This window comes from Indicator indicator, chromosome 1 (assembly GCF_027791375.1).
Source record: "Indicator indicator isolate 239-I01 chromosome 1, UM_Iind_1.1, whole genome shotgun sequence".
In the NCBI taxonomy this organism is placed as follows: Eukaryota; Metazoa; Chordata; class Aves; order Piciformes; family Indicatoridae; genus Indicator; species Indicator indicator.
The window spans coordinates 118,219,808-118,291,896 of NC_072010.1; the positions used below are offsets into that span (position 1 = coordinate 118,219,808).

Here is a 72,089-nt window from a genome sequence, read left to right on the forward strand (position 1 = left end):
TTTGAAAAACATTGGGGCTTGATGCTGTTGAGTCACCTCCTTGCTTATTTTTGGTTGTGTATGCAGGTTCTACTTCTTAACCCACAAAAAAAGAATTCCATTCTTATGTTCTGCTGGGGTTAGCATCAAGATTACTAGGAATGCTCACCTTTGTTAGACCTTTCAAGTATATTAGGATGAAGGTAGCAATCCTGCATAGAACAGATTTATCCCCTTGCTCAAAGAAACAGCTTGTGCTCCCCTGTAACAAATACTCTTTCACTCCCAGCAGCTGCTGAGAAAGGCAGAGCTCTGTTTGCCTTTCTGCAAAGCACCTCAGCATCGCTACCCACGCTGCAGTTTCCTCACTCAGGTGGACAAGCAGTTTGGTATCAGTTGTGCTCTGCAACATGAGACTTCCTTGAGCCTACTCCTTGCTTTGCCTATGTGGTCTACTAGGTGCAGGAAATAGCAGCTGTACAAAACGTAAAGGCAGGCATTAATGCATGTATGAAATGTGTTTTCCTTCTTGGACAAGGAAAAGAGAAATAAAGTGTGCCATTTTCTGTGATCTGTAAAGATTTGCTCTTGCTTTGAATTCTTCAGAGTTTTGTCTCCTTTAAAGTAGATTTGACCTGCAGCTGCCACTCTGGGCTCAGAACTGCAAATGGAAGCAAGAAGCCTTGCCTTTTCCTCTCCTGTGAGTTCAGAAAATGTCAATCTCAATCATGTTGCCTGATTTGGACCAGAGCAAGACATCTGTTGGCCAGGAGAGGGCAAGTGGGAATGGGCCAAGGAGTTCGAAATAGAGGAGGAAGATGAGACAGAAGGAAGGGAAGCAGGAAGGTGGGAGGGAAGGAAGTCAGGAAAGAAGGATGGGAGGAAGGAAGGGAGGGAAGGGTGGGGGTGGAAAGGGGAAATAGAAGAAGGAAGGATCTGGAGCACAGGTATATGGTGCAGATCATTGATTGTTTTGACCCCATCTATACTCCAAGGAGATGCACCAATTTCTACAAATCAAGGAAATACCTACATTTATAGGTGACTCAGAAACTGTTAGTAGTAAGGCCTGCAAAGAACAAGCCCTAGGTTTTTGTGACTGGAGTAATGACAGAAAAGAGAACACTGTGTTCCCCCATTTTCCAACAGATTACTTATGATGAAGAAAATAATGCTTTCAAGTTGCTGAGAAATAATCACGCTATTTCAAGAATCAATTCAAAGCTATCCACTGAGAAGAACAAGAGGCATCAGGAATGATTTCTTGTTGTGAAGAGATCTTTGACTGAACCTGTGATGGTCAGCAATGACAAATGGCTGGAGAAAGATGAAATTCCCAAACATGTTATCAAGTCCTATCTCAACAGAGTCTTGATGTATTGTAGCACTTGCCAGCCAACACATCTTCTTTCACATTTCGGCAACCCTCTTAAGGGACTATTTTTATGTGTGTCAATAACACACAATTGCAGTCACTTCAAAACCCAACTGTGGTGGCAGTGCTCTGGCAGGCAGAGTATCTGCAGCTTAGGCCAGCATGCCAATGCCAAGGCTGACTGTGGTGTCTGTGGCTCCACAGGGCTTTCTGGGCACTTGAGGAAGGGAAGTGGTAGTGCTTTTGGGATGCGTGCTCTTGGCTTGCCAGTACACAGAGGCGCAGGTGTGGCTAGCACTGTGTAGCAGCATGGAGTGTGGACAGCAACTCTGGTTAGTGTAGAGGACAGGTCATGTGGGAGTGTTCCGTGGCTGTGTCCTGGACAATGTTTGAAAATATCTACAGGCACTGGAAGCTCATGAGAGGCAGAGGTATAGGCATCAAGTGTTATCACCTTATGTAGGCAAGGGCAGGAGAGGCAACAACGGTGGTGGGTGTGGTGTGCAGGATCAGGTGAAAGAGGTCCATGTGCATGGGCTGCAGGTACCCCACGTGGTGTTTGGGACAGTATGTGGGGGGCTGGCATGTGGGACCATCTGCCTGTACAAGGTGGCTGTGGCACCTACAGCATTGAAAGCTTGTGCTGGGGAGGGGTGAGCGACATTGGCGCAGTACCCCTGCAGGTGTCAGTGAGTGCCTCACTGGGAAGCTTGGTGGGCTGACTGGAACCAAAGAGAGGGGGTGCAGCCTCCCCGCTGCAGAGGGTATCACAGTATCACAGTATATCAGAGGTTGGAAGGGACCTCAAGAGATCATCAGGTCCAACCCCCCTGCCAGAGCAGGCTCATTTAGGGTAGTCTGCACAGGAATGCATCCAGGTGGGTTTTGAAAGTCTCCGGAGAAGGAGACTCCACAACCTCCCTGAGAAGCCTGTTCCAGTGCTCCATCACCCTCACTGTAAAGAAGTTTCTCCTCATGTTGAGGTGAAATCTTCAAGTTTAACCCGTTGTTGCTTGTCTTGTTACTGTGCACCACTGAAAAGAGCTTGTCCCCCTCCATTTGACACCCACCCCCTCAGATATTTATAGACATTGATGAGATCCCCTCTCAGTCTTCTCAAGACTAAATACCTCCAGGAATCTCAGTCTCTCTTCATAGGGGAGATGCTCAAGTCCCCTAATCATCCTTGTGGCTCTCCATTGGATTCTCTCCAGCAGGTCTCTGTCTCTCTTGAATTGGGGAGCCCGAAACTGGATGCAGTATTCCAGGTGTGGTCTCACCAGGGTAGAGAGTTAGAACTTCGCTAGACTTACTGGACATACGTTTCTTGATGTATGCCAGGATATCATTGGCTCTCTTGGACACAAGGGCACATTGTTGTCCCATGGAGAACTTGCTGTCCAGAAAGAATTCGAAGGTCTTTCTCTGTGGAGCTGCTTTCCAGCAGTGCAGCCCCTAACCTGTATTGGTGCATGTTCTTATTCCTCCCCAGATGCAGCACCCTGCACTTGTCCTTATTAAACATTATGAGGTTTGCCTGCTCCCAGCTCTCCAGATCTCATTGGATGGCTGCACAGCCTGATGGGGTATCAGCCAACCCCCCCAGTTTTGTATCCTCAACAAACTTGCTGAGGGTACTCTCAATCCCCTCATCCAGGTCATTAATAATATTGAACAAAACTGGACCCAATACCAATCCCTGGGGAACACCACTGGCCACAGGCCTCCAAGTTGACTCTGTCCCACTGATGACAACCCTCTGAACTCTGTTGTGAAGCCAGTTTTCAGTCCAGCTCACAGACCAGCCCTCTGTACCACATCTCCTGAGCTTTTCTATGAGGATGTTATGGGAGACAGTATCAAAAGCTTTACTGAAGTCAAGATTTATGACATCCACTGCTCTTCCCTCATCTACCCATTTGGTCATAATTTCATAGAAGGGCATCAGATTAGTCAGACAGGATCTCCCCTTGGTAAATCCATGTTGGCTGCTCCTGATAGCCTTCGCGTCTTCCATGTGCTTAGAGATGACCTCCAGGATGAGCTGCTCCATCATCTTTCCAGGGTGGGGAAGGGGATGCAGCACCCTGCTGGCCAAAGGGCTGAGGCTGGCCGGGCGCGGGCTTTGGGGCCGCTCTTTCCTGCCGGATGCCGCCGGCGACAGCAGCGGCGACAGCAGCGGCGACAGCCGCTCCGCCAAGGGCAGGAGAGTCGGCCGCTGGGGCGCGTGACGGCGCGTGCCGCGTGACGGCGGGGCGTAAGCAGCGGCGACACCTGCAGTGAGAGACAGCGGGGTGTAGGCGGGGGGCAGGCATCGGTGAGAGGCCATTGGCAGGTGCCGCCAGTGGGCACCGCGCCCAGGAGCCTCGCCTCGCCGGTTGCCTCAGAATCCCCGGTCAGTGAAGGCTGTAGGCGGCCATTAGGCGCCCGCGCCCATCGGCTGACGGCCCCGGGGCGGCGGGCCGGCGCGCGCCCCGCCTCCCGCGCGCCGGGGGCGGGTGTGTGTGTGACAGGAGGGGAGGGCGAGCGCGTGACGCCCTCCCCGCTCCGCCCCGCGCTCCTGCTCCCGGCGCCGCCACCTCGGCCCGGAGCGGGCGGGTTGTGCAGTCATGGAGTCGGAGCGCGAGTGCCGGGTGCTTTCCATCCAGAGCCATGTCGTCCGCGGCTATGTGGGCAACAAGGCGGCCACTTTCCCCTTGCAGGTGAGCGGTCGTGGACGGGGCCTCCGCTGCCGTCAGTCCCGTCGCTCCTCTGTGGGGCGGCGAGGAGAGCCGGGCAGGTGGTGTATCGGCAGAACTGCCCGGCGGGCACTGCGCTTGGGCGGGCGACGGGGTGGTGGGCGCCTCCTGACAAGTGAGGGTAAGGTCAGGGGACGGCCGAGATCAGCCTGCCTGGGTGCCCTCCCCGCCCTCTCAAGTGCCAGAGCGCGGGGCTGGGGCGGGGGAGCCGGGGGCTGTGACCGTCCCGGGTCTCCGCATACCCTGCCGATCCGGAGCCGGTGCAGCTGCGCCTCCCTCCGGCTCCGCGCCGCACGGCGCGGCCCGCGGCTTCTGCTAACGTAATTTCTGCCGGCTAGCTTGAGGCTGTGGTACGGCGAGCGGGCTTTAAAAACAAGTGAGGGAGCGGTGAAGAGGGGCTGAGAGTGCTTCTGGTGGGTTTGCTCGGATTCATACTGCGGTGCTTTGCGGGCGTCCGTGCCCTTCGCCGAGGCGTGTGCTCCGGCTTTAGCCGGGTGCTCCTGCTTGAAGGCGGCACCGCTGCCGTTGGCAAGCGTGCACATCTTGCGTTTGGGTGCCGCGCTGGGCACGAGGAGCTGGGTTTGGTGGACTGACTGGCGGCTCTGTGCGGGTACAAAGCTAATTCTCGTGCTGGAGCTGGTAAACTCGCACCCGTCGGTTTCTGAGGATCTAGGAAAACTAGTAGAGTGTAAGGACCACTTCATGACTGTACAAAGCTGAGCCAGAGAAACTAGCTTCCGTGGCCCGGGGCTTGAGGCTATAATTGGATCTTGACCTTCATGGCTGTCATGTACTGACTATAGAGTTGCTTGCTAAGGTCTAGCTGACAGTGGGGAAAACATCGGTATGCTTTGGGATGAGATTTTGTAAGTCTCAGCTGTTGCCGCTTGTGAAGAGTGTAGTTGTAAGGGGCTAATTTAGGGCCTTACCATCAGCAGGTGTTTGTTTCTTGATACATGTAGCTTGCTGTCTATGAATCTCATTGCCAGAACATGATGTATTGTGACATTGGTTATCTTGGTACATAACATCTGGTGGTGTAATCTCACTAGACTAGATGCGGGAGATGGTATACTCTGATAAATTATGCACTGGAGACCAGGCCTGCAACAAGCTAATGTAACACCCCCGTATTGACATACAATTAAAATGTAACCAAGTCTCTTGAATATTAGTATATGATGAATGGTGAGGTATATATGAAATCCATGTATTGTGGAAAAGCCTGTGTATGTGGAGACCCATGCCTGAAAGGCTGTTATGTTCTGCAGCCCAACTGTCCCTCCTTTCCTAGCAGAATGTGCTCTTAATTGTGCTCCTTCACTTCCCCCAGCTATTTTTCACGGTAGCAGAAGGGCACACAGTAGTACTTATTCCAGAAAACTCCAATCTCTCAAACTGTTGTCTTCATTTTAGTTCTGTGTCAGAGGTTCTCTTTACTTTTCTGTAACTCAACATTTCTGCACCCCATGAGCCTCTGTACGACTTGTGTCATGTGACCTGGCAAATCGGCTCCTGTAATGTGTCTCTAGTTCCTTGCTTAGGAACCTTGCTGGTTTCAGTTTAGGAGGCTTTAATTGTGGCACATTCCTTTAATATATAGCATAACAAGAGGTTGCTGTGGCAACCCTTAATGAAGCTGTGCTTGCTAGAATCTTATTTAAACCCTGGTTTTGCTAGAACATTGGATGTGCAAGTGCCACCAAGCAAAACTTCTGGGTTTTATGTTTTCTTGAAACAAGGAAAGGAATTGCAAACTTGAGTCTCTCTATTATTTTTTTATATAGGTAAAAATGAAATCTGATATTAGTCCTGAGAATGGGAACAAATCCTGCATGCTTATGTTACCTCCTATTCTCTTTTTTTTTTTTTTTTTCCACTTTGGTCTTCTGAACTACTAACAGTTAAATATGAGGCTTCCTTCTGACCTCATCAGTATTGAGTTTGCAAGTCAAGATGCTTGTAGTTATGTGTGTGTGCGCACATGAGGTCTGATGGGCTTAAATTAGAAGATCAGAGAATGCATTGGGTTTGAAGGGACCTTTAAAGATTATCTAGTCCACCCCCCCTGCAGTAAGCAGGGGCATCCCCAATTAGATCAGTTTGCTCAGAGCCCTATCAAGCCTGACCTTGAATGTCTCAAGAGATGAGACCTCCACCACCGCCCTGGGCAGCTTATTCCAGTGTCCCATGACCTGCAGAGTAAAGAACTTTTTCCTAATGTCCAAGCCAAAGCTACCCTTCTTCAGGTTCAAACCATTGCCCCAATTCCTATCACTACAAGCCCTTCTAAACAGTCCCTCTCCAGCCTTACTGGAAGGCTGCTCTAAGGTCTACTCGCAGCCCTCTCTTCTCCAGGCTGAATAACCTCAGCTCTCTCAGCCCATCTTCATAGGAGAGGTGCTCCAGCCCTCTGATCATTTTTGTGGCCCTCCTCTGGGCCCCCTCAGTACTCCAGGTGAGGTCTCACCAGAGCATAGTAGACTGGCAGAACTACCTCTCTTGATCTGCTGGCCACACTTCTTTTGATGCAGCCCAGAATGTGATTGGCTAATGGAGCAGTTCAGGAATCTGCATTTGGACAGCAGCATCAGAATAGAAACCAGACATGGTTTCACCTGTTTGCAGATTTCTGCAAAAACATCAGTCATATTTGAATGATTTGGTCTTTGGTGGAAGTCTGTGACATTATTATTTGTTAGAAATAGCCAGCATAGCAGAGTACACACCAGAGAACTCTTAGTGTCTTTTTTTTTTTTTTAAACCAGTTGGCTTTGTTTTGTCAGGTTTCCATTACATGAAAAACTAACACATGTAAGAAGTAGGTGGTAGGTGTGTTGAAAGACTCTGTGAAGTATGTGGTAAATGCTTTCTATATAGCAAACTCACTACCATATAGTAGAGCAGTTATAATAATGGAAGTAATATAGCTGAGTAACAAACAATAGAACCCTTTACACTATTTCAAGTTAAAATAAATTTGTTTACATAGTTTGAGATTCTGAATTAATTAATGGGTCTTATAGGAAACACACCCCTGGATTTTCAAGGTAATAAAATGCCAGGAAGTGAACTATCCTCAGCTCTGCTTTGAATTCTGCCTTTGTCAAGAGTTTCAATAGTGCTTCCATTCACGGTTTTATGTCTCTTTAGGATTTCTGAAGTTGGTTCTGAGTATTTTAAAATAGTTGTAAGTTATTTCACAATTGTGTAACCTGAGCAGCTTTTGGTATCAAGAAATGGGTTTAGGATTGTCTAGCATTTAAGAACGGAAAAGTTGTAGGGTGTACCTTAAGTTAGAGAGTTCCCACTGTCAGTCAGATAAATTGTTTTAAAATATCAAAGAAAGTTTCTCCCTGTTGACTAAGAGTTATCAAAGTTTTCATGACACAAAATAAAAATTGTTTTCACCATGCCATTCAGCATTACTTTTATCATACTTGTTTTCTTCCTAAGAGGCATCTCTTATTTGTTAATACTTGTTAATATTTGAATACTGTTTTAATTTACCTTTTCTGCCCACCTTGTAGCTAGGTAGAATGTGGCAATAAGTAAAGAATGCAGCACTGGCAAGCAGAGCATTACAGTCCTCAAACCACAGAGTGAATACGTAAGGGCAGGCTCATTTCTGTTCTGCACAGATACTTAATTTTGACCATCAGGATAATTTTGTTAAGCAGATGATTTTAAAGTTCATATACTACAGCCATTGTAATATTAGTGCTTATGAATTGAGTATTCTGGTCTTCATGTTCAGTCCTTTGGGCTGCTATGATTTTTCAAGAAAGGGGTTTGAAATTACAAGGAAGGGCAGAAGGAAGGCCCAGTCGATTTAGCCTGGGGATTGGACATCAGAATTTGGTTGTCACTGGACTAGATTATAGTCCTGCCTGCAAGCCAGAGACTGTTGATCTTTTATTATGTACAGGTAACAATGAAACCCAAAAAGTTCTGTATATTCTGTTCTTACCTAGTTTGATAAATACTGACGGAACATGATTATGTTTAGTTGTCTCTCTTTTTTTTTTTTTTAATCTGCCATAAAACTCATAGAGTTTTAGAAAATGTTTTCTCTCCTTTTAAGTATTTAATTGACTTTTTTTAATATCTGATTATCTTGAAGATGGAGCTGAATGCATGGACAAATACCATTAATTATTTGGCTATGGAGAATGAAATTGTTCTGAATTGTAAGATGCCACCATAAACATCTTCTACAACACAGGATAAAGTGGTATTTTGAAATATGTTCAACAATTTTTATATATGTACTTTTTTTTTCATTTTTTTCTCCTGCTGAATGGAAATAGTTGTCTGTTCAAGTATTAATAAGAGCAGATGAATCTCATTCCTAGACTAGTCCTCAGTGATGCTCTTCTGCAAAAGAAACCTGTAAGTCTACACTTTTAGGTCTTTCTTAATTGTAAAAAAGATGGGAAAACAGCTTGGTCAGTGCAGATGGTGATTTCTTAGATATTTAAGGTTAGTCTTGAACTATATTATTCTGCCAAAGGTATAGCCAATATCAACATATCTGTAATTATTATCTGCTACCCTAGAAAAAAGTGTAAGGCTTTCTTTTAATTTCTTCTGTTCAGCAGTATACTCAAATGGATTAACTATTGTGCAGAAGGAGAGATAGAGAGCATCTCTTACTTAAGATGACTGCTTGTTCTGTTTTTCAAAGCCTACTTCCACTGTGTTAATTATGTGAGTCAGAAGGATGAATCATTCAAAAGTCTTTACAGAATAACAGGAATAAATGTACCTACTGGCTAGTCCTTATTTCTGTTACAGGTCAAAGGCTGAAAAAACCTGAACCTTAAAAAAAATAAATACCAAGGTAAAAGCATGTATTTGCTCTTTGTAATATCCAGAGTTTTTTTCTAAATTACATGTTTGAGATGAGAGTTGTAGCTTTAGATTGATACTTCAAATGAAGCTTGTGGAGGGATGGTTTTCTTCCTGCTTATATTTTTGTTCTTGTAACAATGGTAGACAGGGGACGAAGGGATATTAAAACCCCCAAACTCATGGCTGCTCTGGGAAGGCTTGTGCATAGCTATATAACCTGCCTTTTCTTATTATGTGCAGTTCAGTATAGGTGGTTGCAAAAGTCTAATAGCCTTTGTGCAAGATGAGGCCCTGAAAACGACTTGTAATCCATAAAGTCCCAAGGAGGGAGTTCCCCACCTGGCAGTCTGGATTTCTAGGGAAGGACTTTACCAGAACTTTCCAGAAGTGCTTGTCCAGATTAACCCAGATTAATCCAGGAGCTCAGATGTACTGTGAGAACTTTGAACTTCTGATAAGATAGTAGGAGATGGATGTTTGACCTGTGTGGTAATTAGAAGGGGAGAGAGATAGGAGTAAGAGAGGACAAGCAAAACATTGGGATCTCATTTTTACTTAATAGTAGTTGACATTTGTATACCACTGTAGACTAAGAGATCCCATTCTTTTTTTTTTTCCAGGCTTCTTACAGAAATCTCTTCAACTTGTAATGCAAAATAATAAACATGAAAAATTAGAGTGATTTCAATCCGCCTAAAATATGTGCAGCTGGGACTGCTGGTGTGTGATGGACTCTAAATGACAGGGCTTAGTAAAGCCTCTGATAAACAGAGAGCAGGGCTGACTGAAACATGATCATCTGAGGTTGAGTCTAAGTGTGTGACAGTGGTATGCATAAGTGTTTCTACAAGTCACTTGATTGTGGCAACTTGTTAAATCAACTTTTGTCAGGATAATACCAAAAATACAGTCATGAGAATACAGAAATGCTGAGGGATGTTCCCCCAGGTCAATTGTATATTACAATTGAAAAGCTAAAAAAAGGCATTTTAAGATGCATTAAAACTGTATTTTGGAGTTTGTGTATGAGACCAGTTGGCATGTTAAGCTTTTAAAAAATATGATAAATATTTAGAGTGATTGATTATTAGAATTTGCTAGCTTTTTCATAGTGCGTTGTAAAATTGGAACTATGCAGATGCATAGGGTGAGATTTAACATACACTGGGGTGGGTGCTGTAGTGAAGAAATAGTAGCTTCTTCTTGAACATAAATGTAATCTTTTGATCTGACACAACACAGCAAAGCGGAAAGATTTTGGAGGACCCCATTCGGTTTCTACAAGTATGTGCAAATATCTGATTTCAGAGCAAGCAAAACCGCCTTACCCTGATTCACTCACTTCCTCCCTTGAATAGAAAAAAAAAAAAAAGTTGTCAAGAAACTGCAGATCTCAAAGGACTGGAAAACCTTGCCTAAAGGTGGATCTGCACTGTTTGTGTGGAGAATATCATGTACTCAGAGTCAGTAACAAGTGTTTACATGCTTAAGACATTTTTTTTTTTTTAGTAGGAAAGGTCCTTAGGTTCTATTTGTAAGTCTTAAGATTTTTGCTTAAATTCTTGAAATTATTATGTCTTCATTTCTGCTCCAAATTAAACAGTTGAGAGAGTATTATTTTCTGTGTGAACAAACACGGACAGATAATGGAGAATCAATAGTGCTCAGATTTCTGAAAAACAGGTGAGCTTGAAGTCAAAGTTCATTTCATGCATGTATTAAAATTTACTGAAATGTATTAAAAACAAATGTATACTTTGAAATAATAAAATGAATATGTAGTTGTATGTATGATGATGGTATAAAGGTACACTTAAGAAAAAGTGGTGACATACAAAGCTACTCTGAAACCTCCCTTTTAGTCAAATGTTCTCTTTCTTTTAATTTTTGTTTCTATTTATATTTAAAATAGTGGTCACCTTTCCTTGAAGAGCATATTTAGTCATTTTAGATAAGGGATAAAACATTATCCATGGCTGACTGAACACTTGCCAGGCAGGTATTTTTGGACTCTTTAGGTTGAAAAGATGCATGTGGAAGTTCCACTTCAGTTGCTTGTCTTGTGTGGGAAACAGGCTTGAGCTGGTGAAGCAGGATTAATGTGGTGAGTTGGACATTAGTCCCGGTACATAAAATGTTCATTCTTCTGAAGTTATTACGTGTGGTAGAGTATGCAGCTCTACGGTAATCTACAGGGGGGAGGTGGAAAAAAAAAAAAAAAAAGAAGGTAAATGATTACCATAATGTTTGAAACATGTCAGGAAGATTCATGTTGGAAGATAACACATGTCCCAAAAGAAGCCAGACTAGTTCATCGTCTTGTGGCTTGGCAGCAGTGGAGTAACTTGTCATACCAAAAAATATTACCATGCTGAACTTCCTGAATTTTTTAAGGGCTTGTAATTGTTGATGCTAATTCATCTGTGGCACCTCTGAGCTCCAGTTCCCTTAACATCTAGAACAGTTATCCATAAAGCAAGAAAACTATGATACCAAAACCTCTTAGGTGATTCCTTAAAAAAATAAACAAAAAAACCAAATACAATAATCCTCAATTCAGCTTCTGTCATCCTATGTAAATTGTAAGCATATGGACTAGTTTAGGCCAAGTAGAAATCTGCAAAACAAAAGTTAGAGAGCCATGTTCTGATCTGTAGATGCAGAAGTTTCCAAAAGCAGAGGTAAATTGTTTTCCTGACCAGCAAAACTTTCCCAGTTTTATTGCAAACGTTCCCTTTCTTCCCCATTGCAGGGTCCAGTCATATTTGACCTCTCAAGTGGGGATGACTCAGCTATCAATGGCCTTAATAAGGTGAAGGGAGGGATCCATAGCAATCTTCAAGAGTAGCATTTATTGGGTTGATTTTATTACCATAATTGAAACTGCTAAACAAGTGTCTGTCCCACAGTATTAGAGCAAGGTAACATTTTTTCTTTTACGTAAATTTGGCAGATTTCTACCCAGTACAGCCAACTATATTTTCTTTTAGACTCGTCTTTATAGTTCCCTATTTATATATTATTCATATATAGCTACTATTTGTTTTCATCCTGAATGTTACTGTTTTTCATTACTCTGTAATTCTGTCTCCATCTTCTGGAAGAGGAAAGAAAAACTAAGTGCTAATGGTATTTATATATATATATATTAAAAAAAGCCTGCTAAGTTATCAAAATTTGATATTGTTTTTGCAGAATTCTATACTGGAGTTTATGATGATGCATTTAGTACAATTTGGCCTAAATCTAATCAATTAAAATATATGTATTTTTTGGTAAGTCTGTGTATCTTAATGGATTTAACACTATTTACTTCAGGTAATGAGTGCTACTTAACAAGCATAGGTTGAAGGAAGATTCTTTTTTTATCCATTCAGCTCTTCACTGTAGTTACTCTCAGTTTTCTGGCAGAATACAGTCCCTGTCTCATAGGGATGGGCTCTACGTTACCTATGGAAACCATCAGACATTCCAAGCAACTAACAACAGTGAGGAGAGGAAAAAAAAAAAGTTTTAAAAATGGTTAAAACTGAGGCCAGAAGGGATAGTTTTTCCTGCAGCACATTAATTTGTTGTTGCTGTTTGTGGACCAGCACAAGCCACAACCTGTGTCACAGTCCATTCCTTTTGTAGTCTAATATTGGCAGGAGCTTTATGTTGGGCAAGGTTGTTTCTGTTCTCTCTGTAGTTAATGGAAGAACATTGTGCTTCTGTTTATTCATATAACAAACAAATACATGGCAACTGGTGTTTAAATTAGAGAGGTTTTATATTGACACTTGTGCTCTAGGGTAGACTTTCATGCTCTGCTGGCTTCAGTAGCTAGCAAAGCCAGCTTGAAAAATTCTTGTTCTTTCCATACCAACACCAGCTGGTTCATCCACCTGTACTATTTTGCTGTCCACTTCAGCTCTTCAAGGTAAGTAATTTTGTGAGGCCATGTGGTAAACTGCTTGGAGAAACCATCCAGGTTATAAATAACTTAAGAGGGAAAAGAAGAAAATGTTCATTTATACTGTGAGTCAGTTTCCTGACCCAGTTCACTATCCAGCCCCACAGACAGCTCTTTTGGCATAACTGAGGTGCAAGAGCAGGAGCAAGCCCCAGCTCCTGCACCTGGCATCCGCTGAAGGAAACATTCCTCAAAGCGTGCTCTTATCTAAGACATCAGCTTGCTCTGAAGGATTTGATGAGATCTTTAACTGTTCTCTAGAAGCTTCACTCCTTTCCTGTGGTGGCCTTGGTGTGATCTTTACATACCATGGCACCTCTTTCAGGAAGTTGTTTCCTGTTCCATTTTTACAAGCATGTGCTAACTTGTAGTTTAACATGTAGGAGTGAGATCCATTCACAGTTTACTTAAGAAGGCCAAATGCAGCTTATGTGTTGGATGAGGATAACAAGGTGCTTGCCACACTTTGCTAACAGAGGGGTGGAGAGCCAGGCATCCAAAAGTTGAATAGCAGGACTAAAAATTAAAAAAAAAAAAATCAGAGAAAAATAATGTGTTGTGGGATTCCCAACCCCTCATTTAAGTCACTGAAATAAACAAGAAATGAAGTCCATGCCTCTTTGGACCAATTGCTGCTGTTTTGTCTGCCACTCCTAATCAGTGTTTGCAAACTTCCTTATGTAGCACTGCATGATTCCAGTTGGCAGGAGTTTGCAGTGACGAGTATGGTGTTTTTGTCATGTTACACCCAAGCGTTGAAAGAAGCAGCATGAAGATGATGAATGTGAAATTTGCAGTGAATCTGTAGATTTTGTGAACTGCAGTTTTGCCATCTGAAGTCAGTATGTAAAGTCACCATTACCTAACAGTAAAGAGAGTCTCAAGATGGAGAGGGTATTTGCTTTAGGTGGAGGCAGACACCCACAGCAGCAACTGTCTCCTTTTTGTTTGTCCTTTAGTGGGAAGAATGATGGGGGAAATGGAAGCTGTTACTCCCTTGTCTTTCAGTTACCTTAGTCCTTATAAATTGGTATTAGTGTCTTGCAGATCCATCAGCGGATCCCATCCCAGATGGTAATTAAGAACTCCTGCCCTTAGGAAGGTTAATAGAGCAGCTATGCCATAAAATTTTTGATTGCAGTAAGGTGAATCCTGAATTGAACTGAACTGGTGTAATGCCCAGATTAACAGTGATGAGCATGTGCATCTTGCAGGCAGAAGAGGCTGTTTGAGTAGCCTATGAAAATAAATACTGCTGATATAGAATTAGCACTGAACAGAATGGCTTAGAGGGAATTTTGTTAAAGGCGTGCATTTTATGTCATCTTAGTATCTCTCATTGAATAGTTAGCAGTGCATAGCAACCAGTCTGTCAGGGTGGAAAGTAAAACTGAGTGACCTGGAAATACTTGTTCTGAAGCATTCCTGTGTCATCAAGGCTTATTTGAAAGACCATCTTTAAGGTGGTATTATCCTTATCTTAAATTTGGCCTTTTTATGCCTCAAATATATGCAGTTATATTGCAAGCCTTTTCAGAAAAATCATGAACAAATTCACTTCAGTCACAGGCAGTTCTAATAATTTCTGTTCAGATGGTGACAATGTTACTGTTGCATCAGTCCAACTGCAAACTCTCAGTAAGTACCAATTTTCCAGAGCACTTTGATAAAAATTGCAGTCTGCTCTGGCAGAAGAGAGGCATTTGTTTTCTGCTCCAGTCTTCACTATTCCTTTGTGATGTCCAGTGCTGAAGTCAACTTGTAAATCCTGAAAATTGGTATGCATTTGATAGAGGTGAAAAGGAAGCATTGCCCAAGAAACGGGCATTAGGCTATCTGAGGTGATTATCTTGTCTTGTTTTTGCTGATGCGAAGCTAGTTAGTTTTAGGACAGAGGACCTGTGGCCATAGACAATGAATCACCACGTAAGTTTGCCTACAGCATATATAAAATATCCCAGACTGCTTCTACACCTACCTACCTTCATCTCATGTATATTCTTCTGTAGCTGGAAAGCTAAGTTGTGAAGGAAGGAGATGTGTGGAGTTTGACTTGAGTAAGAACTTGAGATGAAAGGTAGATTCAGGCAGGGAATGGCATGGTGGTGGTTTCAGGGACTTTTTTTCTTGTTCCTTTGACAGGGAAACGTGAGGGTGAATAATTCTAACCAGGTAGCTTGTTTATGCAGTCTTGATTTTTTTCTGGGAGAGTTGTGTGTGTATTGGTTTGATAGTCTTCGTGTATTGTATTTTGTAGGTTTTCCTAAAGAATGTAAAGTTCTGTTGTTCTTAACAAGTATCAGATACTAGCCAAATACTGTTCTGTTTTTCTTTTCAGCATGTTTTGTAGCCTTTCCAATGTATCCTGTGTCTGTCTTTGCCATCAGTGAAACAACTCTTTTTTTGTCAAGATTTTTTTTTTCTAATTACCTGTTTTGTAATTGTCTGTTTCTGACCTCAGAACCTGAAGTGACCTATTTGATACCTGACTGCAGATTAATGAGTCACCAACAGTATCTCCAGCATCCCCATTCCTAAGCTAGTTTATCTGTTCTTGTATTTTTATCCTGGCACAGTATCTCCAGTATCTTAATGATTTTTCTTTGCAGTGCCTTTTCAAGTGTTGCACTAAAATATAGTTGTATGTACAGAGTTCTCATTATCTGCTTGATATGGGTTATTAAAATCTCAGAAAGAGAAAAAAGAGATTGGGTTAGTCAATAGCATTTACAGTTCAGTCTATCAGCCCACGCCAGCAATTATGCCTGCTCCACTAATTGCCAGGACATGAGTTTTCTTTTTACCAAGTTCCTTTTCTCAGACTGAATTGATGTTCTAATTTCTACACCCATGTACAATGTATGCTTTTTGAGTCAATATCAAAGTGAAGGGGATGCAATTAAGTGAAAGAGCTGGCACACAACAAAAAGGTGCAAGCTGCAAACTGGGAAATCCTTTCTCTCCCTCAAAACTAATTTGATTACAGAAATTCAGCCTTTTTATACATGTTTATGTTCTATGTCCAGAGAAATACAGTGGAGCAATGATACTCACTGAATGTATATTAATGGTTGTGTAAGACAAGGTACATAAACATCAGCACATATATTCAAATGATTTGTAATACAATGGATAGTGTTTCATGACCTGAAACAGCAACTTACTGAAAAGTGTTGCTGTCATTACTTTAAAAAATAAACAAACAAAAACCCCACCAAAGAAGCAAAAAACCCCACCAAAACCCAACCCCCCCCAACCAAACCAAGCCAAGTAAACAAAACAAACCCCAAATAAACAAAACAACAAAAAATAACACAAAAAAACCCAACAACAAAACAGAACAATCCCAGCTAACAAGAAAACAACCCAAAAGTCAGTTACTTTGTTTGACAGGGTAACTTTAACTGTGGCATTAGCATTATAATTGTAGAATAATAGAATTCTATGATTCCAACTTAAAAGAATCATAGAATCATTAAGGTTGGAAAAGACTTTTAAGATCATTGAGTCCAACTGTAACCCAGCTACCATGATAACTAAACCATGTCCTGAAATACCACATCTATACATTTCTTGAACACCTCCAGGGACGGCAACTCCACCATGTCCCTGGGCAGCCTGTCCCAATGCCTCATCACTCAGTAAAGAAGTTTTCCCTGATGTCAAATCTAAACCTCTCCCGACACAACTTAAGCCAATTTTCTCTGGTCCTGTTGCTTGTTACTTGGGAGAAGAAACCAACACCAGCCTCACTACAACCTCCTTTCAGGCAGTTGTACAGAACAATAAGTACTCAAACTGTGGCCTCACTAGGGCTGAGTACAGGAGCACAATCACATCCCTACTCCTGCTGGCCACCCTGTTTCTGATACAGGGCAAGATGCCTTTGGCCTTCTTGGCCACCTTGACACACTGCTGGCTCATGTTCTGCTAGTCATCTACCAGCACCACTAGATCCTTTTTCACTGGGCTGCTTTCCAGCCACTCTTCCCCAAGCCAGTAGTGTTGCTTGGCCAAAGGTGCAGGACCTGGCACTTGGTTGTGTTAAACCCCATTCCGCTGGCCACAGCCCAGCCATCCAGCCAGGACTCCACCTGCCTATGCCATGGGCCACAAATTTCTTGAGGAGAGTGCTCTGGGACACAGTGTCAAAGGCTTTACTAAAGTCCAAGTAGACAATATCCACAGCCTTTCTCTCATCCACTAGGGGAGTCACCTGGTCATAGAAGGAGATGAGCTTGGTCAACCAGGACTTGCCTTTCATGAACCCATGCTCTCTGGGCCTGAGCCCGCTGTTATCCTTGAACATCCACCCAACATGAACTGCTCCATAATCTTCCCTGGTACTGTGGACAGGCTCACAGGCCTGGAGTTCCCCAAATCCTTCTTTTGGTTCTTTTTATAGATGGGTGTCAAGCTGGCAAGCCTCCAATCATCTGGCACTAGGACTGCTGATGGATGACGGAGAGTGGCTTGGCAAACTCCTACACCAGCTCTCTCAGCACTCTGGCCCCATGGACTTGTGAGTGTCTAGGTGGCATAAGAGGTCATTAACTGCTTCCTCTTGGACTATGGGGAGTTGGTGCTGCTCTCCATCCCTGTCAGGAGGCTGAATACCCTGAGGGTAAAGGGTCTGATTATTAAACTGAGGCATTAAGTACCTCAGCCTTTTCCTCATCCTTGACAGCAGTGTTGCCCCCTTCATCCAATAAAAGGTGGATATTTTCCTTGTCTTTCTTTTTTGTTGTTAAGGTATTTGTAAATCCTTTTTTGTTATCCATCATGGCAGCAGCCAGGTTGAGTTCTAGCTGGGCTTTTGTCTTTTTGATGTTCTCTCTGCATGACCTAACTAGGTCCCTGTACTCTTCTTGAGTTGCCTGCCCCTCTTTCCAGAGGTGGTAATTTATGTTAATGGCTTTCAGTTAAGCTCAGTTTGAATATATAAAAAATTTGAAGGGATGGAATGGTTTTGGTTTCTGTGATATGCTGATTTTGTAGACAAATACAGGTACTACTGGTTAACTTGATTTGTAGATTATACACATGCTAAAAGTCAGCAGTCTGGGAATGTACCACAAATTTTCTGGAAAATTCCTCATGTGTCTGTGTAAGCCTCTATAACTCCCTTTGTTTATGTGTGTCTTCATGCTATAGAACTTCCATCTTTTGACTGATGCTTCTGTCAGTGTTACATTGCTTCAAGAGTAATTTTCCTGTTGATGCAGGACCCACCTTATGCATATCCTGTTAATAGCAATAAAGCCATCTGTGATCTAAATATAGATGAGGAGGGAAGTCCTCTGGAAGAAAATCATTATATAGTGGAGCTCTTCAAGCCTTTGTTTTTGTTTTACTGTCACTTACTCTGTGATAAAGACCCTCTGAAGTTAACCAGATGTGCCTTGCATGGTCCTGAGCAGGCCAGCTGTTTTGCTCTCAATACATCATTGTTCTGGAGAGCTACTGGTTGATATTTTTGAGATGCTTTTCCCTTGCATGGGAGCACCAGACATAGTACAGCTGTCTACCATTAGCTTCTGCTTTTGGAACCAGATCAATTTATTCAAGGCCTACACTGTTGTTGAATTTCCATATGTTAACTGTATTTGTAGAGACAGAGGAATAAGACTGTAGTAGAGCAATTATTAATTAAAATTCACAGTCATAGATAAGAAGTTTAGGATAAACTTCACATATTCCTAAGCTTAGGAAAAAAATTCTCTGTGTGTCTATAGTTGTATTTTGGTTGTGTATATTTAAGATGTAGGATTTATTCTTCATTTGTTTTGTTGTGGGTTCTTGTTTGTGGTTTTATTTTTGTGTGGTTTTTTTTTTTTAATGTTGCTGTATCCTTTAAACACTATAAACCAAAGCTTTTCCCCATTACTTTGAGAGCTTGACTGACTCTTCAAATGGAGGACCTTTTTTTCCTTTCTGTATAGCCCCTAATCTTGCAGGCTCACTTGGGAAATTTGGCTTTGATGTGTTCTGGTATGATAAAGCTAATGTTTTCCAAAATTAAGAACTTTGAAGGAACTGGAGAGTTCGAATGGAGGTATCAGCTTTGTTTCATGAAATAGAGATAAGGAACTCATGAACATGTATCAGGGGACATAAATGCTATGGAAGAAACATGTATATAGTTTACAAAGTCTGGTTTTACACATTTCCCTCCCCCCCCCCCCTTTCACTCATTGTTCCAGATTTTTACTCCAACCTGAACTGCAATACTGCTTTATGGTTTTAGTTTCAAACTGTAATATGAAATGCCACCAGAGGCATAAACCCAGTGACCAAAGACAGAAATGTGTACAGACCATGTTGCAGAATAGAGAGGTATTTTTAATTGAATTTCATTCTTGCAGAACTGGGTCATTGTTCTCTAAGGTTGTCTAAATTAAGTACAAGCTACAGCATTCTAGTTAAACTGGTTCACTGGTCATTTAACAGCAAAGGACATATCATCTTTACTGACATAGCTGACATAGGAGTGCAAACATACTGTACCAGAGCTTTAGGATGGGTAGCAGGTGATGGTATTTTGTGGGATTGTACACCTGGAGTTCTGCAGCAGGTAAAGCCAAGTTTTCTGTGTATAGCAGTATCATCAAATGATGGAATTACCCAGCCTTGAAAGGACATAGGAGGTCCCCAGTGCAGACTCCTGCTCAAAGCCGTCAGCAAAAAGTTCAGATCAGGTTGCTCAGGGTGTTGTCCTCTTGGATCTTGAAAATCTCCAGGGACATCAATTCCATAACATCTGTCTCAGCCCTCTCTAGCCTCTTTATCTACATATGCACATATAAGGCATTGGAAATTGGGGGTGGTGGTGTTTGGGATGTATGTTTGTTTCTAATGTTTAGTGTTCAAGAAAGCAATAAAGCATAGTTCAGAAGTTCATGTAATTCTCAAAGAATGGTGGTCAATGGCTCAATATGTCAGTGGAGACAAGTGACAAGTGGTGTTCCTCAAGGGTCAATACTGGGACTGGTGCTGTTCAACATCTTGTCAGCAGCATGAACAGTTGGATTTGAGGCACACTCAGCAAGTCTGCTGATGAGTCCAAGCAGAATCACAGAATATATCTGATTCAAAGAGTCCTCAAGGATCATCCAGTCCAACCCTCAACACAGCACAGAAGGGTCAACACTAAACCATGTTCCTAAGCAAGCACCAGGTCCACAGGCCGCTTGAACATCACCAGGGATGGTGACTCCGCCACTGTCCTGGGCAGACTATTCCAATGTTTGAGAACCCTTTCAATGAATAAATATTTCCTTATATCCAGTCCAAACCTCCCCTGGTGCAGCCTGTAATCATTTCCTCTAGTCCTGTCCCTTGCCACCAAGGAGAAGAGGCTGGCCCTCTGCTCACTTCAATCTCCCTTCAGGTAGTTGTAGAGAGTGATGAAGTCTCTGCTCAGCCTCCTCTTCTCCAGGCTGAACAAGTCCCTCACATGCTCCTTGTAGGTCACATCCTATATGCTGCCAAGCCCCTAACAGCAGTGTGGAGGAGGGGATGCCATCTAGAGAGACCTTGACAGGCTTGAGAGGTGTGTCAGTGCCAAACTCGTGAAGTTCAACAAATCGAACCACAAGGTCATGCACCTGGGTTGGGGAAATTCCAAGCAAACATTCAGGCCATGCGGAGAATGGATAGAGATCAGTCCTAAGGAGAAGGACTTGGGGTGGCTGGGATATGAGCCAGCACAATATGAGCCAGCAAAGTGCACTTGCAGCCTGGAAAGCAAACTATATCCTTGGCTGCATCAAAAGAAGCATGGCCAGCAGGACCAGAGAGGTTATTCTCCCTCTTTTCTCTGCTCTTGTGAGATTGCACCTAGAGTACTCTAGCTCTGGAGCCCCCAGCACAAGAAGGATATGGAACTGTTAGAGCAGGCCCAGAGGAGGGCAATGAAGATGATCAGAGGGCTGGAGCACTTCTCCTACAAAGACAGGCTGAGAGAGTTGGGGTTGGTCAGCCTGAGGAAGAGAAGGCTCTGGGGAGATCTTAAAGGAGCCTTCCAGTATTTGAAGGGAGCTACAGGATAGCTGGAGAAAGGACTTCACAAAGTCATGTGGTGACAGGACAAGGTGGCAAGGCTTCAAACTAGAAGCAGCTAGCTTTAGATTAGATATCAAGAAGAAAATCTTCACCATGAGGGTGGTGAGGCACAGGAACAGGTTGCCCCGAGAAGTTGTGGGTGACTCCAGCCCTGGGAGTTTTCAAAGCCAGGTTGGATGGGGCCTTGAACAACCTGGTACAGTAGGAGGTGTCCCTGCTCATGGTAGAAGGGTTGGAACTAGATGATCTTTAAAGTCCTTTCCAACCCAAACCAGTCTACAATTCTAATTCAAGCGACAGTTTTTCTTGCACATTTAGGAGACTTATATCTTTTAAAATGTAAAAAATGTATGGTTTGGTTTATTTATTTATTTTCCCAAACATGAGTTCTCCTTGAGTGTGTAATACTTTTGAAAATTTACTTCTTCCCCCCGCCCCCCCAGGATCTTAGTAAAACTGCAATACAAATTCTAAACAGAAGTAGTTCAGTAACAGCCTTTCACATATCTCTAAGCATTTCTCAGAGTAAATAAAATCATTAAATGAGAATTTATATTAATATTTACTCTGAGACAGAGCTGATCTTTAAAATTAATAGTTTTCCATCTCAAGTGGTGTTAACTATGAAATACCAAACAGGATTAGGAGGTAAAAATGAGTGCTTTTGTTTGTCTCCAGAACATTGGTGCATAACATAGGTTACACAAATGAAAACATAAAGCTTAGCAATCATTAAAACTGGATTTGAGATGTTGCTTTTGCTTCTAGATCTTCCTCTTAATTTTGCTGTGGCTACATCCACAGTTTTCCCACAATGTGAAATAGCTTTCTTTCACTTGTTGTTTTACAATCCCCATCTACTTACACATAAAAGCTACAATTTAAGACTGACCTCCTGAAGGAAATTATGTAATTGTCAACTGTCTTGGGTACTAGTTCTTGGTGGTGAAGAAATAGCACGTTTCCATGTGTGTATGATTGAAATGTCTTCTGAAAGGGAGTGGAAGAGAGACTTAATTTTAAATAAAGAACAAATTCATGTGTTAGCACAGTGGCCAAGTTCAAAAGGTTGCATTTTAGAGGTGAACCAGAACTGAGATCTAGCTACACATATAACCTATATAACTCAAGACACTTTCTAGATCTATAGGTTGTTCTACTAGTAAAACAATTGGTGTCACTTGTAAAATTTGAATCCCGAAGGAGATCTATTTTTTGGCTGTTTGTGGCATGGTGGCTGGATACAAGTTTAAACTCTGTGCTTTTAGGAAAAGCAGGCTGTTGGTACAGTTTTCCAAAAAGACCCAACACCTTTAGATGTTTGTCCCTTCAGTTGTTTGTGAGGAAGAACTAAGCCAAATTTGGGCTCATGAATAATGTTGAAGTGTGTCTTTCATGCTGGCTATTTATTCAAATGCATTCTGCTCCAGTGTGTGTATTTTGATTTAATCTTCCCAATATTTTTGTGAAATGTGTCATTCAGATCTGCCAGCCATGCCTTCCAAATACAAAAATCCTTTGGTTTTGATGTTTTGTGATTTTTAGAAATGTAACAGTTCTGCCTCCTTTGCTTGAAAATACTTCCAAAATATCTTGGAATTGTCGTTCTTCCTCTGAGGCTTCAGTTGCAGTGTATGCCACTAATATGACGTGATACAGGCAGCCTTAATTTGGGTCTTAAGAATAACTTTGACATGTGCTTAGACTGGAGGCTGAGAGATTTAGGGTGAACTCAGTTATCTTTTTTTTGCCTTTGAAGAGTGCTTATCATCCTTACCCAAACTGGCCATGGGTTTAGATTTGCAGCCCTGTGAACAAATGATACTTACACAAAAATGACAGCAGAGGGAAAGCGTGGAAACCAGAAATTGTACTCTACTGGAGAGCCTGGAGAACAGATCATCCAAAACAGAGGGTAATGGTAACATAGATAATGCCAGCTGGAGCCCTGGACACTTGGAGAGTATCTGTTGTAACCTAAATTTCCAAAAATCAGAGGCAGGAATATCACCATAGGACTCTTTCCATAGGGAGCAGGGGAATTAACACAGGTGTAGACCATTTACAAGCTGGTTTAGAGAAACTATAAATCATTGTGCATTTCTTGGTTAGCTTAGTCCCAACACTCGAGTATGATCTGTAGTATTAGTTCTGAGATAGGCCCAAGCCAAGTGGAGTGAGTTCCTTCAGTTTATTTGCACATCCTACGTGTGCATGCCCACGTAAGTGCATACACAAACAGAGAAATGATAGTTTTAACACCCAAAATTGGGTCAGTTTGCAAATGTAGTAGACTGATATACAAAGAAATTCAGGAAGCAAAGGGATAGGGGTGCATCAGGGAGTGTCATAGAATCATAGAATGCTAGGGGTTGGAAGGGACATCCAGAGATCATCAAGTCCAACCACCCTGGAAAGCAGGACCACCTAGGGCAGGTCACACAGAAACACATCCAGACAGGTTTTGAAGATCTTCAGAGAAGGAGACTCCACAACATCTCTGGGCAGCTTGTTCCAGTGCTCCATCGCCCTCACAGTAAAACTGTTCTTTCTCATGTTGAGATGGAATTTCCTGTGATTGAGTTTATGTCCATTGCCCCCTGTCCTGTCAGTAGGTATCACTGAAAGGAGACTGACTCCATCCTCTTGACAGCCACCCTTCAGATATTCGTAGGCATTGATAAGGTCCCCTCTCAGCCTTCTCCTGTCCAGACTAAACAGCCCCAAGTCTCTCAGTCTTTCCTCATAAGAGAGGTGCTGCAGTCCCTTAATCATCTCATAACTCTCCATTGAGCACTCAGCAGTTCCCTGCCCCTCTTGAACTAGAGAGCCCAGAACTGCGCACAGTATTCCAAGTGAGGTCTAACTAGGACTGAGCAGAAGGGGAGAAGAACATCCCTCAACCTGCTGGACACACTTCTTAGTACACCCAAATATACTATTGGCCTTCTTGGCTGCCATGGCACATTGCTGTCCCATAGATATCTCCTCAGCCAGGACTCTGAGGTCCTTCTCTGTGGAGCTGCTCTTCAGCAGGTCAGCCCCTCATCTGCACTGGTATATGATGTTATTCCCCCAGGGTGCAGGACTCTACACTTAACCTTGTTGAACTTCATTAGGTTTGTCATTGCATAGCTGTCCAGTTTGTCCAGATCTTGCTGCATGGCAGCGCAGCCTCCCAGTGTGTCAGCCGCTCCTCCCAGTTTTGTATTCTAGCTAAGGGTACACTCTGTCTCTTCATCTAGGTTGATGATGAACGTGTTGAAGGCAGCAGGACCCAGTGCTGACCCCTGAGTCAGAGTATAAATTGAAACTGTTGGTATCTCAGTAAAGGAATTTGTCACACAGTGGATGTTGCAAAGTGCTACTTGGGGCTTCTACTGTATTTTTTGAGCAAAGTATAGAAAGAACTGTGCACTTCAGTGAACAATGATAAACCATGACCAGCTTGAATTTGTTCTCTGATGACTGAAAGCCACAAAACTATTCTATGGATCTTACTTTATGTAGCATTTCACGTCTTTGAATTACAGCATTTTAATTGCTTGTGAATTAAGGAGAGGTGTTGAAGTGACAATTAAACTGGCACATATATATGTAAATATTTACTTCAGAAACACAGAGACTTGTGTATGTAGAAAAAAATCCATAATTGAAGTCGATTGATTTTTAAATCCATTAATTAAGTAATTTAAATGTGTTTCATATTAACAAGCAGAAGCTTGACAGAAATAATTGAGTTTAGTTCTCTGTGGAATTAGTACTTTCTAGAAATTGTCCAAAGTTGATTCTTCATAGAATGGCTTGAGTTGGAAGGACCTGAAAGATCATCTGATTGCAATCCCCCTGTCGTGGCCAGGGATACCACCCACTAGACCACATTGCTCAAAGCCTCATTCAGCCTGGTCCTAAACACTTTCAGGGATGAGGCATCCACAACTTCTCTGGCAAGATGTTCCATTGCCTTGTCACCCTCATAGTAAAGAACTTCTTCCTAATGTCCGATGTAAATCTACCCAGGTCCAGTTTAGAGCTGTTGCCCTTTGTCCCATCACCACATGCCCTTTATAAAAAGTCATTCTCCAGCTTTCCTGTAGGCCCTTTTCAGGTACTGGAAGGCTGCTACAAGGCCACCCTGGAGCCTTCTCTTCTTCAGGCTGAACAGACTCGACTCATTCAGCCTGTCATCATAGGAGAGGTGCTCCAGCCCTCTGATTATCTTTGTGGCCCTCATCTGGACCCTGTCCAACAGATCCATCTCTTTCTTGTTGTAGGGGCTTCAGAGCTAGATGCAGTAGTCCAGATGGGGTCTCACAAGAGCAGAGTAGAGGGGCAGAATCGTCTCATTGACCTGCTGGCCACACTGATTTTGATGCAGCCCAGGATACAGTTAGCTTTTCAGGCTGCAAGCACACACTGCCAGCTTGTGTCAAGTGCCTCATCAACCAGCACACTCAAGTCCTTCTCTGCAGAGCTGTTCAATCCACTCATTACCCAGCCTGTATTTGTGTTTAGGATTGCCACAATCCAGCTGCAGGACCTTGCACTTTGCTTTGCTGAACTTCTTGAGGTTGGTACTGACACACCTCTCCAGCCTGTGAAGGCCCTTCTGGATGGCATCCCTTCTCTCCAGCTTGTCAACTGCACCACACAGCTTGGCATCATCAGCAAACTTGCTGAGGGTGTACTGGATCCCACTGGCCATGTCACCAGCAAAGATGTTGAACAGCACCTGATTCATTGCTGAAAAATTTGTTGCTATTGAGTTAAATGTATAATTTGGGGTGATAAGTGGTGTTTTCTGTAATATATGAGAGAGAGAATTTTATCTTGTATGTATGATTTATGTAATTCAGTACATTTGCTCTGACCTCAGTTTTCTAGATCCTATATATAAAAATCATGTTTTTCTAATAGGTAGGTAACTTTCACTTAAGATACATTAAGTTCTGGTTTGGGTAGAATGTTTAAGTTCAAACAACTCCCTCATTATCAGTACTTTTATTTAGCTCTGCCCAAGAAATTAAAAATATTTAATAAGATGTCTGTTGAATATATCTCCTTTTGTAAGCAGGGAGAGAACTCATCATTCAGTGAATCAGAAACTGTTCTTGATATTTATGATCCTTTAGGTAAGCAAAGATGATAGTTACTAGGACTGGTTTTTAATTGTTGGTTGAGGGAGGAAGTTAACATTTCCTTATACACTTTAAACGATCAAGTTCTTAATTTTTGTGTAGTTAATTTTAAGACTTTTTTTTTTTCTGAAGCTGTAGAAGAGCTGATTGCTGCTATTAACACTTCAATATGTTTATTCATGGGTTTAAGTTGTCTTCTGATGAGTAAATTCCATGAGGCTTTTCAATTCACTTTGCCTTGGAAGCAAACTCATACTGGCTGAACTTGACTTCATCATTCCTTTTGAATAATTTAATACTTTATACTAAGCCTAGACATCAACAGCATAGCTCTCATTTCAAAGGTAGTACTAATTATGTTTTCTAATTATACTTAGTTCTTAAAATGTCATTTTATGTCTTTTACTTACTCTCTATTTTGGTAAGAAAGTGCGTGCATAGGGAAAACCTAATGTCTGGCACTATACCTGCGGAGGTTTTTAATAGATGTGAAGGGGTTGCCTTCGTGATAAAAAGGGAGAGGCTCAGTGCAGAACGTGACTGGCAAAAGCTTTGTTTGTTCACTCCTCCCTCCCCAACAAATTGCCTGAAAATAGATCATAAACAGGGATGCATTGTTACTATTATCTCCTGGTGTGACTCACTGAGCCATATATAGCAGCTCATCTTTTGAGGAGAATTCTTACTCAGAGCATGTAGGATGTGGAAGCGAATATTAAATGTCAGACCGTTATGTCACTGTTGCATTAGAATTTCTTTCATGACAGATAAAAATGTCTAAAAATGGCTTGAACAGCAATGCCTATCTGTATTAAGCAGGTATTGTCAGATTAAAAATCCTCATTAGTTTTCTCCTAGTTCAATGCTCTTATTTCTATGATATTTAATTTTTTTTTTTTTTTGGCAACTGGACTAGCAAATTCTTGGCTATTTCAATATTTGGATTTTTGGTAATGCAAGGTAGTAGATGGCTTTTGGAGCATGCTTTAGGCCTTTTTTTTTCTTTTTTTTTTCTTTGTGTTTTTAAGTCCTCTCTTCTCTTGATTGCCTAATCATGCCCCAAATTAATTCTCTGTGATTTCTTTCTGTTCTGTTTTAGTTGTAAAGAAACTGCTTGTGACAGCCAAGTATGGCTTAGTGTTGATTTCTTTTAAGATTCTTCTGTGTTCCATTTGAAAAGATTTGCTTTCTGGAATACTGACAGTATCCTTCCTCTGTATTTTGTATTTCAATACCTTGAAATTTAGACTGCTTTTCTTGCCAAGAAAGAGTAGCCAAGGCTTTGTTCATGTCTTCAGTGATGACTGCTGGACCTGCTTCTGTGTTCTTATCCTCAGACAAACTCAACTCTAAGAATCCAGAGCTCTATTTTTCTGGTGCAGTGTGATGGTTTTAAGACTGTATCTTTAATTTTTCTTCACAAAGTTCGAGCAGAAAAGTGAAAGAATGTAAATAAATCGCAATTGGGTGTAAGAAAGCAAAGTAATGGTTATTTTAAACACTTCCATTGGAGAGAGAGAAATGTTTACGAATCAGTACTCAAAACAAGATACTGGCAGTCTTGCAGTCACTCTCAGTTTGTCTGCCTGCTTCTTTTCTTCTCTGGCTGAAGATAACATATATCTACATACTGACCTTGACAAGCTGAGTCTAACAAACCTCTCTCTCTGCTTCTTGGCTTTCTTCCCTTTTGCCTACTCTGGGAGGGAGGAGGAAAAGAAGCACGGCCCTTCGCTTTTGGGGGGCCCAAGGGGCTTTGTTGTGTTTTTCTGTTGATTGTACATATTTGTAAATGTTGTGAATAGTGCATGTTTGTACATATTCATTGCATTCCATCATAGATTGTAGTTTTGCCTGTAAATACAGCTTTTTTTGCTTTTGGACTGAGCTAGCCAGGTTATTGTCAGTGTGGGAGGGGGATTTCAGCTCTCACACTGTAACAATTTAGATTTTTGGCGCCCAACATGGGGCTCGAACCCACAACCCTGGGATTAAAAGTCCCATGCTCTACCAAAGTATCGGCAGCTCTCTCATAAGCCTTCTCTTCCCTGCCCTTCCTTGTGATCTCCTGTATGCTGTAATCAGAGTCAGAAGCGATCTCTGGATCTCTCTGAGCTCTTCTGTGTTTTCTTTCAAGTCTGTGCAGACTACTAGAGCAAATAGTTCTATGTCTGTCTGGACACAGTGCTACCAGTAGCCATATGATTATTACAGCAAACACCAAATTCAAGCTTAGCATAAAAATCAATTTAGGGTTCCATTTGTTCACATAACCCTCTGCAATGGGAACAGCAAATTCATATGCTTCTGCTAGCAGATTTGCAGTTGAGTTGCCATAACTCCCTATTCCAATAAAACCAGAACACGCAGTTGCAAATGCCATTTTTGTTCCACTTCGGCTGTTGTACTCAAGTACTCTTGTTTATGTTTCATGGATGTTGGTTCAGCTTTCACTTTAAAAGAGAGCTCAAGATTTTAAAATATGCAGTGGGAAATAAGAAACCTTTCTTGTGATCTTGACAATGTATTAATAAAGCTGTGTTAGTAAAAGAAGTATTTCTGTGTTCTGTTACAGGTCTTGGGATTTGAAGTTGATACGGTGAACTCTGTCCAGTTTTCAAACCACACAGGTAAAATACTACATGTGTCCTCAGGTAGCACTCCACGATTAATCAGCTCTAATCAATGTGTGGCTCACCTCATCACAGGACAGTAGAAAGAAAATGAGTCTCATGTTTTCACTCACATTTTCAGGATACAGGTCAGAAATGTAATTTTCATGTCAAGTCTCACAGAAGTCTGGAGTCCTAACTCCAGATGATGCAGTAATGTCCTGTTCTGCTACTCTGGGTGTGAGTTACTTTTGTTGGGCAGTAATCTAATTGACTTGGTGAAGTGACACAAGTACATCCATCTTATGCAGGCCTACACAGGTGTCTGCAGTACTGTTTTGTGTTCATTAATGGCCCTGTGGCACTCACATTACCAACCCAAAGATCAGATGAATGCTGAGCTAGATGCAGTGTTTCCTGTCTTTATGCCCACCCAGGTGGCTAGCAAGTAGTATCCTATAACTAGATTCTAGAGAGAGGAAGTGGGTGGGGTGTTAATATATTTGAGTGCATTTTTACTTGGGTTCTAAGCCTGAACATGGTGGACTAAGGTAATGCTTTCAGACTTCCTAACACTCACAGTGCTAGAGGACTTCATTTTTCAAAAGAAAGCAAGGGCTTGTTTTAGCAATACCTTTCACCCATAAAGGGATCACAAGTGACTTGTCAGTTTTGGATCAAACACATACTGTCATTGTGGTGGCAGGTTGTTTGAGGGGAGAACTACTCCTGATGAATAAATTCTAAGAATGTCATTAAACATAATCCAGGTACAAATTCTGAGCTTTAACATCTTGGAAAAAAAGCAAAAAGTGTTTCTGATTTGGGGAGAAAAAAGCCAATATTTGAGGCACTTTGCTAGTGTTGTACAGGTGCAGCCCTAGTAATAAACTGCTGATTTTTGGAACAGAGAGCAGACCATGAAGCCTCTGACCTCTCATTGAGCTCAATGCAGCTTTCAAAAGGTTGTAAGATGGTTCTATCAAGGATGGAATATAGTGTCATCCTGGGAATAAGCAAGCAAGCCACCTCTGCTTGTTGAGGAAAGGCACAAAAGAGGTAATAACTAAACAAGGTGTGAGAATCTTCCCTAGCCCATGCAAAAAGCTATTTAATTTGCTTATACCCTTTGGCACAGTACAAAGCTTCTGTCATGAGAAACTTAGATGTGACCTATGTATTTAGTTTGGGAGTTTGATATTTAGTCTTGTTTATTTTTTGCTAGCTGGGTAAAACTGTAATAATTATCCAGAAAATAAGTGTGAGGTTTTTTCATGTGAAATAACTCAGTGCTCAGAATGGGTAAGCACCTGTCATTAGTTGGCTTTCAGTTTCAATATTGAATCAGCTTTAGAGGCTGTTGTAAGAACTATATAGAGAGCGTTTTTTGACCTTAAACAAAATGTGTCTGAAGGCAGGACAATAAGGAAGATTTTGGGGTTTTTAATAGTATCACAGGTGGAGAAATGTTACCAGTGCTTTATTCAAATTTGGCAGACAATGAAGATAGTAGAAGGAGCAAAAAATCAGCAATACTTCACCACCACCATCAGGAAGACTTAAATGAACATCCCAAGTCCAAAAATAACTCAATCACAAATTCTTAAAATATTTGGAACTTCTTTTTTATCTCCTGGTGTTTAGTAGTTGCATTAATTTTTATTTATGTTTTCCCTGTAATCTTGGTTTTCTTAGTAAATGTGTTTAAAAAAATCACAGAGATTGCTTTACAACCTCATGATTTTGGGAAGCAGAGCTTCCCCCCCCACCCCCAAAAAAAGAAAAAATTAAAAATCACAATATAGTAGGTGTTTGACACTTGCCAAATGTGAGTAAAAGGAGATTGCCTTTAGAAGTATTGATCATTTGGTTGAAAGAGGGAGGAAAGAAATAAAAGGAAGGGCACATATTCTCTTTTATGGCAGGTCTAGTTTTATAACACTGCAGCAGTTTTTCCATTAAATTCTTTCTGCCCTTTTCTAAAATTGAAGGACAGATTCTAAGCCCAGTGCAATTCTGCCCTTCCTCTTTGAGAGAGGTTTGTAGAAACCTGTATTGGCTTCATAGGAAGACTTCTCCAGGCTTCAGCTTTAAACACCAGCTTGCACTAGCATGTGGATATCATAGAATCAGAGAATTGTCAGAATTAGAAAGGACCTCAAGGATCATCTAGTTCCAACCCCCCTGTCCCAGGCAGGGGCACCTCACACCAGATCAGGTTGCTCAGAGCCAGATCCAGCCTGACCTTAAAAACCTCCAGGGATGGGGTTTCCACCACCTCCCTGGGCAACCTGATCCAGTGTCTCACTACCATCCAATCTGAATCTACCCACTTCTATTTTTGTTCCATTCCCCCTAGTCCTATCACTACCTGACACCCTAAAAAGTCCCTCCCCAGCTTTCTTTTAGGCCCCCTTCAGATACTGGAAGGCTACAATAAGGTCTCCTCAGAGCCTTCTCTTCTCCAGACTGAACTGCCCCAACTCTTTCACTCTGTCTTCATAGGAGAGGTGCTTCAGCCCTCTGATCATCCTCGTGGCCCTTCTCTGGACACCTTCCAGCATGTCCAGATCCTTCTTGTAATAGGGGCTCCAGAACTGGACACACTGCTGCAGGGGTTAGAGAACAGAAACTAACATCCTGGACTGTGGCTTGTCTGGAGCAATGCCACAATACACAGAAATTATATGTTGGACAAATGGGTGAAGATAACTTAGTTTTCCTAACAGAAACAGCATCTTAGGAAAACCCTTTCTGTGGCCATCATGAAAGATGGTAGGGCAAAATTCTGCTTCAAAATCTAGCTGTGAACTTCAGGTCCTAAAAGAACATGCATACTAGAGGGGCATGGGTAGCAATGTGTGTGAGGTTTTGGACATGGCATTCTTCTTTCCCAGTCCTCATTTTTAAACCTGGGCTTGTCAGCAAAAGATAAAATGCAGAGAGAATTTATGACTAACAGGCTTTCTGGTGAGTCATTATTGCCTTTTTATTTTTTCCCCCTGTTTTTAGTTTAGTAAGATATTTCTGCTGACTTCTGCTCAGAATTATTTTTCTTTAGCCTCTGATAATCCTGAAATTTGGAAAATGTGCTTTAAATCAGTCCCCCTGGGAGAACAGTTTGTCGTGTTGCGTGGGGAGCTACTTTTATGATTAGAGTGACTCACCCTAGAATGGCATCATGCCTCATGAACAAGTAAAAGAAACTGTCATGCAACCTACAAAGATTCTGTGCTTTTTATTCTGTTTTACTACATTGTTTGCAGAAGTGTCTCATCAGCTGATGTGCCACCATAAAAATATAGATTTTTTTTTTTAATTGTCTTGTTAGGGGTTTGTTTGTTTTTTTTTTTTTTTTTGGGGGGGGGTTGCATTTTTATTTCTCCAGCAATTTGCATTTTTGTTTTTAATCAGGAAGTTAATGATAAGCTTATAATATGCTTACTTTGCCAGACAAATCCTGCCTTTGAAACTGCTACAGAAAAATAGCCTGAGGTTTGGTTTTTTTTTTTTTTTTTCTGTTCCTTTTTATTTTTAAGCTAGCCACTTTTGAATTCCAGTTAGTGTGTAGTGGGCAGTTGGGTTGAGTGGAAGGCTTAATACATAAGAAAGTATAATTATGTCTTGTTAACATGATTCTTCACAGTCTATCACCCATCTGCAGGCATTCACACCTGTGCAGTGTGGGGCAAAAAGAAAAAATCTCCACTTGTGCTTAACACTGGTGGTATTTTACTCCCACATAGACCAGCTGCAAAAAAAGAAAAAAAAAAGAATTTCAAACTGCATTTCTGGTTTTGTTCAAGGCCTCCTTGTAGCTGAAGCCTGCAGTCTCGTGTTTAGACCAGGTAGTCTGCCTGAGTTTGCATGTTAATTTTGTGACACAGTTGAAATCAGTTTTGCTGTTGATCATGAGCCTTAAATGCTAGACCTTTGTTCCTTTTACCCCTGTTAAATACATGGTTACTGAAGCAGCTTGGAATAGTTGTGCAGAGAGGATCACAGGAGGAACTCTAACGCCTCAGAACAGAATGTTCTGGGCTGGAAAACAAAGACATCTTACACGCCCTGCTGTACTTAAATGGTAGCTAATGTTTGGTTTGATTTTGTGGGAATTTTTTTGTTTGTTTTTGTTCCTTTGGGTGTGGGGTTTTTTGTGGTTTGTTTAGGTTTGTTTTCCTCTGATATGCGTGGGATTTTTATTGTCTTTTTTTTAACTTGTTTTTGAAAGTAATTAAGATGCTTTAAAGTATATTCCAAAGAAGAGGGGGGGAACTACCAGCGAGAGAAGGCAAGAAAAAGAAGTATGTAAATTCATCTTGTGTGCAGTATTAGTTGACTCTCTTGGTTGTGGTTTTGTTTTTTTTTTCCTTTTTCATGCATCTGAACAATGACATTTCCTTGGAGATATATGAATTTTAAAGAGATTAGTGACAAAAGGCATCATATCTTACCTGCTTTTTCATTCTCTTATCTGCTAAAAGCAAATATGTAACATTTAATTACAATAGAAGACCATAACAGAGAGGCAGAAGGGGTATAAAGATGTTTAAATATTTATCTGTGTTTAAAATTATTACTAAATGGGAGACTGAGTTAGTCAGTCTCAGCCAAAAGCAGTTTTGGAGAGATGGTATCATGCTTTGCAGTGTTCTTTCTGCTCTCTCAGCTCAGCACTGAGAGGAATTATTTGGCGATTTTGTAACCAAAACAAGGAGGACTCAGGTTTCTTCTGTGCAAGATACAACCCAAGATCTCACTTTAATAAAAGAGTAATAATTTGATCCAGCTGCTATGCCTAACCAGCTCTTTATTATCCAAGTGGGATGCAGTTGTTTTGCCATGTACAAATTTGACACTAATTCTTCAGTTTTCTTGACTGTAGTTCTTTTGTAGTTGTACAAATAGCCACATATTGTGAGACTTTGTTGTATTGTTGTCACAGTTGAAATATCACTGCAGAGTTGGAGTTATAGTAAGTGGACAGTTGAATAGATCATCTTAATTTTTCTCTTGCTCTTTTTCAGAGATTGATACCCTTAGCATAGGAAGCTGGCTTTCTTTTAGGTCTTGCAAGGCAGCTCTGGGTATGGTTTCTAACAGAGGAAAGCAGCAATTCCTGGTTATCATCCTGAACTCCAACCACTTGTGCTTTACTCTAGAGCCAGTTGGATCTCACATATTTAAGGTCACTGTTGGCATGCACTTCTAACTAGCTTTGAGTTCAGAGCTATGCAAGGGAGGTTTTACTGACCACAGTATCTGTCTGGATTTTTTGCCTTTCCCCTTTCAAGATAGTTCTTCTTCCCTGGATCCCAAGTATCCATCTTTAAGTCAGTGAAACCCTTTTCTTGAACACGAGTAACTGGCTTTTTCTTCTGCCTCTCTGCAGAATCTACTTTTGGTTGTATATTTCACTAGGAGAGTAGGATAAATACAGGGTCATGGGATTTGCCCCTTGTTCATCCTGTCACATGAAATTACCCTGGGGAAAGGGCTCAGGTTGATTTCTGTCTTGCTGTCAGTTTTGATTTTGTTTTTTTCTTCTTACTTGAACATAATTCAGTTCCTAGTGAAATTGTCGTTCTCTGCTGGGCCTCCCTTGAGAGCTTCCCTAGGGCTGTTTTTACCTCCAGCCATCCTGTGATTAGACTTTGAGTTGTGTTACCAGGTAGTAAAAAGGATCCTCTAGATACCCTTTGAAGTCATTGCTACAGAGTTTGGACAATGTCCCTACCCTCTGTGGGTAATTTAACAATTCCTGAGCTCAGCTGGGCTTCTGTTTCCATATTTATCTCCCTCCCTCAGTGGCGGATCAGTGTGACATGGATCTGGTGCACTGACTGTTTAAGACAGTTTGACATAGGTTAACTCTTAGTTAAACAGTGAATGTGCAAGATCCCTCTGTAGGAATGGCTCCTGAGAGTATCTAGATTGTCTGGACAATCTGTCATAGTTATTTTTATGGCCACGTGTAAGGTGAATGACTGCTCTTTTGCTAACTGACCTTGATTCTGGATGAAAGCTGCACTCAGTTTCACTGATGGGCACAATGAGGTAAAAAGGACTCTATTTGTGTCCTTGTGTGGACTTCTTTGCAGTGCTAGTAGAGGTTTGGAGAAAAGGAGAAGGCGGATCATTTCTTTGTGAAGCTGCAGATGTGATAGAACAAACATCTGTGTATGTGTTAAATAAGCCAAATACTTGAGTTGTAGTCAAGGATTCCCCATAGATGAATCCTACATGTGCCTAGCTTTCAGGCATTGCCATTTTGATATCACTCTGTTCTGTAGTGGAACTACAGCCCTAACATATGGGAATCCCTCACTTTGTTTCTTCACAGAGACTTTTAAAAAGCATTTACTAGAGAGAGAATTGTAGTGGCTGATATGAGTCAGTCCCCCAGCCAGCTGGCAGTGAGTTGTATTTTAGAGGATAGGCCTTTGTGAGCTGAGGAGAACAAAATGATCCATCTGCTCACCCCACTGTGGGTGTATTTGCATTCCTAAGAAGGGAAACTGAAAAATGTGCTTATCCTAGACTCTAGGCACCTTTTGGCTGTTACTCTAATAGCGCAGTTTAGAGTGATAATCAAAGCCAACAGTTCTCATCACTGAATTTTTAAGTCAAAGAGCAGATGTTAAACAAAATATCATTACCCTCTCACGGGGGTAGTGTGGAAGAAGATACCTCACTTAATGTTTCACTTTTCCTAATTCCTAATAGCAAAATTAGAAGCTTTTTAAAAAACTCTGAATTTAGGGAAGTCTGGAAGAGTTGAAATGTGGGTCCTTAATCTAATATCCTGAAGGAAGTCTCCTTATATACAAGGGAACGATGACTGCCTTCTAGATGGGCAGGCTTTGGTGACAAAGTGCATTTCCATTTTTCAACAAATATTTAGAGTCTGTGAAGGACGATTTTTCTTTTTTATTCTTTTTCTTTTTTCCTTTTTTTTTTCTCCCCTTGAAATTGGCAGCCATTGAGCTCGGCCTGTTGTTTGCTAAAAGCAGTAAGTTCACCTTCTCCCAAGTAATTTTACCTTCCATCCATTTCTCAGTCAAAAATCTTACCTTGTAATTCTTAAGAGATCATTTAGGGATAAAAGTATATGGATATTACCTGTTTATATTGTATTTCTGATAACCATTTGCCTCTTCCAGTACCCTAAACCTTAAAACTATGCTATTTTTGTAAGGAAATCTGTCATCTGACATTGTCTGTTTAAAGAGCATCCATGACAATGTTCTGCTGCGGTCATTCTATTCGTTACATGCAGGTCCCAGTGAACGCTTTATCTGATGGCTGCAGCAGTGCTGTATGCTGTCTCCAGACAGATCCACAAGCCTGATCAACCTTGTTATTTAATTGTCAGTCGTTTTATCTTTATATTCTTTAATAGTATAAAAAACAAAAAAACCCACAGATGATACTGACATCTGCCTCCCGTGAAGTCTAAAACATACATTTGTCCCCCTCCACACAGGAAAGGGATAGTTGTATGGACTCCATGGGAAAACTTGCAGGAGCTTGTGTGTGCTCTACTTGATTTGCTACTAAATGGACTGTCTCAAACTTCTGTATAGTCACTCTAGTTCCTTTGGGAAACAGAGATGCTAAGAAAAAGTTGAACGTGTAAACTCTTCTGCTGGCAGCAGCATTTTCCAGAGAGGAGGTGGAAAAGCTTTCTGGTACTTATATCTGATATGGTCCCTCCAAGTGTATAATCCATGTGATCCTGAAGAGAAAATCTAGCTTGTGAAAGGTTGTCTGGCTTTTACTTTGCAGGTTATGCCCACTGGAAGGGTCAAGTGTTAAACTCAGATGAACTTCATGAACTCTATGAAGGACTTAAGCTGAACAAGGTCAACCAGTATGATTATGTACTCACAGGTAAGAAGATCTTGTTCTTTGGAATTCCCATGGGATGTAAACACAAATAAAGAAATATAAACTATATCCCTCCTTATTCCAATCCAAGCAATTACATTTTCCCTCCTTTGATTCCTCCTGCAATTTCATCTCTATATTATAGTGGCAACTGCTCATGCTGTTCAGTTTGAAGCAGCCAGTGTTCTCCAGCCCAAAGGTTGTAACTGAGTGGGTAAATTGATCCCCTGGTATAGTTTACAGACTTGTACCAGCCAGTCATGAACAGGCTTAATTAATGTTCTGGGAGTGTCTCTACTGAAAAAAAGGCTGGGGAATGTCAGAGTATTATTTTTAAATTTATTATCAAGACACGAGTTTAACCCTTTCTCCTAAATGTATAGTACTGGCACTCCACAGTACTCTAGCATGATTTTAAAGACAGTTGTCTGCCCTTGTTTTTTCTGCTTTCAGAGGGGTAGTGCTTTGGATACAGAGTAAAGTATAAGCAGGGTTGGATTTTGGTTTTGACCTATCATCTCACTTTTTTTTTGCTCATTACTGTGTAGGTCCTCTTGAGTGGATACAGTTCCACAGGACGTAATGACTGTGGCAGTGTTTTCCTGGTGCCAGGTGTTTATAAATACAGGCAGAGAACTTCCTTTAGAATACTTTATAGAAAAGGGAAGTTCTGTGTGCAGTTTTTATTAAGTTCCTGCTTCCCAAATGTAGATTATTGACCAGGTTTCACATCAGCAAGAGCTGTGCATCTGGTTTAGATTACAGTATTATTTTTTTTATAGCGACGAACAGTCACTTTTTAAAGGTAAAGAGAATGATATTGCCAGATGTGACTGATTTAATGGCATCCATGTGTAGGAAGGTGCTTTCTACACAGGGAAAAATAGAAACTTTCAGTGTATGGGTTATAATTCCAAAACAATCATTCTGACTTGAAGGGTGTGGCATGTCTGAAGAGTTGTTGTTAGTTCTGTTTCAGGGAATATCTCCAAAGTAAAGAAGACTAAATAGAAGATAGACTGAACTAAGGTTAGGAAATTAATTTCATCTTAAATGATCTCTTTGTGACTGAGAAATAGACAAACACCCTTACTTTCCTTAAAAGAACTCAGAGAAGACATTTCCAGGAAAAGCACACTGAATTGCAGGAGATGTTAGTATCCAAAATGTAGTTTCCATCCATTGCCCTTTGTCCTATCACAGGTGCAAGTGAGATAGAGGCTGTCCCTTCTTGCCTGACACCCAGCCCTCATATAATTATATACATTTATTAGATCCCCTCTCAGTTTTCTCCTCTCCAGGCTAAAAAGCCCCAGGTTGCTCAGCCTTTCCTCATAAGGCACCTCATAAGGTGGACCTTCATGTATGTCATTTACAGTAAAACAATGTGAGAGAGAAACTCCAATTCAGTGTGATTTTTTTGGAAGCACATCTGTCAATAATGTTAATCATGCTCTTTTTAATTTTTTTTAGCCAGTCTACCATCACAGGTCATTTTAAGCAAAAGTCTTTATTTAGCTTTTTTGAACAATTATCAGCATTTCACAGACAGAAGACAAAGCATTTTGACCAAAAATCTTGGAATTTTTTTTCCATTTCTTTGCAAAATCTAAGAATTTATTTTAAAATGTTGTGAGTGAAAAACAAAAGCAAACAAAAAACCCCACCCAACTTAAAAATGTATTTTAAAATATTTTAGAAGACTGGACACTTCCAGACTGAAGACTTGAAGAAGCTACTTTGCTAAAAATAATGCTATTAAATGAACTAAAATCAAGGACAGTCAAATTATTAATTCATAAATGTTGTAAATGAAGTTAATACATAAAATAAGTATCATAGACTCATAGAATGTCTTAGGTTGGAAGGGATCTTAGAGATCATCTACTGCAGCCTCCCTGCCATGGGGAGGGACACCTCTCGACTTGGCTGCTCATCCAGCCTGACCTTGAACGCTCCCAGGGAGGAGACATCCACAACCTTCTTGGGCAGCCTGTTCCAAAGTCTCACCATCCCTTGTACTGATGAACTTCTTCCTAAGATCCAGTCTAAACTACTCTCCTTCAGCTTAAATCCATTCCCTCTTGTCCTATCACTAGACAGCTTTATGAAAAGTCCCTCTCCAGCCTTTCTGTAGCATCCCTTCAGGTATTGGCAGGCAGTTATAGGGTCCCCCCAGAATCTTCTTTTCTCTAGGCTGAACAACTCCCAGCTCCCTGAGCCTATCCTTATAGCAGAAGTGTACATAAATCAATAAATAAAGTAAATATAAAATATATAAAGAAGTTAATTCTTAAATAAGAATACTGTGATGCTAGCATTGTGATTTGGGTCTTGGGATATAATAAAATTTACTTCCAGATTATTTCACTGGTAAGTATAAAGGTAGGAATTTCATTGGTATATTGGCCATTGCTCTAAAATATTCAAGATTAATTCTCTACTGCATTTATGTGTTGGACTGTATCAGTGCCAACATTAATTATAATAAAAAACTACTTCAAGCCAGAGTGCAAGAAAAGTATAGAAATTTTAAATATTTCTTATTTACCACATGATAAATTAGTACTGATCCAGATTGCTCTTTTGAAGAAGAGGCATAGCTTCTTTCCTTTCAGCCTGACCTTTTTGTATATGTGTTGAAGTATTTTGAAGTTGTATGAGCTTTTCATTTATAACATACTTAGTACATTGATTTTTCAGTTTATATCTGAATTTGTGCAAGAACTGTCTGAGTTTGTCTTCCAGCAGTTAACTCCTAAATAAAATACTGAAGTACCTTTGTTCTAAAAGTGCTCTGTTTCAAAGAATGAGATGTAGTATTTCTATCCTTTTTTTTTTTTTAAAGAAACATTCATGAAAATCTACTTCAAAAGTGTCCTTTTTTTTTTTTTTTACCTCAAAGGGTATACAAGAGACACCTCATTTCTTGCAATGGTGGTGGATATCGTCCAGGAGTTGAAGCAACAGAATTCTAACCTAGTGTATGGTAAGGATGTGCATTGTAATCCTTTCTGATTCATTATTTTACATGTAAAGAATTTTCACATTTTAAGATGAAAATGTTCTGACATTACCCAGCATTTCACAACCACCTGGTGCTCTGATCTGACTAGGAGAAGATGAGGCTCCAGTGAAATTTTGTTTCAGCACTGCTTAAGTGTTGATAGGGTTGGGTTTTTATGCCTTTCTGATTTTGTGCCTTTCAGTATGTTTCTTTCATTATGCCATCCAGTGGAGAATGTGCCTTCAGGACTACTTGTCTGTATGAAAGAAAGTCTTAAAAAAATCTCAGCCAGCTACTGCTGTTTGTAGTTAAGAGGCACAGGCTGTAGGTGCTGATAGCTGAAACCTCTCCTTGATTTCCAAGTCAATTGAAAACAGGACAGACTCTCTCAAGCTGCCATGCTGTGGCTTCAGAAGTGTCTTACTGTGCCTTACAAGCCTCATAATTTAGCTTTTCTAACTCTGGTGCCCTCTGCTAAGGTTACCTAGGAGCACTTAAAGAGCAATAGACAGCAACAGCTGTCAGTAATGTGTCAGTCCGGCTTAAACTTCTGAGAAAAGATTCTTCTCTTTTCTTTCCCGACTTTCTGAGTGAGTCAGGAGTTTTGAACATAACAAGCACAGGCTTGAATTGAGCAAAATGCTTACAGTGAAAGGGCAAAGTCATGGGAATTTAGTGGGATAAAAAGCTGTGAATGATGGTTTGACTCTCTCAACCTTGGGTTCAGTAAACTCTGCGGTCAGGAAATAGCAAGAATTATGTGAAGGATTTGCAAGGGGCAATACTGTGGAGTGTGATTGGTATCTGTCTTAAAAACAATTTGTTTGTTTGGTCTTAGAAAAATGTAGCAGAGGTATCTTTATGAACTCAAGTTTTGTTGCTTTTTAGCCTTTATTGACACTCGCATTGTCAGATTCTCCACTCTCTTCACTAGTAAGTGAAAGCCCAAAACCTTCAAAGTATGAGCAGAAAGAAGAAACAACAATCTCTATAGTGCAGGAAGTGGTCAGATGTTCCTGCTCACTGCAGGGGGTTGGACTAGATGACCTTTGGAGGTCCCTTCCAACCCAAACCATTCTGTGGTGAGAAGAGAGCTAGCCATTCTAAGGTTCTTTGTATTTAATAAACAGACTATAATGTAAGGAAAATACTTTTAAAATATAAACCAAATTACACTCCTTTTGCTCACAGAAATTTCCTTAACTACTGTCTGGACATTGATATGATGCCTTTGGATATGTATTTATTTTTTAGCTTGCTAAAAAGTCTTTCTACAACAAACAATATTCTTTTTTAAAATACAAGACTAGACTGTTTGCATCCTCACTTTGAAACTAAGAGCACTTGGAATATGTTGCTATTGCTGCTGATGGTTCAGAAACTACGCTGATTGTGTTAGTATTATTACACCAAGTACAAGTTTGTGTATTTTGGCATTGATTTTCTTCTTGTTTCATTGTAATACATGTTTGGGTATTTTAATGTGTACACACAGCATTTTGGGGTGTGTGTTTAGCATGTATTTTTTTAATGCGAGAGTGAAAATAGCCTCTTTTCAGAGCTGTTAGCTTCTTCCGTGTTTCTTCCCTGCAATGCATTAATCTTCCAGAGTTTTAGGTTGGGGGATGAAGGGGAGGGCAAAAGCCCTTTTACTCCCAACAGTCAAACTCTGTCAACCTCTCCACCTTCAGACATCAGAATATGGAAGCAGGTAGGAAAGGGTGATTACAGTCACAAAATCACAGAATGCTTTGGGTTGAAACACCCCTTAAAGATCATCTAGTTCCAACCCTCCACCATGGGCAGGGACATCTCCCACTAGACACCATCCAAATTGGCTTTGTGGATGCCCTGCAGAGAGAGTATTTACAGCTTCCCTGGACAACCTGTTCCAGTGTCTCACCACCCTCATTGTGAAGAATTTCTTCCTAATATCCAGTCTAAGAGTCTTCTGACAGTGTCCACCCCCATTGCCACCCACACAGGGCATCCCAGAAGGAGAGTGCCAATCCCTTTCGCAGATGCTGCAGGGTTTGGGCACCCCTCTGCACGATGCTCCTACCCTACCCAGACACATCAGATGTGCAGCAGGAACACTGTGCTCCCAGCTTGTTCCCTCCTCTGACAGTTCTTAAGACACATGGCTTACTCTTTCAGAATGGGCAGCCACCGGTTATAAATTTTGGGTGAAGCATGCTGCAAGAGCTGTGAGGGTATGTAGGCTGTCAGGTGCTCAGTGCTGTTACATAGCCATTAATATTGCCTAAAACTTTTCCCTCCTACCAGGGTCTCTATAACTGTACCCTATTTCTAAAGCTAGATTTATTCTCTTACAGTATGTGATCCAGTGATGGGTGACAAATGGAATGGAGAAGGCTCTATGGTTAGTACCTAAATGTGTGGATTCTCTGTATAGTGAGTATTTGCTATATAAAGATGTATAAAGATTTATTAAGTTATTTATTTAATTTGCTATAAGTATTTATTTAATTATTTAATACTTTTAAAACACCAAAACTAAGCTACTTCACCTAAGCATGGCTCTGGATCCCAGCATCAAGTTTGTACATTTCATTTCCTGTATTTCTATGAGTTTAGTGTCTGGGAAGAATGATGTCTGCATAGTCCTAGGATTATTTCTAACTCTTTGCTGAGACAACAGGTAGAATACAGACCCTGTCCACAGGAAAATATTCCCCCTCTCTCCCTCACTGGATTTCCCTCATTTTCTGTCACAAGCTCTCTTTTGGCTGGTAGCCTGGCTGGCATTGTCAGTGGTCGTGTGAATTGACATAGCACTTGAACCTAAATGGAGATGACTTATTTCATGTGAGATCCAAAAGCTGCTAGGCATTGGGCTGTGATCAGTGACAGAAAGGTTCTGTGTGCCAATACCAAGCTGCATACTGACAAAGAAACATGCTTTTTTGATCAAAATGAGCAAATAATTTCAGGAAAAATGGAATGTGTCAAGACATCAGCAATTACGATATTTTGTGGTTTCTTCTGCCTCCAGCTAGTCATGCACTATGAGTTCCTCTTTGTCCTGGTACCTTTTTACAGTTGACCTGCTCATAAAACATCACATGAAGTAGCACTTAGTAATAAATTTGCCATTACTTTTGTGTTCTATTCTTTCATTTTACATCTGCTGCAATATTTATTGCCCTTGGCTTTTTCTAACAAGAGCTGCTGGAGGGTCACCTTGTGAAACTTTAGCTATGGGGAGGAGTCATAACAATAGGCCTACCTATGTCTTTTGGGTGGAAAATAAAGTAGATGGAAGAAAAGAATACTTAACATGCAAGCCACCAATTCATCTCTGCCATAAAATAGTAATAAAGTCATTATTTTAAAATGTCTTGGTTTAGATATGACTTGTCTTGCATTTCTGTCTAAAGGCAGAGTCACCACTTCACCACGGCTGCAGGAGTGAGCTCAGTATCAGTATGATCAGTGTTCAGTAGCATCTAGTGGTCAGCACTGTGATGGGGTTGTACCTGTTGCTGTGCATTGGGAAAGGGAGGCAGCAACACATGGACACCCTGCCCTGCAAAGCTTATGAGGCCCAGAGAGAAAACAAAACGTAGACAAAAGAGGGTATTAATCCCCATTTTAGCAAATGGGGTTCTGTCAGAGAATATCAGCTAATAGTAAACAATGAAACTTTTGAACTTTTATTAAAAAGTGTTGTTAAATTGAATTACAGCAGGACTTAAAAAGGTGAGGGAACCCCTGTACCCATCTAACCCAAACTCCTAGCAGAGTGCCATTGTGAGCTTTTCAGCTTGAGCCTGAAGTGCATAGAAGCTGGTGGGCTCCTATTATGTCTTAGTGTGGCACCTGCTTAGGCAACCAATCTCCCTTTGCTGATGGGCCATATTTAACTAATGGACATGGGGTAGAGAGGGAACAGAAGGGCAGAAAGGGGATTTTAGGCCTTTATTACTTGAAGAGCTGATCATGCAGCGTAGTATGCTAGCATTTTGCTAGCCTTGGGTGCAACACAAGCAAATCATTTTTAATGTCCTTATTGGAACTGCTTTATAGATTGAGTTGTACCAAACAAATTACACATCTGATTCCTGTTCACACATATTGATGTACAGCACGCCCCAGAAATACTTAACTGAAAGAAGGTGGTGAACTAACGCACAACATGGATGTTACTTGTTCCTAAGCCCCACAATGCAACACAATTGATGTGGGCACGTCCTGCTGCAGCAAAGGGCCAGTACAACAACATAGTTTCTTTTGGAGGTAAGGACCCCCTTCTTTGGGAAGGGGTTCCCCATCTTGGGAACTGTATTTCTTTATGCTGCACTGTCGGTTTGGTGAGAGAGAACCTGGAAATTCTTCATCCAGGCACCACTTTTCATTGCTGCCAGTTTAGGCCTGTCTGCTTAGCAGTGCTTCCCACTGCCTCCAGTGAAAGAAGGGCTGTTGGTTGTGCTGTCACCAGCTGGAGGATACGCTGACTGCCACTTCAGATGCTGCTGTATAACCATAGAATCATAGAATCATTCAGGGTGGAAAAGACCCCTGGGATTATGAAGTCCAACCATTGACCCTACGCCACAAAGTTCACCCCTAAACCATATCCCCAAGCACCGCATCTGAATGACCTTTAAACACATCCAGGGTTGGTGACTCAACCACCTCCCTGGGCAGCACATTCCAATGTCTGACCACTCTTTCTGTGGAAAATTTTTTTCCTGACATCCAGTCTAAACCTACTCTTTGAGGGTAGGTTTGAGGCCTTTCCCTTTTGTTCTGTTGCTAATTGCCTGTGAGAAGAGACCAGCACTGACCCCTCTACAAGGTCCTTTCAGGTAGTTGTAGAGAGCAATGAGGTCCCCCTTTAGCTTCCTCTTCTTCAAACTAAACAGCCCCAGCTCCTGCAGTCTCTCTTCAACACCACACTGGAACCTGTCAGGTTGCTCACTGACAGCATGAGTGGTAGTTGGAGGGAAGGAGACTTGCAGTTCCACATCTCCAACACTGCTGACATACAATACTGTTTCTTCTCCCCTAGTACGTGCCCAAGGATCTCCTCCCAGTCTACAGGGACAAAGTTGTACCTGTTGCTGATATAATTACTCCTAACCAGTTTGAAGCTGAGTAAGTACCTACTTCTTTTTAAAACCAAATAAACTTGGGGATAAAAGCAGGGAAGACTGATACTCATTCTTTTATTTGTCTCAGTACAGTGCTATCCATATGGATTTTGTATGTGTTGGATATTTTAACTGTTTCATTCAAGTGGTGCTTTTCAGCAAACCTCCAACTGTAACATAGTCAATTTAAAAAAATCTGGGAGTTATGTGAGGAGAGGATTTCTCATGTTTTTTCCAGTATCTCATTTTTTTGGTTACCTCTTATTTCCTGAGGCCTGTATCTAGGGCAGGTTGAAAAAAAAAAAAAAGAAAAAAGCCCTCTCTTCCCTTCTCCCTTCCCCATTCTTTCCCGCTTGTAGGAAAATATCAATATCAAAGCTGAAATAGTTTGACCCAGACCCCCAAAATAAGATTCAGGAATACCACCATGGCAACATTTCATAGGAGTTAAGAATTTAAATGCCTCTTGCCCGTTCTGTCTACATAGCTGTGACTCTTTGGTCAGGAGAAAATCTGTTATGGACATCACAGGCTGTCCCTTAAGGGGATCCCAGGAGCAGCTGCATGGAAGATGGAGAGAAGATGCTTGTGAGGGAATTTTGTGATACAAGTTTTTCTAAAGGAGGCAGGTTAGGACTGGTGTGAATCTGCTCTAGAAGCACTGTGTATCTGTGCATATAACTTCTAAAGAGAGAGATCTGATCCAGCAGACCATGCAGCTACAAACTATTTAGGCCTGGATGGTGCAGTCCAGGCTTTCCTTCTTTCAAAGAGTTGACAAAATAATTACTGCCCTGAGAACTTGTGCTTTTTTAAGATTTCTGTTTCATTCTCAGGTTGCTCACAGGCAGGAAGATTCACACAGAAAAAGAAGCTTTAGAGGTAAGTAGGCAAGGAGCTGGATGTGTAAGGTCTCTCTGTTCCTGCCTGCCACGCTGCCGTTTGACCACTTGTCTTTAACCTTGAAGTCACTTTGCCCTTTATCCTTTCCATCTGTTATTAAAACTTGACCTCTCCAGGCACAAAACACTCTGTCTGGTGCCAGACTGCTAAAGAAACTTCCCAAGAGAACCAGAGATAAAGGCACTACAGTGGTAACAGGCAGATCTGTGTGAGCTTGTTTTCCTTCAGCGTAGGAGCAGCAGCAGCGCACATGGCAGGGACCCACGTGCTGTCAGCGCTGTGGAAATGCGCTGGTTGGGGTGGAAGCCTCGGGTGACCCTGGGCGTTAGAAATCTTCAGGAGTTGCTCCCTCTGCTGTCCACACGTGAGTCGTGCAGGAGTAAAGCTGATGGGCAGCTGTTTCTAGTTCTTCCGTACAGTTTGTTTGCAAGAAGAGAGCTTACTACCAAACTCTGACAAGTATTGACTGAATACACTCTGAATCCCTTCCTGAAACCGTTTGCTGGTGCTCTGTTTCTCTTTCTTAAATTGAGTCAAAGGGGATGAGATTTGGGTTGCAAAAGGATAAGAAGGCATAGATGAGAAACCATCCTGAGAGTGATGCATGGCCTTAAGGTACTTCCTGGTGAAAGACAGATAAATTCACAGCATTGATCATCACCATACAGAGGTGATAGATGGTCCCCAAATACACTGTATTGATGTGTAAAGATTTACTCTTTTCCACAAATGGAAGGAAATAAAAAACTGCAGGATTTGGTGGTGAAGGACAAAATGTGAGCATGATTTTATTGGTGTCTTGAGAAGGGTTGAGCAGTTTGTTTTGTTGACTGGTCAAGTGCTTTCAATAATGGACTGACATTATTTCTTCAAGTTTGGTTTTGATCTTCAAAGGATCACAATTTTTTTTAAACAAACAGCAGCTGCAGCTACTGCAGAGTAGCTGGGGTCTGTCAGCCCAAATGTTTGTTGGTTTTTTTTCCTCCAGCAAATTCATGTAGCATGGGTTGATTACCATTTCTTCAGAGCAGGAAGTAGTTCCAAAGATCTCAAGTCTTTTAATCTCCACCACCCTCCCCACCATCCTGGTTTTACCTTAACCCACTGTGCTGGCTGAGGGTGGTGAACTGTGCTTCATGTCACTAGCTGCTAACTACAACTCAGTTCTTCTACTCACTCACCAGTGGAACCACAGTCTTGAGAACAACACTATTAGCTGAGCAGCCATTAATTTAGGTTTGCATATTTCAGCTGCAAACACCAGTTGCATGTGCTAAACAGCTTTACAGGTTTATTTTCTCACAGTCTGTCTGATTCATGTTATAGCTCTTATTTGGGTTTTAAAAAAAAATCTGTTATAAACAGGTGGGATTATGTTCAGGAATGGAAACATTTTCAAAGTAGTTGCTTGCAGGGTATTATATTTTAATAATAGAATCATAGAATCGTAGAATGGTCTGGGTTGGAATGGACCTCCAAAGGTCATCTAGTCCAGCTCCCTCTGCCATAAGCAGGGGCATCCTCAACTAAATCAGGTTGCTCCGAGCAAGATGTCTCTCCAGCTGCATGTCACATACAGGTTTATCCTTCTGAGTATTAATCCATCCTGGAATTTGTCTCTTTTGGAGGTGATAGGAATTCTGGCATTGGTGTCTGTGGTGTCATGCTGCCATTCATTTCTTCAACAAGACTAGTCATGACTATGTCCTTCTAACGTAAAAGTAAACCTCATGTAATGTTAATGGAGAAGGGGCTAGCTCCTACAGCTAGAAACACTGGTGATTAGGTTCTAGGTGAATTGTGACTGAGAAATGCAACTGAGTTTAATACTACTTCACAGGATAATTGTGTCAGCATATGCTGCTGGATTTACTGCTTCCGCAAAACGCAGCCAGTGTCTGTGCAAAGAGGTCTGACAGTTGGAGTAACCTGAAGGCTTAGACAAAAAAGAAAAGCAACAGAGAATTTTAAAATAGCAGAAATAAATCCTTATTATTCAACTTCTCATGAGTCATAGCTAGTCTGAGAGGATTCTTTTTTGTTATTTTTTTCCTGTGTTTTATACTGAACTCATTATTGAAGTTACTCATTCTTCTGTGAAATCAAAATCACTTCCGTGGAAACCAGTTGTGGTATAAGAATTAGAGTATTAGTGAGGTTAAGAGAAACACACAGAGTGGAAATACACCTGTAAAGGTGAGTAATGTACAGGTGTAGTTTGGGGTTTGGAACTGAATGAGAGAGTAAGATCGAGACAGACTCACTTGTGCCTCCAATTTAACTCTTCATTTTTGCTAATTCTTAAAGTAGTAGCAGAGTAAGACTTCATGGCCTGGAATTACTGCCTTTGTAGCAAATGTTTCAAGATAACCAGCTCAGTTGCATGTGCTTGTGTATTTGTTCTCTTATTCTTTTGATAAGACGTTCTAAAAACATGATGCAGACAGAGGTTCTGATCACAGCTGAAACACAGTATTCTTTTCAGAGGAGCATCCAAAGATAACACAGAGATGCTTGTATATTTTAACAAGTGTGTTATGTTTAAATGTGGATGTTTTGAGTCCCCTCTTTCAAACAAACTCCTCTAACACAATGCATTCTTTGAATAGATACTTCTTTCTCTTCACAAAAGATGCCAAAATAAGATGCTTATCAAAAAAGCTCAGCACTATGAAACATGCAGGGTTTTGTCAACACATACTCCAGTCACTGATTCCTGCCTTTTTGCACTTGGAAAGGTAATGGATATGCTCCATGCCATGGGACCAGAGACTGTGGTGATCACAAGCTCAGATCTGCAGGCTTCTCTAGGAAACGACTACCTAATTGCTCTGGGAAGCCAAAGGAAAAGTAAGCCATGAACTCCTTTGTTAAACTCTGCTTTGTTTTAACCTGTTCCATGCTTTCAGTTACTTTTTTTTAGGAAGTTGTTTTATCAGGCCCATCTGTAGTCCATGGAAGGAATTTAGATCTCTAAATGAACTTGTCCTAGTATCAGTGGTTAAATGGGGAAGGCAAATTGAGAGCTGAGCTTGATTACAGCACAGGCATAGCCCTGCCCTCACCACAGTATCTGGATAATTTGAGGAGAACAGGGGTGGTGATGGCAAGCATGTGCCATTGACAGTCCAGTGATATCAGAGAGCTGTGAGAAAAAACAAGTCTGAAATGAATCTGGAAAATACAATCAGTAAGACAGCAGAGCTGTGCACAGGTACACCTACAACATAGCTCAGCAAAGATGCTTGTGCCAAGTCCTGAACTTCTGTGCAGCTCCTGGGCAAGTGGGCAGGGGGTACACAGGTAGTGGATATCCTATTTGAGGTTCACCAGGGCTGCTAAAGCCCCTAGTAGTGGCCCTGGCAAGTAGTAGTGGCATAACACAGGAACTTGGAACATTTTGAATACTTCTATGAAAAGCTTCACTGTCCTGTCAGCAGATTGTTCTTCTCTGATGGATTGTAAAATGTCCTTCCGCTGCTTCTTTGTGTCCTCTTCTTTACCATCACCAAAATGTGCTGTCTGAACTGTCAGAGGACCTGAGAAGGGCATACCATGTGGGATGGTGTATGATCTCATTTTGTTGTTCATTTAAGGGATCAAAATGTGGATATCACATTTGGACTCCAGAGAGACAAAATATTGCTTGATCTTAAAACAAATCCCCCTAAAAATCAGTCAGTGGATCTTGGCACTCAGTACATGCCAGGTCTGGAATAAGTCTGGTCATTCCAATAGTGATTAAAATATGGTACATAAAATCATAGAAATGTTTAAATTGGAAAAAAGCTCTAAGATCATCAAGTCCAACCATCAACCTGACATCACCATGGCCATTAAACCATGTCCCAAAGTGCCATGTCTACATGTTTCTGAACACTTCCAGGGACAGTGACTCCACCACTTCCTTGGGCAGCCTATTCCAATGCCTGACCACTCTTTCAGTAAAGAAATTTTTCCTGATATCCAACCTAAACTTCCCTGGTGCAGCTTGAGCCCATTTCCTCTCATTCTGTCACTTGATACTAGGGAGAAGAGACCAGCACCCACCTCACTTCAACCTCTTTTCAGGTAGTTGTAGAGAGCAATGAGGTCTCCCCTCAGCCTCCTTCAGACCAAACAATCACAGTTTCCTCGTCTCTCCTCATAAGACTTACTCTTCAGGCCCTTCACCAGTTTTCTTGCCCTTCTCTGGACTCACTCCTGCACCTCCATGTCCTTCTGAAGTGAGGAGTCCAAAACTGAACAAGTTTTTGAGGTGCGGCCTCACCAGTGCCAAGTACAGGGACACGATCACTTCCCTCCTACTGCTGGCCACACCATTCCTGATACAGGCCAGGATGCTGCTGGCTTTCTTGGCCACCTGAGTGCACTGCTGGCTCATATTCAGGTGGCTGTCAACTAGCACCCTCAGGTCCTTTTCTGATGGACCTCCTCTGTACTTCCTCAACAACTGAGAACTCTATCGTTTTGTACTCTATCTTTTTGTGATCACTGTTCCCACGACAGCCTCAAATCATTACATCACCCACAAGTCCCTTCCCTCTTCACAAACAGCAGGTCCAGCAGGGTGCCTTCCCTGGTTGTCTCCCTCGCCAGCTGTGTAAGGAAGTTATCCTCCACACACTCTAGGAATCTCATGGACTACTCCCTCACTGCTGTGGTCTGTTTCAATTTCCTTGATGTCTGCTGGAAGTCCCCAGTGAGAACAAGGGCTAGTGATAGTGAGACTTCTCCCAGATGCCTAAAGAATATTTGGTCTCTTCATCTTGGGTGGGTGGTCTGTAACAGACCTCCACCAGGACATCTGCCTTGTTAGTCTTCCCTCTGATTCTTACCCATAAACCCTCAACCCTATCATCACCATCATTAACCTCAGTACAATCAAAACACTCCCTGAATCAAAATTTCTCTGCTGATACCTACAGCTGCTTGTGTACACCCATACAACCCAGAGATACTCTAGATTATGGTTTGGGATGCTCCATCTAGGATTCAGCAGTCTCCATAAATAAGCAGTTTGCTGAGCAAGCTGCTGCTGCTGTCTCAATGAAGATAGATGGCTGTCAATCCTTCATGTTCCTCTTAAGTGAAGTATGTGCAGTATGTGAGCTGTAAATGCTATCCCCACTTGGCAAAGTTCTGAAGGGCTGCACCTTTTAAAAGTGCTGGTACAAAGTTTACAGTACCCCTTAGCATCTCTATGTTCCAAACAACAAAAAAATTCAAATCTGGTGATCACTTTTAAATTATAGTAAGTGCTACTATATTAATTGACTCTTATCTGTGTTGCAGCTAAAGCAGATGGTACCAGGATAACACAAAGAATTCGATTGGAATCTCCTAAAGTAGATGCTGTCTTTGTTGGAACAGGAGACTTGTTTGCTGCTATGCTTCTGGCATGGACACATAAGCACCCAAACAATTTCAAGGTGTGGGAGAAGATACTAATCTCTCTGGGAGTTTAGACTAGGTGGTGGTAGTGGTGATGGCTATTGGTTTTTGATTGTTGGTGGTTGATAGTGGGGGGTGGTGGTGGGTGGTTGTTGTTATTAACTTTATTTATTTGTTTGTTATTACCATTATTATTACTGTTAATCTATGACATTATATGAAGCCTCTCTTCTGTTTTGTTTTTTTTCCTCACCTCAGAGGGAAAAAAACAAAACAAAAAAAACTCAAACAAACCCCCCAGAATTTCTCTTTTGCCAAAGCATTTTAGGTAATAAAACTTCAGGAGGTTACGTTTCAGTTACATGGATTTGCCGGATAAGATGTTGCTCTCTCTCTGGGGAGAGAGACTGCATGCATGTTTTTATTTTTTACCCTCACTTCATAACAAGCATTGAAAATTGTTGATTAGATCTATTTCTTTCCCTTAACCACATAGAGTCCTCAATGTCAATGGTTTCTAATGCCTGTTTTGGGAGAATTAGACTCTAAGACTTTTCCCCAAACACTACTTTACATAGCTGCCATCTCGTTTGCGTCTTGTCAGCCATGTTTGCCTCTTAATAGCAGTGTTTTTACAAGAATAAGATTAATCTAGGCAGCTGAAACCTAAACTGAAGCCTAAATACATTATATTAATGCAGATGGCATGTGAAAAGACTGTGTCAGCCATGCAACATGTTCTGCAAAGGACCATTAAGAGCGCAAAAGGTAATTTTTTCAAGCCTTGTTCGTTTGCTCGGTCTGGATTTGCATCAGAAGCAGCATTCCAACAGCTTTCTGAGTTTCCTGGCTAAAGGCAGCTCTCAATGCAGAAGCAGTCAGAGAATTTACAGAGGGAGAGCTTATTAGTCTTGTCAGTGTATGTTCCTTATTGTGTCATCCAAGCCTATTGTTGACAGTACCCAACTGAAGATGTCACTATTCAGCTTGTAGTGGGACTGCTGTCATACTGGCTGATCTTGACTGCTTTGTAAGACAGTGGCAGAAGAACTTGAGGAAATGCTGAGTGTGCAAGAGAGTTTCTGTTTTAAGCATAGCTTGCTCACTTTCCCTTTGAGTGCATGTGTTTAGTATTGAAAGGGATTTATCAAGTAATAATAAACTGCTGTACTGGGCACGTGAGAAGCAATCATTATTTTATTTTAATGTTTTCTTTCTGCTTCTCTGCCCTTGGAGTTCCCATGTCTTTCAGTTCCCAAGGAGATCCAGATGGGAGCTGGGGGTTCTAGGAGGATGTCTGTGTCGTTTCCAATTAACAGAGCAGTGTTTCTTTCTTGGAGAGAGGTGCATAAAAGAAATGACAGTGCTGACCTTCATCTTCCACCTTGGAAGCTTTTAGCAGGGGGACAGTAAGGGAGACTGGGGAGGAGAGGAGAGTGGAAAAAAATAGAGGAGTAACACAACAGTGTAACTTGCTTCTTTTTATGCTGCTATTTCTAATTATGTTCTGATGTCATCTTTTTTAGCACAAGCTGGAGAAGGAAACAAACCAAACTCAGCCCAGCTGGAACTGAGAATGGTCCAAAGCAAAAAGGACATAGAAAACCCTGAGATCATAGTGAAGGCCACCGTGTTATAAAGGCTGCATGTCTCCAATAACGCACAATGTATCGATGTCCTCATTTCTTTCCTGTAAATTGTAATATTTGCCTTAGATCTGTGACAGAAACCTGACTTTCATGAAATAGTGCCCAGCATAGGCAGATATCCACTCTCAAACATATGTGCTGGCCTTGCTCAGTTTTAAACACAAAACAGCTAGTGTGCATTGAAGCATATTACCAGGTATCAAAATGGCTGTCAAATTCGCTTAGTCTGTGTAATTACCCAGGGCAAGAGAGTATCGTGTTCCTGCCTTGCCAAAGACCTCAGATGTGAATTTGCTAATGGAATGCTTGACTGACTGGAGAATATATTTCAAGGTGGCATCTAGTGCCAATGGAGCTCGCTCCATGCTCCCTTTTCTTGGAGATGCCAGGTTACCTACTCTGGTATTCGGTATCTCAGCTGCTATGAAACTACGCAGGGTTAAAACTACACACAAAGTTCTGGTTGTGTGTAGGAGTACTTTGAAGATGTTTGGTGTTTAAGTACTCTGAAGTGACCTTGAGGTGTCATTCATGTTACTTATAACTGCTCCTGTTTCCTTGTCTATGAACAGCTGCACAGTTTCAGTTTTTGCAGGTACTGGCTGCTCTTTTCTAACCTCTCTAGGTGCCCATATGATTTTCTTCCAAAACTGCTCCATAAACATCTTCATTAATAAGATAATCTTCTTTATGCAGTAGCACTGATTAGAAGTTTGTAGTTCTACCTCCAAGGCCAGTTTGAGTCTTTGTTTAGTTTTTAGCTCTAAGCACAAGCATTCTGTAAGGACAGAAGAGAAAGGAGCTCTTACCCTGAAAGCTGGCTACCCTACTATGTTCTTCATGGGCAGATGTATTTACAACCTGTAAAGGCCACTTCCACCTAACAATACTGAGCACTGTTGGCAGGCTTAGCAATGAAGCAATGTGGTAAAAGTAACATTTTTAGTTTAATGAGCTTTAGTAAGTTACCTGTGTTTACCACATACAGAGAAACATACAAGTGAAGTTGTTTAGAATGCCATGCTGCCTAGAGATGACAGAAATTCATTATTATTACAATTAGTACATCTTTATTACAAAATTCTGCTTAATAAGGCTTCAAAATGAGATTCTACCATTCTGTGGATCTGTGATTCAGCATCCTGTACATCACAGTCACATACATTACACCAGCAGGGCAGATACGCTGATAGGTACTGACCCCTTGTACTTCTGTATGATTTCTGTATGGGATTGAGGATCTTGCTTCTCCCAAGCTGAGGTCTAGTGTGGGATTAGATATCAAGTTTCAGTTTTTGAGCATCATTTGTCTCAGACAGCATAGGGAGAATAAAATTGCATTTCAGCTTGCAGTGACATGAAGCAAATTTGCATTAGAGGAAAGGGCTGAGTTTTTCTTGATTACCTGAGAGTGCTCAGGAAACATGCTCTTGTTTATCTCCCACAGACCTTTCCTGCATCTTCCTCATCACACCTTCCTAACACACAGTGTCACTTGTATAGCTTGCAAGTCGCCAGAGAGCTGATTGGTTTCACCTAATAGAAGAGTAATTTATCCTTAAAGTGAATTTTTAGCTGAACAGATTTTCTTTTCATAGAGTAAAAATGAATAATGCATTTCTGAAATCCATCATTTTTAATATCTCTGAAGCAAATGAAATTTGAGAGATAAATATTTTTTGCAGTAAATATAAGAGGCAGACTTCAAGGCTTTCATTCCAACAACTAATAATCACATTGTTTCCTCTCATGCATTTGGCATTAAATATGAAAGAAAAAAAAACAAACCAACCAAAAAAAACCCAACATAGAGAATTTTAAGGGGGGAAAAAAAATCAGCATAAATGAGTTACAGAGTGTGGCTCTATTGCCACAGCTTTTAGTTACCACTGCCATGAAATAATTTTCAAGCAATAATAATTTTGGTGATGTGAGCAGTTGCTAAAATTAGCAGTCAGTAACAAAGAAGAGCCCGTGGCTGATATCCAACATGTGAAAAGATGTGAACTCTCTTTAACACTGTGTATAAATATCTGATGAGAAAAGCAGTGAAGAAGAAGGAGCCAGGCTCTTCTCAGTGGTGCCCAATGAAAGGATAACACACAATGGGGACAAAATGAAATACAGGAAATTCCATTTAAACCTAAAAAACAAAAATGTAGCTCACTGAGGGTGATCAAACATTGGGACAGACTGTCCAGAGAGGTTGTGGAGTCTCTGTCCTTGGAGATACTCAGAACCTTACTGAATGTGGTCCTGAGCAACTCGCTGTACTTGACCCTGATTGTGCTAGGTTGGACAAGACGATCTCCAGAGGTCTCTTTCAACCTCAACCATTCTGTGATTTTTGTGAAGTACAATGAATTGCCTTTCTTGCTGTATTTTTTAATTGATGCAACTATTTTTTTTTCTTTCTGACATGCCAACTTCCAGATAGGCTGGAAAACAGCTCAGTAGCTCAGTACTAATAATTTGCCTCTTTTTTTTAGACAACTTGCTTTTTGCTTGGGCAGTTGTGGCAGGAATACAGTTGCCTTTTTAAAGACGGTTGCTTTCAGCAAAAACATTTAAATATTATATCTGGTGATGCATTTCAGCAGTTGAACACAAAAGGATTTTAACTGTTTTTAACACTGACTAAAGCAGCGTTGCATGCCGTGTTCCAAACATAACTATGAGTTTATTTATCTTTATAAAATGAGACTATTTCACATGGAAGTGTACAATCTCTACTATCGTCTTAGGAAGAAAGTGTTAAGATACTCAACTTCCCTGCCTGTATCTATCATGGTCCACTTTATGGGATTATGGTTGACACCCTTACCCAGCTGTATCCAGTTTTGCACTTTCTGTGGGTCACATACAAAAATCTTCAGATGGCTAAGAATTGAAGCTATTCCAAAAGCAGTTCACATGACATTTGATTTCTGCAGTCCGTGGTTCCACCACTCATCATACCTGGGTCTGGAAGTGGCTCCTGGTGCACTGCCTCTGATAGCCAGGGCTGTGGATTGCCCAGCACCCCTTGCACCAGCATTAGCTTCATAGCCAGTCATGTAACATGGCATGGCTTGGGAGCTGCATGGGGCTGAATTGAGAACCACATGTTGGCCATCCCTGCACTAGTGCAGTGCAAAAGTTTTAGGCTCTTTGGTTCTTTACATCAGGGGATCAACGGGAGAGAAATCCTCAACTTACTTTTTATAAGCAGCAATAAAAATGCACTTCCAAAATGTGCTGTCATAGGAACTTTACCTGCTGTAAGCATGGACTGCAGAAAAGCCCTTTGAGTAAGTATTTAGCACCTTTTTTTTTGGCCATTAAATAAAATAGACTTTCTGCAAGGGAATTGAGAGAAAGGCAAGGGCTGGTTTTCTCTGAAATAAAGAAGCCTAGAATTTAGGAAACTTAAAGCTACCTTGGAAACAAGGTTTTGTTTGTGAACCATAGAAGGGAAAGTGTATTTGTTGGAGCAGCTCATACCTGTCAGGTGTGATCCTTTCTCACTGCTTCAGTGAAGGGGTTGGTTCAATAATTCACACCTTCCTTAGAATCTGTGGCATATCCATGTTAGCAAAAAGAAGGGGTACTAATGTGCTCAGTCTGCCAAAGTTCATATTTTGCAGCAGCTACATTCTCTAGCAGTAGGCTGCTAGCTGCTTCTGCTTGAGTCTCTGGGAGGTTGCTTATGTGCTGTTGGCTTTAAATTCCCACTGACCTGATCTAAATTAGGTCAGGTTTGTGTCTTCAGTGAAGAATTGGGCTTACCATCTCTTGCCAGGAACAAACATCAGAAAATATCTGTAAATATGTTCTGTAGTTAACTTTCTGTAGTCCTCCCAGGCTGATAGATATTTTTAAATGTCAGGGTATACTTGCATAATACTTGGGTGCAGTTCACAGTCACAAGTGCTTTTTCATGATGTTTGCAGAACAAAATTCAAAGACTCAGCACAGTCCTGTGCAATCTTTTATTCCCCCTTCTCCTCACAGATAGAATATCTGTATCTATTTCTGAGTTCACACTGTCTCTTTGATGCAGTTGAAAATTGTATTGATATTAGGCAGCTTCTCTTTATTTACGGGCTTGGAGGAGACTTATCAGGGCTCTCTGGTCCACCTGCAGACCCTTAGATAAAGAACAATGTTTAGTTTAAACCAGTTTAGGTCCAGTTTACAGAAGAACAAGCACTTTAGCCAAGAGAGTGGAATGAGTAACTAATGGATAATCTTCCATGACCGTCCTAACAGCATGAAAGGTGTCTGTAACCCACCAGTCATCGGTTAGGGCACTGCGAACTTCACTGCCACACTTCCTCCCTTATGCACATGTGAAGTTAGCAGCTAAGGACACTTCTCATGCTGAAGTACACATACACACAGGAGCAGCGAATGCTTTCTGTTTGCATCCAGTCAACTTCCTCACCATCTTTTTCTTTTTTTTTTTTTTTTCTTTTTCTCACTTACTAAAGCAATCTGTGTTGGATCTCTTTTTTTCTGGAATGAACTTTGCAGTGTATGTGGTCAGCCATTTTGATTACTGCAAGTGCACTCATCTGTGGAGCCATTGTGCAGGAGAGACCAAAAGTCATTTACAAATGATCTACTCTATTCTGGGCCTGGATTAGTCTCCACTTGCTTAATATTCCCATGTACATCTTAGGGAGACATGCATAAAGATACTGTGCTGAAACCAATGCTATTCACACTTGATAAAAATGTTTATGAAGTCTGCAGTCTGGATTGCTAACAATGTGGGAGAAATCTATAATCAACGTGTTATACAAAGGAATTGGATGACCAATGTTTCCAGCTACTTGTACTGCCTTTGAGTATCTTACCTGTGTCTTGATTGGATGATGTTAATTTGTTGTCTGAGACTCTTCTGGTGATTGTATTGATTTATTTTATTTTAAGATATGTTGCAAGAAAGATTGTAATAAAAGCATCTACGTTTTAATATACCATGCACAGACAAATTGTTAGATGCTATTTTCGAACATGTTAATCATTTCAGAATTAAACAGAATAATAATAGATTAATAGACTTGCTGAATAATATGAGTGTAATTAGAAGTCCCCTTAGCTCCTAGTATGGAGAAAAGGTAGTTAGCAGAAGAGCACACATTTGTGCACTGTAATCATCTCACTGTAAGATAGTAGCTATGTGGAAATGAGTAACACCCTTTGGTGTCCTTTTAAATTGGCTTCATGGGAAGACAGCTGTTGGCATCCTGCACTACTGCTCTTGTATGCCTCTTACTTGCATGTGGAGGACCTCTTTGTGTTAGCTCTTTCTTCCTGCATACAAGGTGAGAAAGAGGGGCTTGGAAAAAGAACCACAACTCATTTTGAGGTCTGTTTCCTGTGCAGCATTTAGCTGCACTCCCCTTCACAGAATTTGTATTTTACTGCATAGGTTAGAGCAGGCAGGACTGTACAGTAGGAAATTGTTCCTGCATGTCAGAACAAGCGCTTCTGTCAGCCCTGCTCAGTCTCTGCTGTGGCGGTGTTTTACAAGAGGAAAAGAGCAGATACCTAGTTTAATCAGAGCCCTGCTTATTGGAGAAGGTGCTACATCATTATGCTTATGCCCAGTGGAGAAGTTTGCCTCATATTTATACTAAAGAAAACCACCTCTCCTGAGTAAAGATTCCTGACCATTTAGAGAGTACTTTTAGAGGCTGAGACATTGGTGTTACAGGTTTGGGTCACACAATGTTCCTCCATAAATGGAGGCACAACCTGTTCTTTTACATCCCCTTGCAGCCTTATTGGCTTGTTGACTGCTCATTCATCTCCTGTTAGAATCACAGGGTAAGGTTATTCACAGAACTGTTCTTCATGAAAGACATTTGCTTCTGGTAAGTGAGAGCCTACTGCTGAACAGTGTTGTAGCTTTCTAAAACGCAGCCATTACAGACACGTACCAGCCATGGAGACTAAACTTTGAGACGTTCAGTCACAGCCCCAAGATTAGCTCTTCTCTTTTAAGTAAATAAGTAAACCAGTGAGTTTATCCATGCATGCAGGAGCAGATTTAAGGTAAATCCATGAAGTTTAATCAGAAACTAGACAGGTGTCCTCTAACCACCTGTGGAAGGGCAGTGCATGCAGAATGCAAGGGAGCTGCGGTTGTCAGCAGGCTTTTTCAGGAAAGCCTAAGCTAGTTCTCAGGTTTTCCTGATGGGAAGAACGTGGTTTGGCTTTGAAGAACCTGCTTCACCAGGAAACCAGTGCCAGGTGACAGCCCCCGTGCCACCAGCCACCAGTTTGGTGCTTTTACTACTCCAGCAGCAGAGGCCCTCGAGGCAAAGGGGATGCTCTCAAGTATGCTCCTAAATAAGCACGCATTCCTGACTTGGCACCCACAGTAATAAACCCACAGTTTGCAGGGCAGTGAATAAGGCAGCACACGATTCAGAGAATACCAGCAATATGAGAGGCTGTGCCATATGTTCCCGCTGAACTCACATGTACTCCTTACCTATAGCCCTTGTGGTTGCATTGATATGTAGAAAAAAAACCCAATCTGTGTGTAGAAGAGTGTAATATCTGTACTCTGTGCGTGTGTGTGTGTGTATGTCGAAGCTTTATTTGCAGTCTGCTGGGGATGGGAAATGAAATTTGGGGGCTGGCTGTGTAGGCCTTCAGGATGTGAGCAGAAGGTCTTAAAGAATTATATTTTTATAGATTGTGCTGAAGCTTTGGGTCCCAGCCACACCTAGCCTGTTCTTCCAGAAAAGTCAAATGGTTAGGAAAGAGAGTCAGGTGGCTGTAATACAGTAGGGATAGTACAACCCCACCAGCCCTGGACAAACTGAATAACTTAATAAAAGATGCCTTTTGAAGTAATATTTTTTTAGTGCTGAATTGTTTAAAACAAATAAATGTTTATGAGCAAACTTTCTATGTACTTAAAGTTCGTGTGGTGCTTTGTACTGACTAGGTGGACCTGTTACACGTTTACACATCCTACTGATTGTCCTCGAGGCATACGTAGTAATTCAGTGATTTTTATGCCAGAAAAGCAGTGAAGTTCTGTGTAATAGCAAACTATTTAATTTCTCATGAAACTGTAAGCTTTTTGTAGTGTTTGTGTATATTTCCTGGTTGGCTTTTCCAGGTTGTATTCTTTCTGCAGTAAGGCTCGTGTGCTTGATTGTAGAGAAAGGCAGTAGGATGGTAGATACCATTGGTTAAAAAGAAAACCCTAAATATTGCTACCTTATCCATTGTGATAAGGAAGTTGTGGCATAAGCCTGAAATGTAGTTTTTGCATTGGAGTACAATATCAAATATCTTCTTGGTGATGCTCAATGACAGAACAAGGGGCAATGGGAGGAAGTTGAGGCATAGGAAGTTCTTCACTGTGAGGGTGACAGAACACTGGAACAGGCTGCTCAGGGGGATTGTGAAGTCTCCCTCTCTGGAGATATTCAAGACCTGCCTGGATGAGTTCCTGTGTGATCTGGTAGAGGTGATCCTGTTCTGACAGGGGGGTTGGACCAGATGATCTTTTGCAGTCCCTTCTAGCCCCTAACACTCTGTGATTCTGTGAAATACATCTAGAGCAGGCTAAAAATGGGTGAGGGATTTGTTTATTTAATTAAATAAGGCTGGAGGGTCTTACAGGTGCTTAATAGTGACATAGAAATGGACAAGACAAGACCGGAACAAAAGGAGCTTGTTCCCATTTTATGAACCTTGCCAAGCTAAATTCGTAGCTTGTGCTGAATGCATGCAAAGCTAAATGGCAGAAAGTAAAGATTTTGTCCTTGCAGTTTGTCAGTTGTGATAACGTGGAGAATTTTAGTAGGGTGATCTGAATTTAAATTCATCAATATTAGCTTCCAGAAGAGTTGAGTTCCCAAGAAATCCCATTCAGTCAAAAGGCAAGCTGTTAGCATGTCTGAGAACCAGAGCATGACTTTCTCATCTTGCTGTACTTACTTGAGTCTTTGTTTCTTATTGCTGGGACACCAAAGCTAAAGCACAGCCATGCATACATTTCATTTAATTTAATTTTACTTTTATTTGGTTGTCATTTGGGGGCCTCTCTAGAAATTGCTAAGATCTGCAGCATAAATCAGTTTGCAGAGTGTGGCCTTCTGCTGAATGTTGTGCCCCAGCCATGACAGTTGATGATCTGGAAAAAATGAACATCATTTATTATGTCTCTTTTGAGAAACATGGCAGCATCCTCACCACACTTCTCAATAAATCACTACTGCAAAAAATAGAGCAGCATTTATCAGAAGTTTTTCTCTCAAAAGTTCCTGAGTTCTGGATATGTTAAAATAAGTACTTCTGCTTTGCTGAGTTAGCAAGAAAAATGCCACCAGGATAAACATTGCATTGTCATGGAGAGAGGCAGTGGAAGGGAACAGCTGTGTTTTGCATGCTTCACTGTACTTGAATTTTCCTCCCTTGGAAACCAGTGGGCACAATATACCTGTGGTGGCTGCAGAGTGACTCTTTTGCCTGCAACTTCCCCAGGGGAAAAATGCAGAGGAGTTGCTCTCAGCAAATGGGAGATGAGGTCTGTGTGAAGTTGTTGGCCTGTTCATTTCCAAGTTCTGTACCAAAACTCTGGTTTAGCACAACTCTGTATGCACTTGAAAGTGTGTGATGAACAGCACACTGCTCTCCTGACTGTGGTGTAAGGTGGAAAGGTTGTCATTCTTCTCCCTGTTTTAGGAACCTAGTTTAGCAGTGTAATTCCCTTAGACTTCCATCTATCATCTGTGAGGAACAAAAGACTCTAAAAGTGAATTCTTTGAATGACTTAGGATAGGCTCTTGTTCTCTGGGAAAGAAAGGGAGAAAATTTTTGGCTGGTATGGTAGATCTATCACGTCCAGCTCAGCCACACCATAAAACTACCCCATCACTTGTGCTGGCCTTGGTACTTGCCTGTGCCTGTACCAAGTGAAGTGAAGAAGCTAGAACCACTGGGGAATTTATCCAGCCCAACCCCCTGAAGGTTTCACCTCTTGTAGTTCTGTTAACCTTCTCATCCTGGGAACAGGTGGGTGCTTGTGCTACTGCTAGGGAGGGAGCCTGTAGATGGAGCTGGACAAAACTGGGGAGAATGTGGTTGGTTGTCTCTTTTCCTGGCAGTGAGATGCTGGGTGAACAGAGCCTAACTGCAAAGCTGCACTGTTAGTGGTAGAGAGAGTAAGTCTTTGTCAGTTAAGTGCTTGAACAAAGAGCTATGGATTTAGTAATCTGAGTTTGGTGTTCTCAACCCTACCCATCCTTCATATCACAAAAAGATTATAATACTTGAAGATTTTCTGTGAGTGTTTTTAATGATCTCTATGATGCTCGTGCCCAGCAGAGTATAAAATAGCATAGAATCAAGCAGTTTTCTAAGTAGGGAACACAGGAGGAAGATTCAGGTGGAGAAAGTTTTCAAGTCTGCTTTTGCAGCACTTGCATGGAGTCAGAATTGTCCAGGTCTGGCTCTTTTATGTCCTGTCCCCTTTAAGTAAGGAAGAAATCACATAAGAAAGTAAATAAATAGGGGAGTTACCAAGGAATTTAAGTGGCATTGGTTTTTCTTTTTGCCTACTGATTTTTCTATCTCATCACACCAGAAGTCTCCAGTTCATAAGGGATTTCGGAAGGCTGCCTTGCCAAGCTGTGTGATACAGCCTGTCACAGCTGGTTTTGGAACACAGCATGCTGCTTGTGACACGCTTGTGACAAATGGCATGGGGATGCCACCTGTGCTGTGGGCTGCATGTAGCACAGCACAAGTCTTCACCTGCCCTCATACGTGCTGTATGTGTACACATGCCTTGCTGGGGAGGGAAATGGGAGGGCTTGTTGCTGAAGATGCGACATTGGAAGGAAACGCTGGAGGGTTTAGCACCATCCAGTGATCTTGTCATTTGCTGTTGGTGATGGTTAGTGCAATGTATCCCTCTCATTATTGTTTGCTTTCTGGAAGATGGGAGGGTAGCAGCCTACATGCCATTCCAGTATGCTTTTAGCTGGCTGAATGGGAAATACAAATCACGTTTGTAAAAAATGGATGGGAGGGATCGCCATAACTTTGCCCAAGATCTAAGTGAGTAGAGAAAAATTGGAGGTTTGTCTCTAATTCAGAAAGGACTCAACACTGACCAAATGAGTGCCATGTCTTCAGTGGGCAGTAGCATCTGGAAAAGGCCAATATTTAGGGTTTTTACCCAAAGCACATTTAGTCCTGCTCTACTGTTTAGTGCGAACACCCAGTGCAGATGCTACCAGAGCCTCATCTCGTGGAGTAATGCTGTGATAAAGAATGTGGTTTTCTTGTGAAAGTCTTAACCTCTTCTTATGAAAACAATGCATAACTCAGTATTTTCATGGTGTATAAGTGAAATGTAATTTTTTTTTCCAATAAAATGTATTTCCTTTCCTAAATGGTTGGATTTTTTTCTTCATGATGTTTCTCTTTCCCTAGTTAAACTGGAATGTCTGGCTTTACAGGAGATGATAACTGTAGTACTCATTTGCTGGGTTTGTCCTGCCTCTTGCAAATGCCTGGTGAGTTACCTGGAGCTGAGCCTCGTGCCCATCCTGCTCTGTGTTGCCTCTTAGAATCATAGAACGGTCTGGATTGGAAGGGACCTCCAAAGCTCATCTAGTCCAACCCCTGCTGAAGTCAGCAGGGACATCCCCAACTAGATCAGGCTGCCCAGAGCCCTGTCAAGCCTCACCTTGAATATCTCCAGGGATGGGGCCCCAACCACCTCCCTGGGCAACCTGTTCCAGTGTTCCACCACCCTCATAGTAAAGAACCTGTTCCTAACATCCAACCTAAATCTGCTCTTCTCTAGTTTGAAGTCATTGCCCCTCGTCCTATCACTCCAGGCCTTCATGAACAGTCTCTCTCCAGCCTTCTTGTAGGCCCCCTTAAGGTGCTGCAAGGTTGCTATTAGGTCTCCCCAGAGCCTTCTTTTCTCCAGGCTGAACAACCCCAGCTCCCTCAGCCTGTCCTTGTAGCAGAGGTTTTCCAACCCCCTGATCATGTTCATGGCCTTCCTCTGGACCTGCTTCATCAGGTCCATGTCCTTCCTATACTGAAGGCTCCAGAGCTGGAGGCAGTACTCCAGGTGAGGTCTCACCAGAGCAGAGCAAAGTGGCAGAATCACCTCTCTGGATCTGCTGGCCACACATCTTTTGATGCAGCCCAGGATGTGATTGGCTCTTCTCTGCTTCCTTTCCACCCCGGGAGCTGCAGCATGTGGCAGTGCACACAAAACCCCTCCCTGCCTCCCTGAAGATGGGATGGGGGGGAAACAGCTAGGCTGGGATGAAGGCAGCCAGCGGAGAGATACATCCCCCTTCCATGTGGATTGGTGGATTCACATGGGCCCTTCCTCCAAGCCACGTGTCCTGCCAGGCACAAACCCCATGCAGAGCCAAGTCTGGGTATGTTTTGGGCATGTTTAAGCAGAGAACTGATGGTTATCAGTTCTAGCCTTTGTCTGGTGACAATGCCAACACAAATTAGTTAGCTGTATTAAAACAGGTGAGCTGCAGAGAGTAGGAGGCTCGTCTCTCTTGGGTTTTCCCCACCACCCACGTGGATTATAAGCAGCTGCAGCAGTTCAGGAAGATTTTCTGATAAAAAGAGACAAAAGAGAAATTCCTACAACCAGCAAACAGCATTGTGAGTAATTGATATATTCCTAAAGTCTCCAGGACATTCCTGCCTTTTGTTAGTAAGGGTATCATACTGCTTTGGGATTTGTCTTTTCCAAATAGTGTTTCTCAAACTACTTGTAACCATTCCTATGTTGTGAAGATATTCTCAACTGAAGACAGAACCTTTGTAATCTTTAATAACTTTTGTATGCAGTTATGTGGGAGGTGGAGCCAAATTAATAAATAATTTCTATTTTTATTAATTCCCTGCCTTGTCCCTCTTTATTCGTAACAGGCAGTGACTACTGCAGCCAGCCAGGGCTTTCCTCCTGAGAATCCCACACAAGGAAATTTCTCTCCTCAATGCAGTGCCTTGCTGTTGCTGCCAATTATCCCCCACTTCCTGCAGCTCTGGGTAATTTAAAATAGTTATTGTGAAGGATTCCTAAAATCCAGAAGGAAAGTAGTCCTGTTTGTGCCAGGGCATTTCGAAACCTCACCATGAGGAATAGGGTTACATAAATCATGGTGGATTCCTGTGGGCATTTTGGGTATTTATGTAGCTTCTGTTTGCAGTTACTGAGGTTTTGCTGGTTGTAAATTATGTGGTAAGAATGGGCAGTAAATCTCAGGCCAGCATCAGAAGGGGGCCTAGCCTGCCAGCTGCTGCTTGGTTAGGTATCCTGAATGGCAGGCCAAGAGGAGAAGTTTAACAACCTGATTCTGTCTTGTGAGCCTTGATTTATTCCATTTTATTTATATGACTAATACAGACATTCTGTGAATGCTAATCCCAGATGCAGATGTGCTCTTGATTGATGAAGATGTCTCCCTCCTAATGATCTCACTACATCTATCATCACAGGAGAGAACAAAGCATGAGGGTAGAATGGACTATTTCACATGGAAGGGATCTACACCAAACATCTGGTCCAGCTGCCTGACCACTGCACAGCTGACCAAAGTATGCTGTTAATGTTACTGTCCAAATGCCTTTTAAACACTGACAGGCTTGGGGCACAGGAAGCCTCTTCCAGTGTTTGACCACCCTCTCAGTAAAGAAATGCTTCCTGATGTCCACACTAAACCTCCCCTGCTGGAGCTTTGAACTATTCCCATGTGTCCTGTCACTGGATGCCAGGGAGAAGAGATCAGCACCTCTCTCTCAATGTCCCCTCCTCAGGAAGCTGCAGAGAGCAATGAGGTCACTTCTCAGCCTCATTTTCTCCAAACTGGACAAGCCCAAAGTTTTTAGCTGCTTCTCCAGGGACACTGCCTTGCAGCCCTTTCACCTGCTTTGTTGCCCTGCTCTGGATGCATTGAAGGGCCTTCACCATCCTTCTTAAATTGTGGGGCCTAGAACTATACACACTATTCCAGGTGAGGCCACACCACCCCTGAATACAGTGGGATCATCACCTCTAGCTATTTGGACTAGCTGGTTACACTCTGATGCACCCCATGATGTGATTTGCCCTTCTGGCTGCCAGGGCACACTACTGGCTCATACTGAGCCTGCTGCCAACCATCACTCCTGGATTCCCTTCTGCAGGGCTGCTCTCCAGCCACCTCTCTCCTGATCTGTGTATGTGCTCAGTGCTACTGTGTCCCAGGTGCAGGATCTGGCATTTGGACTTTCCAGATTTCATCCCATTATTCACAGCCCACTTCTCAGATCTGTCTAGATCCCTCTGAAAGGCTTCTTGTCCCTTAAAAGAGTCAACAGCACCTCTCAGTTTGGTATCATCAGCAAACTTGATAATGTTACATTGAACTGACACAGCTGATCCTTTCTGATGGCAGTGTCCACAAATGGAAAGTCACTGTTCCCACACTTGTGGTCCTCTGAATCAGGGCACCAGGCAGCCCAAGGTCTATCAATATTATTATAGGTCAAGGGAAAAAATACACTGAATGCCTCTGCTTTCTCTTCACCCTTATAGTCAGATGCCTACCCTCTGCAAGTATCAGTCCAGTGTTCTCCTTAGGCCTCCTCTTACTATTAACACACTTTAAAAAGCCCTTTAGGACATAACAGTGTCCAGTTTCAAGTCTAGTTGAGCCCTTTGTGTCTTCTCCTTGTGCGTATTACAGCTCTGTGATCTTCCTGCAAAGCCTGACCTCACTTACAGACATCATACAATTTATTTGTCTTCTTAAGCTCCATGAGGAGCTCCCCTTTCAGACAGGATGGCCTTCTACTCCACCTGCTTGACTTATGACTCAGTGGAATTGCCTGCTCCTGTGCTTCTAAAAGGTGGTTCTTAAAGACTGACCAACACTCGTGGACTCTGGAGCCCTCAAAAGCAAATTTCAAGAGTACTCTGCTAAATAGTTCCCTGAATTGCTTAACATTTACTCTCCTGAAGTCCAGGATAGCAACTCTGCTGTCTTTTTTTTTCTCATTGCACTGAAAACATTAAACCAAGCCATTCCATGATCACTGTGCCCAAGACAGCCACCCATCAACATCTGCCCCACAAGTCGTGGAGAAGAGGAGGCTCAGGGGAGACCTGAAGGGAGATTGGTGAGACTCTGGAAGAGTGCTACCTCCTCCTGGGGAAATGTAGCAGAGCTTCTACCAAGTCCCTCTGCAGCAGAGGGGTCTACTACATGCTCTCTGTATCACCCAGTTCCTCCTGCCCACCATCCCAGAAATACAATCTAGGAGTGGGGCATGGGTGTATCCCAGCCTGTGGGGGAATCTGTGTGGCCAGCATGAGACACATGGCTCCCACCAAAAAAAAAAAGGAGTGTCTCCTGGAAAAAAGGAGCAGCCCATGCACAGAAAGTCACCAGGGCAGGGAAGTCTTTCCCTGAACCAGCAGCAGCCTGGGTTGCTGCCAGCTGGGTGTCAAATGCTGTTCTTGCTGTGTCTTCTGCAGGTTCAAATGCTGCCATCCTGGTGTAGGGACTGAGCCATCACGCTGCTCATCATTTTGAGTGGTCTGAAGAGAGGGAGAGGCAGTGAAGCTGGCAGGCTACAGGAGCTGTGACAGGACCAGGCAGTGAGGGGGGAACAAAATGAAAGGAGGAAAAGACATAGGAGGGAGGTGTAATTCCAGGGAGTGTTTTTTGATGTGTCTCAACTTCTGAACAGGGAGGTCAGAACTGCTGCAGAAAGGCCACTTTCTGCCTTTGAGCTCTACTCATTCTCCTTGTGCCCCAAGGGCATTACTGCAGATGGAAGGAGCTGGAGGCCTCCAGTTCTTGTGGCAGCCATGGACTGTGGCTCCCCAAAGCTGAGCCCTGCCCACAGAGCTGGCAGGTTAGCCCTGCCATAGAAATGTGGTGGATTCCTTTTCTTGTTTTCCTCTGGTGAATATGGTTAGTTTCAAACACAACAGAAGACTGTTGCAGGCTGCACAACCAAGAGGAAATTTTAAGAATTAATAAAAGCTGCCACCATGTCCACACCCCTTTGCCTCAATTTTATTCCAAAGACTAGCTTGAATAATAAGCAAATAGGGGTAAAAAAATGAACAGAAGAGCAAGGCACAGCATTGCAGCCTTTTAAATGGAGCTGAATTATGAATCATGTCTAGCAAACGGCTTCAGGAAGGCTGGAAAGCCATGGCATTATTCATAATGCTCGTTAGCTCTGCCTGCTAAGACAAAGGCAATTAAATTTCCTGCTTTCAGCAATACCTTAACTGCAGGGAAGCCAGAGAGGAGCTAACAATCCCTTTCACTGGTACCCAGCATCTAGCATTTCACAGCTGGGTCCCAGATGCTGATGGCAATGATACAGCACCAACTCACTCCTGTGTCTTCAGCCTGGGCTCCTACACCTGGAGTTTTTAAGCTATGTTGTTGATCCAGCAAGCCTGCCCGAGGGCAAGGAAAAAGAATAAATTACTAATGCTAGTAAAGGTTAAGTTTTGTGTTTAATGTTTAAACAAAGTGTTGATAAATTAGCACTACAAAAGCACAGGTGCCCTTGGCAGTAAGAACAAACGTGCCGAAATGAGCTAAGGCCCACTCTTAGAGGTCATCAATGTTATTCCCTGGAACTGATTAATTCTTGAGACTTTGTCTTTCTTACCCCACTGGTACAACTCAGGTCCTTGCATCTTCTGAACAAGCAGCCAGTTCAGCAGCTCTGGCTGCACCAGGTTCTACATTCCTCAGAGGGGTCAGAGTGACAGGGGCAGGGAGAGATGAGGTTTTCAGGTGTAATGAATTTTCCAAGAACTCTGCTAGTTAAATAGTTCAAAGCAACTGAGGATGCAGCTACCTGGCAGTGAAGGTGGACCCAGCACTGGGCTGCTGTGGCCATGCCAACCCATGCCCCTTACCCTCAGAGCCTTGCTTTCAGCTAGCAAAGAAGCTCATGGTGAGCTGTTTCAAGGAGCTGATCTTGCTGGAAACTACAACTACTGAAAAAAAAGCATAACTTTTCAGCTGGACCAGTTGTCTGAGCTGCCATGCTGCCAGAAGCAGCACAGGCACAAAAGGGCAAGGTCAAGGGGGGAGAGCAAAGAGTGACTGCCCACAGCATTTTGGTGCCAGTGGGGACCAACACATCACACCAGGTGCTCCAGGTGTCAGCCAGAGCAGTGTCACTGAGCTGTTCAACCTGACCTCAGGACAGAGCCTTTTCCTCATTTTCATTCACCAAAGATCTCCACCTATTTACTCCCTTCAACCAAGCTGAAATCAGCCCACACAGACAAGCAGCACATGTGAGAATGGACATCTAGACGTGATGTGCTTTAGAATCATAAAATGGAATAGACCTCTAAGTTCATGAAGTTCAATCACTGACCTAACCATGTCTGAAGTGTTATATCTACACATTTTTGACCACTTACAGGGATGGTGATTCTACCAACTCCCTGCCAGCCTATTCCAATGCCTGACCAAAGGCATCAGAAAGATGAGGTTGGAAAATTTATCTGAAAACTCCTACCAGGAGGAGAAAAAGATGTTTGTTTATTGTGCCCAAAATAGTCAACATGGCTACAAAGGTCTTTAAGCAAGTCCATCACATCAGTTTAAGAAATTGCTTGGGATCTCATCCTCAAAGCTTCTCTGAATTTTGTTTTCTTCCTTGAGCAAGCTGAGGAGTTGTTGCACAGTTTCCTGGGAGATACGCAGGAGGGTGCTCAGCAGAGAGCCTCTCCCTCATCCTCCAGCTGCTTGTGAGGTAGGAGCCAGAGTTTCCTCAGATTAGAATCATTGAATCAAAGAATTGTCAGGGTTGGAAGTGACCTCAAGGATCAGCTAGTTCCAACCCCTCTCACCATGGGCAGGGACACCTCACACTAGATCAGGTTGCTCAGAGCCACATCCAGCCTGGCCTTAAAAACCTCCAGGGATGGGGCTTCTACCACCTCCCTGGGCAACCTGTTCCAGTGTCTCACCACCTTCATGGTGAAGAATTTCTTCTTAACATCCAATCTGAATCTACAAATTTCTGTTTTTGCTCCAAATCCCTTCCCCTAGCCCTGCCTTAATAGCAAGGAGTGTGCCCTGAGTTCCCCAAAGTAGCCTTTCTGGGGCTGTGCCCCAGCAGGCTGCCCTGCTGACACCACACCCAGGTGGGTAAGAGCTGTTAATAACTGATTGGGCCACTAACAACTCATTAGCTGACTGGGAGGTCTTGGGCTAGGGGAGGGTCAAGTCTCAGCACAAAGGCTCTTTCTGCAGCAATCCTGGCATGTCCTGTAAAGACAGATAATGAGACCCTCACTGCCTATAGGTAGGTAGATGAGCTTAAGAGGTTCCTGACTTTCCTCTGGGACTAGGGACATGGTGATTTTGGGGTGACCCTGGAGGAGGGAGGTGACTTGTCCTCCCTGCCTTTGGGGAATATTGTGAGAGAACCTGGGTGGAGCTGACTTCTACTTTCTCCTGGGACTGTTTTATTGCCTGTTAAATGGCTTCCTGCAGAGCAGAGTAAGGCATGAAACAATAATGATGCAATAGCTGGGAAATAAAGCAGCTGCTGATTATTAGCTAAGAAATATTTGACTTTGTCATGGCCAAGTGCTCCGATGGTTGCCAACCAGCTCCTGCAAGGCACCCAGCAGGCAAACGATTCCCTGAGTTGGTCCCAGTGCCCCAGAGAGGACCTGGAGAGCTTCCTTCCCTCTGCTTCCTCCTTCTTGGAGACCCCTAGGAGCCACTCAACTATGAGGCTGCTCAGGACCACTCCTCCCTGAGGAGAGGGGTGTTCTTTATTTCTTGGGATGGAGGGTTATGTGTAATCCTAGGAGGGACCTGCCCAGGAATCCGCTCCTCTGCCCTGGGCCACATCTGTCTGCACTGGCATGGGGCTTAGGCTGTCCATACACTTGCCCACCACAGATCCACCTGCCCTTGTCAGCAGGGTACTAAGCTCCACTGGGAGCTTAGGCAGTGATTGAGGTTTGGTTTGCCTTTATGCTCTACTGCTGAAAAGGCAGCCAGGGACCCTCTGCTTGATTTCTGTTGACTAAGATGTCCATAAGCAGGCAGCACACTGGGGGGCATTTGCCATGCTCTGGAAGAGGAACAGGTGAGGTGCCTTGGTAAGATGAGTTCAACCTGCTAATGATGTGGAGAGAAGCTTTTGCTGAGCCACCAATCAGACTGACACCTCACTGTGTCCATGCAGGGCTCAGACCTCACAGTGTTGGAGACTGGACGGACAGATGGACAGAGGGAGCAGCAGTGGGTTGTGCTCTGCTGCCAGAAGAAAAGAGGGAAATGAATGAGCTTCTAGCTGCAAGCTGCCTTCATCTGAGCATTGCAGTGCTCTGGTCCTGTCCTGGTTTCTCTTACAGAGAGTCGAGTCCTGCTCCTGTCATTACCATGTTCCTATCACCTGCACCTGATGGAATCAAAGGGAAGGATTCCCTTCCCTTAGGACAAGCAGCTTAGCCTGTGTCCAGACTTTAGAGAATAAATCAGAGCTGGTCAGTCCTGGGATGTGCCTCTCTGGTCTGTCAGGGCTGAGGTGCTCACTTCTGCAGGTTTGATCTACCTCACTTGAGCAATGAACTCAGAAGAGCTGGACTGGTGCAGGTTTTGGGCCAGGTTGGACTAGTTTGCCAGCAAGGGCTGCTCTGTGCTGCTGTGCCCAGCTTCCTGTTATCACCTGTATTAGTTGGCTCAGGGAGGTTTGTGTTTGAGCTGTCACTTGCTCTGCTGTAATGACTCTGTAGCCTTACATTTTGATCACTTTGTACACGTTGCCTCTCACAACTGTACTAATAATTCTGGGGTGCTCAGGTACCTTGGTAACATGCACATATATGTGTGCAGACAGAGGCATTTGTCCCCTCATGCCACATGAACCAAATTTCTGTGAGGCCCTTGTGTTTTGAAAGTAAAAGACTTTGGCTGTAGAGTAAGGTGGGTACTCCTACTGCAATTTATTTATTGTTTAATTTTTTCATTAATCTCTGGCAAGTGCACATTTTAAGGAGCATATATTTAACATTTTGCTATATGACAGAGAACCATTACTGACTGGGCCCATATTTTACTCTCCAGAATTATCATTGGAAGAACAGACTATTTGTTTTTATCTGGCTCTGATAAACTGCCTCTCCTTTGAAGATCTCCTGCCAGCCCTGGAGAGCAGAGCAGGGCAGGAAACCACAAAGGACTCTTCCTAGCTGGCTATGGAAATTGCCCAAGACTATAAAAGATTAATCTAAGAATAGCAAATGGTCACTAATAGTGATGCAAAAAAAAACAGGAAGATGCAATTCAGTGGTGCTGTGCAGTCAAAGAAGTTCAGGTTCTGTTTCAGCAGTTAATGGACCTTATTCTGAAGTGCTGAC

At 42.2% G+C, this 72,089-nt stretch overlaps 1 protein-coding gene across 1 annotated transcript; it reads left to right on the top strand.

Annotated features, from left to right (window-relative positions):
- The first annotated feature begins 3,963 nt into the window (after positions 1–3,963).
- Positions 3,964–53,414, top strand: PDXK (pyridoxal kinase). The gene is made up of 11 exons (XM_054389730.1): positions 3,964–4,056; positions 28,676–28,730; positions 36,501–36,605; positions 39,508–39,591; positions 41,946–41,992; positions 44,645–44,730; positions 45,563–45,608; positions 48,368–48,479; positions 50,925–51,061; positions 51,725–51,791; positions 52,550–53,414. Exons 1-11 carry the CDS (start codon positions 3,964–3,966, stop codon positions 52,660–52,662), a joined length of 945 nt encoding a protein of 314 aa, XP_054245705.1. The 3' UTR covers positions 52,663–53,414.
- The last annotated feature ends 18,675 nt before the right edge of the window (positions 53,415–72,089 follow it).

What these genes read in the sequence shown, in the direction of transcription:
- PDXK (XM_054389730.1), top strand. Translation starts at nt 3,964, where the DNA reads ATGGAGTCGGAGCGCGAGTGCCGGGTGCTTTCCATCCAGAGCCATGTC. An exon ending in GTATGATTATGTACTCACAG is followed by an intron (nt 36,606 to 39,507) that starts GTAAGAAGATCT and finishes TTTACCTCAAAG; the next exon opens with GGTATACAAGAGACACCTCA. An exon ending in CCTAACCAGTTTGAAGCTGA is followed by an intron (nt 44,731 to 45,562) that starts GTAAGTACCTAC and finishes TTTCATTCTCAG; the next exon opens with GTTGCTCACAGGCAGGAAGA.